The sequence below is a fragment of the Saccopteryx bilineata genome, chromosome 5 (assembly GCF_036850765.1).
Source record: "Saccopteryx bilineata isolate mSacBil1 chromosome 5, mSacBil1_pri_phased_curated, whole genome shotgun sequence".
Classification (NCBI taxonomy): Eukaryota; Metazoa; Chordata; class Mammalia; order Chiroptera; family Emballonuridae; genus Saccopteryx; species Saccopteryx bilineata.
Genome location: NC_089494.1, coordinates 73,648,216 through 73,720,304, shown reverse-complemented (window position 1 = coordinate 73,720,304; position 72,089 = coordinate 73,648,216).

The following is a 72,089-nucleotide window of genomic DNA, read 5'->3' as shown; positions in this document are numbered from 1 at the left end:
CTTTTGTCAGTCACTTATGGGTTTAACATTAAGAAATATAATTCTTTCAGGAACTCTAGTAACTAGATTTACAAATAGAAAGGGACAGAAAGCTGAATCTAAAATGAATGAGGAGAGTTTTCTAAAAACCTGTTCACCTTTCCAAATATTTTTTTTCTTGCCTTTGTGCAGTGAAAGTCCCATTACCAGCTATGAAAAAAAAAACAGTGCTAAGTGTTTTGTACAATTTCTTTTTGTGTGTGTTAAGCTGGAAAAGCCAAGAAAATGGACAAAATACTGAATCAGGCCACCAGGGCCTGTTCAAATGCAGAGAGAGACATTTTTACTGCGTTATTTGAACTAGTACTAAATAAAATGCTTTCTTCCTCGAAGCTTGGCTAAGTACTAATTTTCCAAAACATGAATACGACTCCTGGTGAAAAGTTAGAAATAATTTAAATGCAAGACTACGCGATTGTACCCTCTCAAATGAACAATACTCCCTTGGCCCTACCCTACATACTGAGAATGGTGCAGATTCTCAAATCACATTTGAAGAGCCTAAAATGTCCGGGAAGCTTTCAAATGCAGAGGTTTGAGAATGTAAAGGACAAGTTTAAATATTGTTTTCGCCATGAACGTGGGGAATAGAAATGATGAAAGGAAACAATTTCTAACAATTCATTATTAGCTATCTAAGTAACTGACAAGACTTAAAAAATGCCAGAGGAATCAATGTAGTTTTTAACATTAATGTAATTGTACTCTTCTTTTTGAGACAATTATTTATCTCTTCTGCTTCCAACATGTTGCAAATACTGACATGGCTGAACTCAGAGCACAGGACTCATAATAGAAAGAAAAACTTCTTACAAAATTACATAAGGATTTTTGTTTGTTTGTTTGTTTGTTTGTTTTTAAGTAAATCAGCACCATTTTTGTCAGATATGGAGGAAAAGTTCAATATTTCGGCAGTGATTATTTACATGTGCTAATATATCTGCTTGGCATAACAAAAAATAGTAACATTCAGTCTCTAAGTAACAACAAATTATCTCTTTGTATGTGATAATCAAGGTGGAGGGCTCTTTTTTCTTTTCTTTTCTTTTTAAATACTTCCCATTTTGTTTAGAGTTTATGGAACTCAAAACCTACAGATAAATCAGCAAATGTACCTGGCCTGTCTTGAACACCGTCACTAGCTTAGTGGTGGTCTGCCATTTTTATTGAAACTTGGGCACCAACTGCTGGTTAGAGATATTTTTTCTTGAATTCTTTGTACTTTAAATAAGTTAGTACTTCACGATCTGCCATGTGTCCCTCATTCATCTTTAAGCCACAGAGTTTCAAGTACCTTTTTTTGAATTGTGACTTTGAAATATTTGTCTTATATATGCAATCTCCAGCAATCTTTGAAATCAGTGCAATTTTATTAATGACCTTTAGCAAATTAAGGCAGGAGTGTATATTTTGAAAATTTGTTCTGATTCAACTTTTGCAAAACTAAAATTTATTTTGGTAAATTGAGCCAATATTCATTTTCTGCTCTTTTTACTAGAGAGCAGCATTAAAAGGCCTCTGTGTGGGTTTCACGTAATGAACATCACAGAAGGGGGAATAGAATTTTGTTTCCTTGGCATTTCTCATCTTAAGGTGGTAGAAAAACAGGCATCTGCTTTTCCTGTGGAGAGGGAGATAATATGATAACCTTCTGATTATATACATAAGCGGAAACTGATCAGCCTCTTTGGTGGTTCATTTTTTAAGGGCAAGTTCCAGTTGGATTGTGCTAATGCACATATTCATGAATCTCTCCAAACAGGATTCACAGCTCTCCTGGGAACCCTTGAAGTATGCATCATTGTTTCAATGAAGTATCTTCATTATAAAACATAGGGACTATAAAAAGTGAATACCATTTGCTTTGGCCTAATACAATCTCTAGTCTGACTTTTCTCCATTATGATTTCCCTTCCTTCCTTCCTTCCTTCCTTCCTTCCTTCCTTCCTTCCTTCCTTCCTTCCTTCCTTCCTTCCTCCCTCCCTCCCTCCCTCCCTCCCTCCCTCCCTCCCTCCCTCCCTCCCTCCTTCCTTCCTTCCTTCCTTCCTTCCTTCCTTTCTTCCTTCCCTCCTTCCTTTCTCTTTTGTAACAGATTTTAAAAATGAGAAAGAATCAAATTAGATATTAGACAAAATTGGAGAAAAATGTTTTTGCTTTTAAAGTTAAACTTAAGCTCTTTGCAAATGTTATATAGGTAAGGGAAAGAAAACTCTAAAATCCAAAAATTCTTGTATTTGTACAAATGTTCTATTTGATAAAAAGCAAATTATAGAATGTTTTTGTCTCTGGATATGCATAAGTTTCTTGCACTGAAAAAGCAAGGCCAAAGGTGAAAAGAGGAAGAAAATAAGAAGCTAAACACTATTAAAGCCAGCAAAGAAGGGAGGCTCTATTATCAGAACAATGTGATGAAATCAGGCACTGGCATTACTGCAAAGGGAACAATGTCTTGAACTGATCAATCTTTTATTTATTTATATTTGCACCAAATACATATTCTAATGTTTCCCCTTTCTTCTCTGTAGAGTTCCTCCAGAGAACCTGAGATTTTAGGGAGTTCTACTAATGCGTATGTTACAAAGAGGCCTTTATTTGAGAGGACATGAATAGAGTTCTGAAAGAGACTACAAAAGCCCTAACTGCACTCGTATATAATGGGGTGCTTTATAGGGAAGGAACACTGTCTTTGGGGTATGAAGGACAGTTTAATACAACATCTATTGCAAGGGAACAAAGGAGTTATGTAGCTCACAAATTAGGGTATTCACATCCAGATATATTAGTACTGGAGTGTAAAGACTTGGAATTCAGTGTAAAATGATCCTGTCATCCAACACAGCAACACTGTGGAATGTGGCATTCCTTAGATGTAAGTGGTATAGTCATAAAAATAGATTGTACAAGTCACAAATAACTGACACTCTGTGACTCTATAGTGATTAGCTCCCAAAGATTGTAATTCTTAGTGGCACTAAAAATAAGATGAGACATCTATGATTAAGCAGGAAATGACAAATGCAATTCAAGATACTATGTATTCCAGTTGTCTTAAGTCTCTCAGTGAAAATTAATTGAGGATAATATTTTTGAAGAAGCATAAGGGGCATAGCACATACAACACGGAGCCCATGATTTATTGTTGCAGTTTAAGTCTCCATTTCAGTCAGACAGTCAGATCTCAAATCTCTATTGTTTGATATGCCATGATGTGGGAGAAGGGGACTGGAATTGAACAAAGATTAAAGAACTCAGCACCGTGCCACAGGGGCTTTTGTCTAGTGGACAGGCCAACAAGCAAACTACAGTACTGTGGTCCCAGCTCACCATTAAAATTTCTAAGGTCATGTCTAGTTCTGCTGCTAAATCCACTGGATTTATTTTCAATTCTTGATTTATTGTGACTGTTGCAACATTTGACACTGTTGGCCACGCACCCTCATTTCTTTGCCTTCCCCATATTCAACCTTTATATTACCCAAACCTCATCTAGACATTTTTTAATCCTACTTCTTATGTTCATTTTCTTCAACTCACTTCTTAAATGGAGATATTCCTCTTAGATATATCCTCAATTCTTTGTTGTTGTTGTTTTTCTATTTTAAACCTTCTGCTCAAAGGATCTCCAACTATTCCTATGGAGATGAGCCTGACTTCCCAACCCCAATCCTGGTATCTCCTCTGAGCTCAAATTCATGGAAACCACTCTCTCCTGAAAACCACCTGCCTCCCCCACATGAAGCTTGAATTTAGTGTGTTCAAAGCTAAATTCATATTAACCTCCCCCATTTCCCATGTTAAACTTATTCTCAGTCTCTTGTATTCATGTTAAACTTATTCTCAGTCTCTTGTATTCTCTTATTTTAGAAAGACATCATTGCCCAAACTGCTGATCTAGCCAGAAAGCTATGTATCATTTTTTTCTTTCATGTTTTATTTTGAATCAGTTACTAATTCTTATCCCAATTCTACAGATTTATCTCTATCTTTATCACCATTCACTTGATTCAAGCCATTGTAATCTGTTATCAGAATTATTGCAGTAGAATTGTTCTACCTGGTCTCTTTGCCTCTGGTAATATTCTCATTCCATTCTTTCCCCCAATATTCTTTCTAAAATACAAATCTATGACAAAAGTATAATGTGTTTATGTAGGGCAAAAGAGATGGCAGGAAAGATAGAAAATATTTTGCATCATGTGATATTGTAAATATTCACCCAACCATTAACAAATCCTACTAGTTCTACTATCAAAATATAATTTAAATCAGATTCTCTGCATGATTTACTGCAATAGTCCCTAGTTGGTCTTCCTATTTCAACGTTTATTTTTCTAGTGTTTATTTTTGAGAGAACAGTCAGAGTAATATTGTTAATAACCTGAGTCAGAATGTGTTCTGTCTCTATTCAAAAGATTCTATGGCTTTTCTCTTTCATTTAAAGTTAAGTCAAAGACTATACTTTCAGGAATCATTTCTATAGTTTGTTAAAGTTAAGTCAAACATTTAATGGCCTACTGACTTAGCTCACTAAAATGACCTATTTGATTTCATTCCATACCTTTCTTCCTCTAGTTCACAATAAACTCAACATCTAGCAACATGAACCAAGAGAATCGAGTAGATTAATGGCAAGGTGATCTTGGGACCACATCTAGGCTTTGCAATTATCTGAAGTGAAGACCTAAAGCAAATGATTTTATCTCTCTGAACATCAGTTTCTTTACCTTTAAATTAAAAATAAAATGCCCACTTGAAAGGGCTTTTGTGAAGAAATTAGATATGTAATAAGATGTATATCTGTCATGAAAATGGTGCTCTAAAATTTTATTCCTTTTCTGTATTTAATCACCTTCAAACCCAATTCAAGAAAGATATCCTACTTTAAATGAATACACAATTAATTTTTCTTGGAAACAGAGTCATATTTATTAATGTATAAACCTAGTAGTTCATATAATGTTCCTTAGTAAAGATTGGATTTCAAAATAAATCTTTGTTGTTTGTTATTTTATCCTTAGAAAAGTCACTGATTGAAATCATTTACATTACAATTTAAAAACATAGAATTCTATTATCACTTACAACTTTGCTACAGTTTCTGTTTTTTTATTTACTAAAGTATTTTAATGTAACAATAAAATACTAACATGGCATATTAATTAATTTAAATTATATTGGAACTTCTTTAAGACTTTGCTAAAATATACTCATATCTGAAACAACTCAGTTATTTAGGTTATAGACTTTGAAGCAATGTCATGAGTTTCATAGCAGGCATTTAAAAAGAAAGCAGGCAGGTCTGTGTTCAAATCTTAAATTTTTTCAGTTTTTTAAAATTATTTTTATTTTTTTATTGTGCTTAAATCTCAGCACTAACCTTAACTAGCTCTATGACTTTGAGAATGTCATTGAACCACTCTTGAGTCTCAATTTCCTGTTTTGTAAAATGAAGTTAATAAATAGTATTTGTCTCACAGGAGAATTTTGAGAATTAAATAATATAAACATTTGCAAGTAAGACAACTCAACAATACTAACAGTAGCAGAGGTAAGGAAAATAATCATAGTCATAGTAGTTATATTAGTCTCATTAAAATAAAGCTAAAATTCTGAAGAAGAATGTTGAATGATCTTGGAAACTTTTTATTTGGAAAGCTTTCTTTATTTACTTCAAGAGAACAACAAGTATTTCTTTACCTTCATTTTTAAAATAATTTTATAACAGAAAAGTTGTAAGAATATGCTTCCCACAACTTTATAAAAACTAGAGAAAGATTTAGAGTATTCTGCAGTGGATTGTACTTAGTAAATACTGAAGAAAAATGATAGATAAATCAAAGTATAAAACCCCTAGCTGTGAGCAGCAGTCGTTTCTCCCAGGAGATAGTAAACATATGAAACAGAAAATATAAATATTAAATTAAGGCTCAGCTGAGATAAGTATGGAAAAAGTTTAATCAAAGAAGTTACACTTTTTCTACTCAATTTTTTTTTGTATGGTTTTCTTCATATTTTAACTTTTTAGTTTATGAGAATAATTATAAGGTAGAAAATTATTTTTCTAGCAAAACTGAACAATAGAAAATTAAAACAATCTTGGGAAAAAGGACAGGTAAGTCAGGAAAAATGTACAAAATATGAGGTTGATGCATTCAATCTTTAAAGCTAGATACATTGCTTATCAAAAATGCATTTCTTTTTTTTCTTTTTTTTTTTTTGTATTTTTCTGAAGCTGGAAACGGGGAGAGACAGACACACTCCCGCATGCGCCTGACCGGGATCCACCCGGCACGCCCACCAGGGGGTGATGCTCTGCCCACCAGGGGGTGATGCTCTGCCCCTCCGGGGCGTCACTCTGCCGCGACCAGAGCCACTCTAGCGCCTGGGGCAGAGGCCAAGGAGCCATCCCCAGCGCCGGGCAATCTTTGCTCCAATGGAGCCTTAGCTGCAGGAGGGGAAGAGAGAGACAGAGAGGAAGGAGGGGGGGTGGAGAAGCAAATGGGCACTTCTCCTATGTGCCCTGGCCGGTAATCAAACCCGGGTCCCCCGCACGCCAGGCAGACGCTCTACCGCTGAGCCAACCGGCCAGGGCCCAAAAATGCATTTCTAATCTCTTAAAGAAAGTATGTGGTCATTAACGTGAAAACAGGGCTATATTTTAATTATGTACTATATATTTTGCTTGAATTTCACCAAATGTATTACAATGTTTTACTACCAGATCACATTGTTCTCACACATGAATCAAGTATTAAATTTATTTTTAATAGAGTCAGGAAATTAATATGAATAAGATAGTATTTTGTGATAGGCAAAGGAAAATACTGAGACCTCTTCAGCTAAGTTTTCCTGAGGCTGAGATTCATTGTCACATGAAGGATGCAGCCATGGAAAAACTTAGTTGTAAAAAAGGTAGGGTCCATTCTCAGCTCCACACTCATAAGATGTGTGCTCAAAGAAAAACAAAAAACGTGCACACATCCATAAACAAAAGCCTGTTCATTGAACACATGTTACGTGCTCTGTGTCCAGTAGTGGCAGAGGACAGAGGAAATGATAGATATCATGTCATCCCTGACATGGATACCACAGAACAATGGGGAAAATACACAAAAGTAAATGTATCCCTTTACTCATTAATAGTACACAACTTTTTTTAAGAGCCTTTCATGTGTCAGGTATTCTAGGCAATGTGAAGAGAACACAGAACAAAACAGAAATAAACAAATGAAACTAAAACCTGACGTCATTGAGCTTATAGCTTAATGAGTAGAAACAGACAAACCCCAAAATATAGAAATATGATATACAGTATGCTATAAAAGTTCTCTCGAGCATATAATGCAGGAAAGGATCATGAAGTTCAAATTTTAAATATGTTGATCTCATAAGGCCTCACTGAGATGATGACACTTCAGCAAAGACTTCAAGATGGAAAAACAAAACAAAACAAAAAACAAAATAATTCAGGTAGACATTTGGCAGAGGAAGATTCCAGGAAAGAGCAGCAACTGCAAAAGCCCTGGGGCAAGAGCTTATGTGATGTGTGTGTGAAGGTCTTACCCCCGGAGCAGAGTGAGCCAAGAGGAGGGACTAGATAGACGGAAGATGAGCCTCATCATTTAGGTCTTAGAGGCAAGTTTGGGAACAGGTCTCACTGGATATTCCAGTGACACACTGTAGAAAACAGAGTATAAGGAGAGAAGGGCAGACACAGGCAGACTTGTAAGGCACTCTTGCAACAATGAGGGAGATGGTAATGGCTGATAAAAATGAAAGTTATAAGAAGTTATCTGATTCCAGGTAGATTTTGAAGCTTGAGATGACTGCATTTACTGATTGATAAGGAAGAATCACTCTAATATCTATATTGTGTCATGAAGTATGCAACAGTTGGGTGTCATTTTTTTTCTTTCTCTTTAATGCCTTTAAATATGCACACACTGCAGATTAATTTTGTCTGAGAGTTAAGAAAGATTTCACAGGAAAAATGGCATTTCACACTGAAGACAATAAAGGATGACTAAATTTTTTTCTGGCTGGGAGAAAGGGAAAAGACACTCCAGGGCTTTGCACTTAGTAAATCACTGGAAACTTTAATGAAGTCAGTGTCAAGGAGGACGGAACACAGTACATTTATAAAACAAGTGAGGGTGTTGGTTCACGGCCTTAAATGAGAAGTGTGAGTGGCTACATGTCCATATGTGGGCTTGGGCCCAGAGCTTTTGTTAACATTATGCAGAAACCAAATTCAAATAATTTTCATTAAAAAATGAAATAAAATAAAAAGGAGGGGAATGCAAGAATAGCTGTATCCAGGATTTAAAAAAACAATGTTTTTGCCTGACCTGTGGTGGCGCAGTGGATAAAGCGTCGACCTGGAAATGCTGAGGTTGCCGGTTCGAAACCCTGGGCTTGCCTGGTCAAGGCACATATGGGAGTTGATGCTTCCAGCTCCTCCCCCCTTCTCTCTCTCTGTCTCTCCTCTCTCTCTGTCTCTCCCTCTCCTGTCTAAAATGAATAAATAAAAAAAAATAAATAAAAATAAAAAATAAAAAATAAAAAATAAAAAAAAAAAAAAACAATGTTTTTAGAGCTTACAATGTTTGTAGAGTTTGCTTTATTATTCTCCCTTTCTCAGGTCTGTTTTTCTGTGCAGGCTGCTGCCAGGCTCTCTTCATGAGGCAGTGAAATGTCTGCCAATAACTTCAGCAAAAAGATGAACTTGTTTCTCCCATACTCTAATATTTTCCACCAATGGAAGAATTGCTGTTGGAAGGGAAAAAGGTAACAGGAATTAACTTCCCCATCTCTGTAACTCATATAGATGCCATGGAATAGTGAACAGGGGATTGGTGCCTAAGGGAAAATGGAAGCACTGGGTAGATAGAGCAACAGGTGAGCAGTGCAGTTGGCAAAGTAGGTTGAATGAGATAAAGGATCTGAGGAGTCAAGTGAAGAACTGCATTTTATCCAAGAAGCAACCAACAGATATTAGGCCAAGAATTAACATGATTAATTTTACATTTCTAAGCATCAGTGGTAATAAGAATAGTGTGGGTTGGGAAAAGACTAGACTCAGTGTTGTAGTTCACAATACTGGTTCCAATTCTTAGTTTATGCCAGCATCTATATACCCTTTGCCACATGACATAGAAGCAGAGCATATTTCCTCATTCCTTGACTTTAAGTACAAGTCAACATGAGTTACTTTAATACTAAAATAAGGTATCAATAATATGCCAGTTCCCAGCCCAAGACTCAAGACGCCTTTGGAGTTTCTATTTCTGCTCACAGGGCTCTGTAACTGCCAAGCCTGGGATATCTTCTTGTTACAAGGAAAAAGAAGGAAAGATAGAGCAGAGCCCAACTGCCCCAGCTTAGCCCAACCTATACAAACCAGCCACCAGATGGACAAGCAAGTCCAGCTAAGATCAGCAAAGCCCCTTAGCTGAGCCCAATACAGACAGCTGACACTGATTCATGAATTGCTGATTGTTGAATAATCTGTTGCAACAAAAGTGTGTTTGGCCATAGTTAACTAATTAGTTTCAGAGCTCTCATATTGGTGGCTGCTAAGGTAATATGCAAGAAATAACAAGGGCCTAAATCAAGACTGCTGCAGAGGAGTTAGGGATGGGCATCTAAGACCTGATAGATACTTAGGAAGTATCTTAGAATAATGAATAAGCTGTCAAGTTAGTATAAGGGTAGAAGTAAAAAGAGTGTTTGGGAAATACAGAATTGGAGGTGACAATACCCGAACAGCCCTTAGAAGTACAGATGTGGTCTTAGTTTAATTGAAAGAACAGGAAGTTAAAGCAGCTAAAGTAGTGGAGGAAGAATATGAAGAATGTGAAAGAATGAAGATCCTGGAGAGCTTCAGTAATAATAGGGAGTCTTACAAATAAAAGAAACAGCAAAAAGATATATTGCTGAAGCCAATAGAGCAAGCATTTGAGGCTTGATTCCTCTAATTATTACAGGGAAATTGATTTGGTACTCATTGGCAACTTTGATGAGATCAACTTTAATACAATGGAAAAGGAGAACCCTACGCGGATGCAATGAGTATCAAGGTGGTAGGTAGCAAACTTTCACAAAGTTCTGTAGTGACAGGAGGAGAAAAATGGTTTCACATGATTTCAGGTCCAAAATGGGCCTGATGCAGCCACATGAGAAGGCCAGTGAAATAGAGTAGAAGAGAGAATAACCTGAGGACAAAATCCTGCTTTTCAAAAAATTATAAGAACTAAATTAAACAATAATGTTGATGATAACAGAAATGATAATAATAATAACTATATTGTACTTACTGAGCATAAGTGAGGCAATTATAAAAATACACAGGGCACTGAACATGTTACATACTATTTCATTTAAAATTCTAAAATGTTCTATGCAATATAAAAATTATTATAAGTGAAAAATCAGAGACTTCGCAAATTAAATGACCTGACCTAAGTCATATAGATAATAAGGGATGGAGCAGAATTCTGAATCTAGAACATGAATTATTTTTCTAATTTGTGTTCTATATGATAATTAATAAAATATATGATAATTCTAAATTATATGATAATTAATAAAATACAATAGAAATGGATGTTTATGTGAAACACACACACACACACACGTATACATACATATATAAAGGGAGTAGGCAGATTAATTTCACTTTCCCCAAACAGCAGCCCCTGAATCATTTCCCGTACATTACTGGAGAAATTTAAAGGTAAGAAGTGATGAATCATCTTAAGATTTGAGATGCCAGATAGCATTTCTCTGCAGATGGCTAAATGAAAGTGTTGCTTTGTTCTTTAATAACTAGAAACATAATACATTCTACTGCTAAAATAATAGGTCTAAAGAAATACACATTATAAGCACTATAAATAACCATTTAGCTCTAGTGTTAAGCAATTCAAAATGAGATTATTCTGTTCTTGGCCTTTTGTTTTTAAATTTGAGGACTAATATATTTATGTATATATTTATAATAGTAAATAATAATTTTAGATGTTTGTCTATAAACTGATGAACTTAATCCAAATTGTAATTATTACATATTTGTTTCTTGTAGGAAAAACAATGTTAGACACTATAGAATCTATGTTCATCAATCTTACTATCTTTTAACATTTCACAACCAAACAGCTGCTAGAGATGCTGTGGATGGATGAGATGTTTCCTGACTCTATGATATACCTTGAAAACTCCTTTTTGAAAATAAAGTTCATATTTTAAAACAGTTTTAGATTTATTGCAAAATGGAGAAGAAGGTACAGTGTTCCCATATGTCCTTTCTCCCCACATGCACACAACCTCCTGAACTATCAATATTTGTTATATTCGTGAACCTACATTCACACATCATTATCACCAGAAGTCCATAGTTTACAGTAAGGGTCACTCTCGGTGTTGTATATTCCATGAGTTTCGGCAAATGTAAAATGACATGTATCCTTTTTATAAGTGGCATAAAGTGTAGTTGCACTGCCTTAAAAATCCTTTGTTTTTTCTCTTCATCACTCCTTCCCCCTTTTCTTTGAAAACCACAGATCCCTTTACTGTGTCCATAATCCTATCTTTTTCAGATGTCACCTATTTGGAATCATAGAGTAATGAAGACTTTTTAGATTGGTATCCTTCACTTAGTTATATATAATTAAATTTACTATCTCTTTAAATAACTTGATACCTCATTTCTTTTTAGTGCTGGGTAATGTTCCACTATCTGGATGTACCACAGTTAATTTATCTACTCACAAACTGAAGGAATCTACCTCTGAAAGGGTTAATTTCTGTGTTCTTTCTTCTGTTCCATAAATTTACTTCTATATTTTTTCACCTCTATCACTGCCTTGATTGTTGTAGTTTTACAGTAGGTATAGAAGTAGAGTAATGGCAGTCCTCCAGCTTTGTTCTTCAATATTGTATTGGCTGTTCTGGGTCTTTTGCTCTCCACATAAACTTTAGAATCATTTTGCTGATATTTCACAGAATAACTTGCTGGGATTTTGAATGGGATTGCAACAAATCTATAAAACAATTTGGAGAGACTTTACATCTTGATAATATTGTCTTCCTACCCATAAACATAGCATATCTCTCTATTTAGTTTTTTTTTTTTATTTTCTTTTATCAAAATTTGTAGCTTTCTTTACATAGATCTTGTACATACATATATATGTTTAAGTTTTATATCTAAGTATTACATTTTTAGGGATACTATAGTAAATAGATTGTTTTCAATTTCAAATTTCACATGATCTTCGCTGGTATATAGGAAGAGTTAACTTTTAGTCATTAACCCTGTACCCTGTAACTTTCAATAATTACTTATTATGTAGTTCTAGTAGTTTTTTAAATCAATTTTTTTATATTTTAACATAAATAATGATGTATCTGTGAACAAAGACAATTTTATTTCTTCTTTCTTAATCTGTTGCCTTTTATTTCTTTTTCTTATCCTATTATATTAACTAGGAATTCTAATACAATATTGAAAAAAACTGGTGAGAGGGAGCATCCTTACTTTGATCCTAATCTTGAGGGAAAAGCTTCAAATTTCTGGACATTAAATATAAGGTTGGCTATGAGCTTTTTGTTAGATAATCTTAATAAAGTTATAAACTTCTCCTCTCTAGCTAATTTGTTGGGAGATATCTTTTTTTAAACATAAATAAGTGTTAGATTTTTGCCAAATAATTTTTCTGTGTTTAATGACATGATCCAGTGATTTTTCTTCTTTGGCCTGTTGATTTAAATATTACCTGGGATAAATTAGATAAATCACATCTGATCATGGTGTGTAATTATTTACATACTTTTTATGTTGATAAGTGTTGGATTTGATTTGCTAATTTTTGTAGGACTTTTTCATCTATGTTCATGAACGATATTGGTTTGCAGGTTTGTTTTCTTGTAATGTCTTTATCGAGTTTCCTGTTTAGTATTCTATGGCCTCATAGTATAAATTAGGATGTATTTTCTCTGCATTTATTTTCTGGATGAGATTACACAGAATTGGTAATATTTTTTCTTTAAATATATTTTAGAATTCACTAGTTAATCCACATGGGCTTGGTGCTTTCTGGTTAAAGGGTTATTAATTATTGATTTGGCTTATTTAAAAGATATAGGCCTAACTAATTTAGGTTGTCTTTTCTCTTTTATGAGTTTTGGCAGATTGTGTCTTTCATAGATATAAATTTATCTATATCATTTATGTTACTAAATTTGTAGGCACAGAGTTGCTCATAGTGTTTATAACCTTCTAATGTTTATTTGATCTGTACTGATGCCCCGTCTTTAATTTCTAATACTAGTCATTTGCATTCTCTTTCTTTTTTCTTAGTCTGGCTAGGGGCCTATATTTTTATTAATTTTTCAAAGAAACAGCTCTTGGTTTTGTTGACTTTTTATTTCCTGCTTTAATTTCATTCATTACTGCTCTAATTTTTATTATTTCTTTTTTTCTATTTAATTTTAGATTTAATTTGTTCTTCTTTTTCTAATTTCCTAAGGTGAAAACCTATATTATTGACTTTAGTTCTTTATTCTTTTCCAATATATCAATTTATGATATTAATTTCTAAGACCTGTATTCACTACATCTTACATGTTTTGATAAGTTGTATTTCCATTTTCATTTAGTTCAAAGTAGTTTTCTTTGTTTTATACTGAGATTTTTTATTTGACCCACATATTATGTAGAAAGTGTTGTTTTTTCCTCAAGTATTTTGTTGTTTTCCAGCTATCTTCCTGTTATTTATTTCTAGTTTAACTCCATTGTTGTCTATTAACAAACATTGTATGATTTCTCTTTTTTTAAATTTGATAAGATGTATTTTATGTCCAAGAATATTGTCTTTCCTGGTGAAAGTTCTATGTGAGCTTAAAAACAATGCATTTTTGCTGTTTTGGGATGAATTAGTCAATAGATTTCTATTACATTTAGTTGATTGATGGCGCTATTAATTTAATTATGTCCTGAAAGAATTTTTGCCTGTTGGATCTGTTCTTTTCTGATAGAGGACTGTTAAAGTCTCCAACTATAAAAATAGATTTATCTAGTTCTTCTTGCAGTTCTCTCAGTTTTGTCTCACACATTTTGATACTGTATCATCAAGCACATATACATTAAGGATTGTTATGTCTCTGAGAATTGAGACTTTTATCATTATGTAATAATCCTCTTTATCCTTGATAACTTTCTTTACTCTGAGGTCTGCTTTGTATGAAATTTATATAGCTATGAAAGCATTCCATACTGAATGTCTTTGTTCCTCCAAACATTATATATTAAAGTACTAACTCCCGATGTGATGGTATTCGGAAATGGGGCATTTGGGAGGTAAATAGAGTTAGATGAGGCCATGGGGTAAAACCCTCATAATGGGATTACCGCCTTCATAAGAAGAGACACCAGAGAGCTTGCACTCTCTCTCTCTCCCCACATGCATGTATGAAGAGGGGACATAATCACACAGTGAGATAGCAGTCATCTACAGGTCAAGAGAAGAGGCCTTAAATTGAATCTACTATGTCAGTGCCTTAATCTTGGATTTAGCTTCTAAATTGTGAGAAAAAATTTTTTTCTTATTTAGCTACCCAGTTTGTGGCTCAAGCAGGCTAATATACACAGTATATAATTTTCTAGCCCTTTATTTTTAATCTATATGCATCTATGTTTAAAGTAGGCTTCTTGTAGACAACATATTGGCTTTGTATTTTGATCTATTCTGAGAACTTTGGATTTTTAATTGGTATATTTAGACCATTGACATTTAAAGTGATTATTAATATATATATTTGAATTGATAGCCTATCTTTTACTCTTTTCTGGTCATTCTGGTTTTCTTTGTTCCTATTTTTGTCTTCTACTTTTTCCCTTTTGGGGGTTTTAATCCAATAATTTATATGCTTCCATTTTCTTTCTCTCCTTTTTTAGCATATTGTTATATATAATGTATTATATATAAAATATGTTGTTATATAATATATATATTTTTAACTTTTTTTAGTGGTTGCCCTAGCATTTGCAACATACATTTAAAACTAAACCACATCAACTTTCAAACAACACTATACCATATATATATTGCAAGTACCTTATGATAATAAAATAAATCCAACTGCCCCAGTTTTCGTATTGTCATTCATTTCACCTATACACATGCACAGCTATTAAATATTGTACATTATTGCTATAATTATTTTTAAAGTGTTATCTGTTAAATCAATTAAGACTAAGAAAAATCTTAATTTTATCTTTACTTTTCCCTTCTCTGATGCTTATCCTATCTTTCTGTAGATCCATTCTTCTCACCTATATCTTTTTTCTTCTCACTGAAGAATATTTCAAAACATTTCTTTCAAAGCAGGTCTACTAGCAACAAATTCCTTCAAAGTTTGTTTGATGAAGTGTTTCTTTCTCTTTTACTGTTGAGAGATACCTTTTCAGGTTACAGAATTCTCAGTTGGTGTTTTCTCTCTTAATTCTTAAATACTAGACTTTGTTCTCTTCCTGCTTTCAATCTTCCTGAGGAAGAATTGGATAAAATTTTTACCTTTGCTCCTCTACAGACAGGTAAGGTGTTTTTGTTTTTTCCTGGCTTCTTTCAAGATAATTTTTTCTTTATGATTTTTTTGAAGTCTGAATATTATATGCCTACGTGGCATTTTTATTTGTTTATTTTGTTTTGTTTTGGCATTTATCTTGTTTGATGGTCTTCGAGCTTCTTGTCTCTGTGTTTTGGTTCTGATATTAATTTGGGAAAACTTTTCATCATTATTGCTTGATATTTTTCTTGTGTTTCTTTCTCTCTCTCTATTATTCTCCTGGTATTTCCATTACACATATTTCATCTTTGTGTTGTCCCACACTTGGATATTCTGTTGTGTCTTTTCAGTCTTTTCTTTTCTTTTTCATTTTGAAAGGTCTAAAGTTTAGATATTTATCCAAAACTGGGTTAGTTCTACTAATGAGCTCATCAAAGGCATCCTTCATTTCTGTTATACTGTTTTTGACCTATTATAGCACTCTTTTTTGGTTATTTCTTTTTTTTTTTTTTTAATAAATTTTTATTAATGGTAATGGGATGACAATAATAAATCAGGGTACATATATTCAAAGAAAACATGTCTAGGTTATTTTGTCATCAAATTATGTTGCAAACCCCTCGCCCAAAGTCAGATTGTCCTCCGTCACCCTCTATCTAGATATCTGTGCCCCTCCCCCTCCCCCTAACTCTCTCCCTACCTCCCTCCTATGTCCTCCCTCCCCCCCCCCCCACCCTTGGTAACCACCACACTCTTGTCCATGTCTCTTAGTCTCATTTTTATGTTCCACCAATGTATGGAATCATGTAGTTCTTGTTTTTTTCTGATTTGCTTATTTCACTCCTTATAATGTTATCAAGATCCCACCATTTTGCTGTAAATGATCTGATGTCATCATTTCTTATGGCTGAGTAGTATTCCATAGTGTATATGTGCCACATCTTCTTTATCCAGTCTTCTATTGAAGGGCTTTTTGGTTGTTTCCATGTCTTGGCCACTGTGAACAGTGCTGCAATGAACATGGGGCTACATGTGTCTTCACGTATCAATGTTTCTGAGGTTTTGGGGTATATACCCAGTAGAGGGATTGCTGGGTCATAAGGTAGTTCTATTTGCAGTTTTTTGAGGAACCACCATACTTTCCTCCATAATGGTTGTACTACTTTACATTCCCACCAACAGTGAATGAGGGTTCCTTTTTCTCCACAGCCTCTCCAACATTTGCTATTACCCGTCTTGTTGATAATAGCTAATCTAACAGGAGTAAGGTGGTATCTCATTGTAGTTTTGATTTGCATTTCTCTAATAACTAATGAAGCTGAGCATCTTTTCATATATCTGTTGGCCATTTGTATCTCTTCCTGGGAGAAGTGTCTGTTCATGTCCTCTTCCCATTTTCTTATTGGATTGTTTGTTTGTTTGTTGTTGAGTTTTATGAGTTCTTTGTAAATTTTGGATATTAGTCCCTTATCTGAGCTGTCGTTTGAATATATCAGTTCCCATATAGTTGGCTGTCTGTTTATTTTGATATCAGTTTCTCTTGCTGAGCAAAAACTTTTGATTCTGATGTAGTCCCATTCATTTATCTTTGCCTTCACTTCTCTTGCCATTGGAGTCAAGTTCATAAAATGTTCTTTAAAACCCAGGTCCATGATTTTAGTACCTATGTCTTCTTCTATGTACTTTATTGTTTCAGATCTTATATTTAGGTCTTTGATCCATTTTGAATTAATTTTAGTACACGGGGACAGGCTGTAGTCGAGTTTCATTCTTTTGCATGTGGCTTTCCAGTTTTCCCAACACCATTTGTTGAAGAGGCTTTCTTTTCTCCATTGTGTGTTTTTGGCCCCTTTATCAAAGATTATTTGACCATATATATGTGGTTTTATTTCTGGGCTTTCTATTCTGTTCCATTGGTCTGAGTGTCTATTTTTTTGCCAATACCATGCTGTTTTGATTATCGTGGCCCTATAATATAGTTTAAAGTCAGGTATTGTAATGCCCCCAGCTTCATTCTTTTTCCTTAGGATTGTTTTGGCTATTCGGGGTTTTTTATAGTTCCATATAAATCTGATGATTTTTTGTTCCATTTCTTTAAAAAATCTCATAGGGATTTTGATGGGAATTGCATTAAATTTGTATATTGCTTTCGGTAATATGGCCATTTTGATTATATTTATTCTTCTTATCCAAGAACAAGGAATATTTTTCCATCTCATTGTATCTTTTTTGATTTCCCTTAACAATGCTTTGTAATTTTCATTATATAGGTCCTTTACATTCTTTGTTATGTTTATTCCTAGGTATTTTATTTTTTTTGTTGCAATCGTGAAGGGGATTATTTTTTTGAGTTCGTTTTCTAATATTTCATTGTTGGCATATAGAAAGGCTATGGACTTTTGTATGTTAATTTTGTATCCTGCGACCTTACTGTATTGGTTTATTGTTTCTAATAATCTTTTTGTGGAGTCCTTCGGGTTTTCGATGTATAGGATCATATCATCAGCAAAAAGTGATACCTTTACTTCTTCTTTTCCGATATGGATGCCTTTTATTTCTTTGTCTTGTCTGATTGCTCTGGCCAGAACTTCTAGCACCACGTTGAATAAGAGTGGAGAGAGTAGTCAACCCTGTCTTGTTCCTGATTTAAGGTAGAAAGTTCTCAGTTTTATGCCGTTTAATAGGATGTTGGCTGATGGCTTATCATATATGGCCTTTATCATGTTGAGATATTTTCCTTCTATACCCATTTTGTTGAGAGTCTTAAACATAAAATTGTGTTGTATTTTATCAAAAGCCTTTTCTGCATCTACTGATAAGATCATGTGGTTTTTGTTCTTTGTTTTGTTGATATGGTGTATTACGTTAACCGTTTTGCGTATGTTGAACCATCCTTGAGATTCTGGGATGAATCCCACTTGATCATGATGTATTATTTTTTTAATATGTTGTTGTATTCAGTTTGCCAGTATTTTGTTTAGTATTTTAGCATCTGTATTCATTAGAGATATTGGTCTGTAGTTTTCTTTCTTTGTACCATCTTTGCAAGGTTTTGGTATGAGGGTTATGTTGGCCTCATAAAATGTGTTTGGAAGTATTGCTTCTTCTTCAATTTTTTGGAAGACTTTGAGTAGAATAGGAACCAATTCTTCTTTGAATGTTTGATAGAATTCACTAGTATAACCGTCTGGGCCTGGACTTTTATTTTTGGGGAGATTTTTAATAGTTTTTTCTATTTCCTCCCTGCTGATTGGTCTGTTTAGGCTTTCTGCTTCTTCATGACTCAGTCTAGGAAGGTTTTATTGTTCTAGGAATTTATCCATTTCTTCTAGATTGTTGTATTTGGTGGCATATAATTTTTCATAGTATTCTACAATAATTCTTTGTATTTCTATGATGTCTGTGGTGATCTCTCCTCTTTCATTTTGGATTTTATTTGAGTCCTGTGTCTTTTTTCCTTGGTGAGTCTTGCAAAGGGTTTGTCAATTTTGTTGATCTTTTCGAAGAACCAGCTCCTTGTTTTATTGATTTTTTCTATAGTTTTTCTGTTCTCTATTTCATTTATTTCTGCTCTGATTTTTATTTTGTCCTTTCTTCGGCTGGTTTTGGGTTGTCTTTGTTCTTCTTTTTCTAGTTCCTTAAGGTGTGAAGTTAAGTGGTTTACTTCGGCTCTCTCTTGTTTGTTCATATAGGCCTGAAGTGATATGAACTTTCCTCTTATTACTGCTTTTGCTGCATCCCAGAGATTCTGATATGTCGTATTTTTATTTTCATTTGTCTGTATATATCTTTTGATTTCTGCGCTTATTTCTTCTTTGACCCATTCATTTTTTAGAAGTATGTTGTTTAGTTTCCACATTTTTGTGGGTTTTTCCCCCTCTTTTTTGCAGTTGAATTCTAGTTTCAAGGCTTTATGATCAGAAAATATGCTTGGTACAATTTCAATTTTTCTAAATTTGCTGATATTGTCTTTGTGGCCCAACATATGGTCAATTCTTGAGAATGTTCCATGTACACTAGAGAAAAATGTATACTCTGTCGCTTTGGGATGAAGTGTCCTGTAGATGTCTATCATATCCAGGTGTTCTAGTATTTCGTTTAAGGCCACTATATCTTTATTGATTTTCTGTTTGGATGACCGATCTAGAGCCGTCAGCGGTGTATTGAGGTCTCCAAGTATGATTGTATTTTTGTTAGTTTTTGTTTTAAGGTCAATAAGTAGCTGTCTTATATATTTTGGTGCTCCTTGGTTTGGTGCATATATATTAAGGATTGTTATGTCTTCTTGATTCAACTTCCCCTTAATCATTATGAAGTGACCATTTTTGTCTCTGAGTACTTTTTCTGTCTTGTAGTCAGCATTATTAGATATGAGTATTGCTACACCTGCTTTTTTTTGGGTGTTGTTTGCTTGGAGTATTGTTTTCCAGCCTTTCACTTTGAATTTGTTTCTATCCTTGTTGCTTAGATGTGTTTCTTGTAGGCAGCATATAGTTGGATTTTCTTTTTTAATCCATTCTGCTACTCTGTGTCTTTTTATTGGTAAGTTTAATCCATTTACATTTAGTGTAATTATTGACACTTGTGGGTTCCCTACTGCCATTTTATAAATTGCTTTCTGTTAGTTTTGTATCTAGTTTGATTCTTCTCTTTTGTTTTTCTATCATTTGTTTTTGTTTGTTTGTGTTCCATACTTCTTTCCTCTGTTGCTACCTTTTTTAAGTCAAGTGTTTTTGTGGTGGTTTTTTTAAGGGTGGTTACCATTAAGTAATGAAAAGCGTACCTACCATATTCATTGTAGTACCCTATCTTTTAAGTATTTCTGCACCTCATCATCCTTTGCTACTGTTAATCTCCATCCTCTCCCCCCTTTTTTTCCTTTGTTGTCACAGTTTAAGTTTGGTTTTATTGTGTTCTTGGTGGAGCTGTTACTTGTGGTGTTGTTTTCTTTTGTTCTTTGAATCTGGTTGGAAAACCCCCCTTAGTATTTCCTGGAGTGGGGGCTTTCTGTTGATAAATTCTCTCATCTTTTCTGTATTTGTGAATGTTTTTATATCTCCTTCATACTTGAAGGATGGCTTTGATGGGTATAGTATTCTTGGCTGAAAGTTCCTCTCTTTCAGGGCTTTAAATATTGGGGTCCACTCTCTTCTAGCTTGTAGAGTTTCTGCTGAGAAATCTGATGATAATCTAATAGGCCTTCCTTTATATGTTGTACCCTTCTTTTCCCTGGCTGCCTTGAGAATTTTTTCTTTGTCATTGGTTTGTGTCATCTTTATTATGATGTGCCTTGGAGTGGGTTTGTTGGGGTTAAGAAAACTTGGTGTTCTGTTTGCTTCTTGAATTTGAGACTTTAGTTCCTTCCACAGGCTTGGGAAGTTCTTGTCTATTATATGTTTGAGTATATTCTCCATTCCATTTTCTTTCTCTTCTCCCTCTGATATACCTATTATTCTTATGTTATTCTTTCTGATGGAGTCAGACAATTCCTGTAGGGCTTTCTCATTTTTTATTATTTTTGAGTCTCTTTCTTCTTCTCTCTGTTGTGCCTCAAGTTGTTGTCTTCTATTTCACTAATCCTATCTTCAATCTGGGCTGTTCTGTTAGCTAAGCTTGTTACCTCGTTTTTCAGCTCGTGAATTGAGTTTTTCATTTCTGTTTGATTTGTTTTTATAGTTTCAATTTCCTTGGTAATATATTCTTTGTGTTCATTGAGTTGTTTTCTGATCTCCCTATATTGCCTTTCTGTGTTTTCTTGTATATCTCTGAGTATTTTTAAGATTTCTATTTTAAATTCTCTGTCATTTAGCTCCAAGGCTTCCAATATGTTAAGTCTTTTCTCCATAGATTTTTCCACATCTATTTGTGTTACCTCTCTTTCTTTTGTATTCATAATATTCGATTTCCTCTTTCTTATCGGCATCTGAGGGTCGTCTTATTGATAGCACTAATTAGAATTAATAAAGACTAAAAAGAAAAAAAAAAGGGTAAAACACCCCACAAAGAAAAACAGTAATAATTTATTATTTCCCCCTTTTTTTCTCTCTTCTCTTTCCCTCCTCTCCCCTCCTCAGGGAAATATCGTGCCTATAATGGAGGGCCTGATTTGGGGTGAAGAGTTCAAGGGGCAAAAAAAAGGGAGTAGGGACCTACTAAATGCAAAAAAAAAAAAAAAAGGAAGAAAATCTTAGACAAGCATAAGATGATTTGCTTGTAAGTGATGGTCAACTAAGAGATATAATGAGAGGGATAAGAGGGAACCAGAAAAAAGGACCAAAAAAGAATAATAAAGAAGAAAAAATAAAAATAATAAGTAAAAATCTGTTGTATTAAGTGGAGCGAAGACTAAATACAATGGAGACCTTGGGTTGGGAGGACCCAAAATGCCACAAAAATAAACAAACAAGAGAAAAAAAAATAAAAACAAAAGCAAAAAAGAGAAATAAAGCCAAAAAAAAGCCTTGAGTCCCAAATTAACTAATTTGTTCGTGATTGAGGATTATATGGGAGGAAAGTAAAATGAGAAAAGAAAAAAAGAATAGAAAGGAAAAAATAAGAAAAGGAGAAAAACGAAGGAAGAAATAAAATAGGAGGAGAAAAAAACAAAATAAAGCAAGACAAAACAAACAAACAAAAAAAAAAACAAAAGAGGAGAGAGTGAGAGTTAAGTGTTTTTGAGTATAACCTTAAAGGAGGGTGAGGATGAAGAAGAAAAATAAAATGCAACACTCATGGGTAGTGTAGTTCAAGAAAGGGGAAGCATAAGATGGGCAGAGAATAGAAGGACTGAGGTGGAGGAAATAAAGGCAATAAGATAGAAGAAACAAACAACAACAACAACAAAAAATAAAAATTAGTGGATCAAGTTGTAAAGTCTGTGGGTTTTTCTTGATTTTGAGAGGTTAACTTCTTCCTTTTTCTTTTCTCTCCCTCTTCCTAGTCGGTGACTCTGTACCCCAGGCTCTGCCCCTGTGTCACACTTAGGTAGGGATTTGCAGTTGATGGGATTCTATGGCAATGTCATATAATTGGCTTTAGTCTTGATGGAAGTAAAGGCTTGTTGGCGTTTGCAGGGTCCAACGATGAGAGAGTTTGCTTTCCTGGATTCTCTCTCCTAGTCCCCCCTTTCTGAATTAGCAGCCTGGTGATCCAGCTATAAGGCTGCAACTGCTTCTGCCTGGGGAGTAAGAGGCTCAAAGAGCTGGGAAATCCCCACTCTATCCCCACTCAGTGCAAGGCTTTGGGAAAGGCTCTGGCAGTCAGGGCCTCCAGTGTAATCAGGCGGGGGTGGGAGTCAATTGTTGTCAAGGTGACTGTTCAGCGCCTATCATTTAGTTGGACCTCTCAACCCAGGCTTTCCACACTTTGTAGCCTGTTTTTGCAGGGAAGAAGAGGCACTAGTCTCTGCTTACGACTAGTGTAGTATAGACCTTATTATCTGCCAAGTCCTTCTTGTTAGCGTTTATCCCTGAATATGGAGGCTCTATCATTCAGAAGTTGCCCCCGCCCCTTTAGTGAGAGGCACTAAAAAATATCACGCCTCTTGTCTTGGATCGCTGAACTGAGAGAGATCTTATCAATTAGAACCGAGGGTGCGCAGATTTTATGGGTTAAGCTAATTTCAGTGATTGGGTCGCAGCTGTGCTTCCGAAGGTATTTTAGGCTGCCTGCATGCGCCCCTCCCCCAACGCTTGATTGTTAGCTTGAATGGCTGGGTGAGGTGCCCCGCCCATGGAGAGAATCTCCCAAGCCTCTCCCACTCACCCCGCCGCTGGCGGCTGGACCGCACCCGGCGCAGGATAATGGAGCCCCTGGGTGTGCGGGCCAGCAGGGCGCCCTGGGCGCGTGGAATGCCCAAGGCACGCGCGCGAATGGGGCGCTCCGGGCACCGGTGGCCGGCGACCCCCACTCGCAGTGTGCGGGCCACTGGGAACGTCAGCGGTGCTCAACCGGACCGGGCGCGCGCGCGGCGGTTCGCAGCGTCCGCTCGCGGCGGCGGCTTGCGGGGGCTCACGGTTCCCAAGTATATGGGCTGACTCACCAAAGGCGCACTCCCTCGCGGCTTGAATGAGCGTCGCTGCTGCGGTAGCTTCCTCCACACCCTCGTCTCTCAGATTCAAGTGATAACAGTCCTTTTGCTTTCAGTTTGTGTGGAACTCCGGAATGCTCCGAGGATAAATTTTTCTGTTTCTAGTTGATAAATTTGTTGTGATTTAGGGGAGAGCTGTCGGACGCGCTTCTCAGGGCGCCATTTCCATGACGTCACTCTTTTTTGGTTATTTCTTATCATTGTTTTCTCTCTGCTTACATTCCCCATGTGTTCTTAACCACGTTTACATTATACATGAGAACCTCTAGCATATTAATTATCATTGTTTTAAGTTCCAGTTTGATAATTTCAATGTTCTTACCATTTATAAGTCTGTTCTAATTTTTGTTTTGTCTTTTTACACTGTTTTTGCCTTTTAGAATGCCTTATAATTTTTTCTTGATAGTCAGACATAATGTACTAAGTGAAAGAAACTTCAGTAAATAAACCATTAGTAATGTATTGATAAGGAAGGGGTATTCAGAGGAAGCATTCTATAATATATCTTATGATTAGGTCTCGGTCTTTAGTAAGGCTGTGTTTCTGGAGTGTGACTTTCGCAAGTGCTTTTCAGATTTTCCCCTCTTTAAGTTGAACAGGATGGCTAGAGTAGATTGGAATTGGGTATTTTCTTTCACCCATGTGGAATGGTAGAGGGAGTTAGAATTATTTTATTTTCTCACATATATAACTAGAGTGGAAGATTGGGAATTTCCCCCAAGTAAATTAATCTCTAATAATGCCCCAATAATTTAGTATCTGTTAATATAGTTTCTTTTAGGGGAAGGGCTTATTAAGAACAATGTACTCTAGTGTATTTGAAGATGATTCCTTTCCCCTCTCCCACCAGAAGCATAGAAAAAAAAATTTTTTTGATTCACTGTGAGAACTTGATCAAGATTGTGGACATAAAATTTAAAAAGTATAGCAACCCCTTTTAAGAAGAGGCCCCTGAAGTTTTTAACCCTTAGACTTATCTACTCTAAGCCACAAGCAATTCATCGATTTCAGTTTAGGTTTTCCTACCCTGGTACTAGTTCCCACAGAGGTTTCCATTAGGGTATAACTTGTGAGTCTCTGTATTCACATTTCTGTTTCTTCAATTTTGAGAGATGATGGTTTTCATTGTAACCTTACTTATTTGAAACATCTAAGAAAAGTTGTTGATTTTTAAGTTAGTTTAGCTCTTTCCTTATTTTTAGTACAGTGACAACTTCCAAACTCCTTACATGTTGAAACCAAAACCAAAAGTTAAACATGGCTTTCTATATAAATTTCTAGAACTAGTTGTTCAATTATTTTTCATGAAGATGGATATAGAAAAAATATGTTTTATTGAGTTTTCTTCTATTTTAATTTTACCTAAAGTCTCAATATATATTGGGAATTTATAGATAATTTAAATTGATATTTACAGTTTTATACTACCAATTTCAGATGTAAAGCAAGTCATACCATCATTACATCATATTTATTCAATATTTATTATCAATCAGGTTTTTTAGTTGCAAACAACAGAAACTTTCTCTGGTTAACAAACAGAAGAGGAATTTATTGTAAGGTAGTAATACACAATAAACAGAAAGGCTGAAACACAAGGTATGGTGAGAATCCAGGGGAGGAGAAATACAGCCAAAAATCTTTATTTCTGTTTAAGATGTCACCTAAATACATCTAAGAATACCAGAGAGTTCATATCATTAAGTCTTTATCAGTTTTCTATAAAAATACCTCAATTGAACCTGTTGCCTTTGCCCTATGCCCTTAAAATTCAAACTCTGGGGTAGTAGAATCTGAATGGACACACATAAGTCACTGGCCCACCTCTCTAGGAGTGCACAAGGTGATTCTCTGCCTATACTTTTTCTATGAACACCACTGGCTTCTCATATATCTTATGATCTCTTCTGGCCTCAATTAGAAAGATGTTCAGAAGTTAAGCAGCACAGTCAAAACAACAAAGAATTCTATATCATGTATGCTCAGGTATACATGGTTGTTGATCATTCTTCCTCTTTTAATTTGACTATGAGAAAATAAGTCGTTTCTTCTAGTCTAAATAAATCTGGTGCTGAAATGTATATTGAGTACCCTCCTGGATTACAACTTAACATACATAGTAGGCATTAATAAATGCTTGTTGAGTTTAATTCTAAATAAAGAGATGTAGTATGGCAAATAATAAAAAATATTGCATATATTGATGCCATTTACACTTGCCATTGGAAAGCATTTTGTGATTTTTACAGCAAATTTACTGTAGATTTGGAAACAACTTTAAAGTTGCTTATCATTAACATTTTTTTTACAATTTTTTTTAATAATTTTATTTTTTTAATGGGCAACATCAATAAATCAGAATACATATATTCAAAGATAACAAGTCCAGGTTATCTTGTCTTTCAATTATGTTGCATACCCATCACCCAAAGTCAGATTGTCCTCTGTCACCTTCTATCTAGTTTTCTTTGTGCCCTTCACCCTTCCCCTTTCCCTATCCCTTTCCCTCTTTCCCCCCATAACCACCACACTCTTATCAATGTCTCTTAGTTTCACTTTTATGTCCCACCTATGTATGGAATAATGCAGTTACTGTTTTTTTTCTGATTTACTTATTTCGCTTCGTATCATATTGTCAAGATCCCACCATTTTGCTGTAAATGATCCGATGTCATCATTTCTTATGGCTGAGTAGTATTTCATAGTGTTTATGTGCCACATCTTCTTTATCCAGTCATCTATTGATGGGCTTTTTGGTTGTTTCCATATCCTGGCCACTGTGAACAATGCTGCAATAAACATGGGGCTGCATGTGTCTTAACGTATCAACGTTTCTGAGTTTTTGGGGTATATACCCAGTAGAGGGATTGCTGGGTCATAAGGTAGTTCTATTTTCAGTTTTTTGAGGAACCACCATACTTTCTTCCATAATGGTTGTGCTACTTTAAATTCCCACCAACAGTGGATGAGGATTCCTTTTTCTCCACAGCCTCTCCAACATTTGCTATTACCTGTCTTGCTAATAATAGCTAATCGAACAGGTGTGAGGTGGTATCTCATTGCAGTTTTGATTTGCATTTCTCTAATAGCTAAAGAAGATGAGCATCTTTTCATATATCTGTTGGCCATTTGTATTTCCTCCTGGGAGAAGTGTCTGTTCATAGCCTCTTCCCATTTTTTTATTGGATTGTTTGTTTGTTTGTTGTTGAGTTTTATGAGTTCTTTGTATATTTTGGATATGAGGCCCTTATCTGAGCTGTTGTTTGAAAATATCATTTCCCATTTAGTTGGATTTCTGTTTATTTTGTTATCAGTTTCTCTTGCTGAGCAAAAACTTCTTAGTCTGATGTAGTCCCATTCATTAATTTTTACCTTCACTTCTCTTGCCTGTGGAGTCAAATTCATAAAATGCTCTTTAAAATCCAGGTCCATGAGTTGAGTACCTATGTCTTCTTCTATGTACTTAATTTTTTCAGGTCTTATGTTTAGATCTTTGATCCATTTTGAGTTAATTTTAGTACAGGGGGACAAACTGTAGTCCAGTTTCATTCTTCTGCATGTGGCTTTCCAGTTTTCCCAGCACCATTTGCTGAAGAGGCTTTTTTTTTCTCCATTGTGTGTTGTTGGCCCCTTTATCAAAAATTATTTGACTATATATATGTGGTTTTATTTCTGGGTTTTCTATTATGTTCCATTGATCTGAGTGTCTATTTTTCTGCCAATACCATGCTGTTTTTATTGTTGTGGCCCTGTAATATAGTTTGAAGTCAGGTATTGTAATGCCCCCAGCTTCATTCTTTTTCTTTAGGATTGCTTTGGCTATTCAGGGTTCTTTATAGTTCCATATAAATCTGATAATTTTTTGCTCTATTTCTTTAAAAAATGTCATTGAAAGTTTGATGGGAATTGCATTAAATTTGTATATTGCTTTGGGTAATATAGCCATCTTGATTATATTTATTCTTCCTAGCCAAGAACAAGGTATATTCTTCCATCTCATTATATCTTTTTCGATTTCCCTTAACAATGGTTTATAGTTTTCATTATATAAGTCCTTTACATTCTTTGCTATGTTTATTCCTAAGTATTTTATTTTTTTTTGTTGCAATCGTGAAGGGGATTATTCTTTTGAGTTCGTTCTGAATTGTTTCATTGTTGGCATATAGAAAGGCTATTGACTTATGTATGTTAATTTTGTATCCTGCGACCTTACTGTATTGGCTTATTGTTTCTAGTAGTCTTTTTGTGGATTCTTTGGGGTTTTTGATGTATAGGATCATATCTTCTGCAAAAAGTGATACCTTTACTTCTTCTTTTCCGATATGGATGCCTTTTGTTTCTTTGTCTTGTCTGATTGCTCTGGCTAGAACCTCTAGTACCACATTAAATAAGAGTGGAGAGAGTGGACAACCCTGTCTTGTTCCTGATTTAAGGAGGAAAGCCTTCAGTTTAATGCCATTTAATATGATGTTAGCTGATGGTTTATCATATATGGCCTTTATCATGTTGAGATATTTTCCTTCTATACCCATTTTGTTGAGAATCTTAAACGTAAAATTGTGTTGTACTTTATCGAAAGCCTTTTCTGTGTCTATTGATAAGATCATATGATTTTTGTTCTTTGTTTTGTTGATATGGTGTATTACGTTAACCGTTTTGCGTATGTTGAACCATCCATGAGATTCTGGGATGAATCCCACTTGATCATGATGTATTATTTTTTTTAATATGTTGTTGTATTTGATTTGCTAGTATTTTAGCATCTGTATTCATTAGAGATATTGGTCTGTAGTTTTCTTTTTTGTGCCATCCTTGCCTGGTTTTGGTATGAGGGTTATGTTGGCCTCATAAAATATGTTTGGATGTATTGCTTCTTCTTCAATTTTTTGGAAGACTTTCAGTAGAATAGGAACCAAGTCTTCTTTGAATGTTTGATAAAATTCACTGATATAGCCGTCAGGGCCTGGACTTTTATTTTTGGGGAGGTTTTTAATGGTTTTTTCTATTTCATCTCTACTATTAGGTCTGTTTAGGCTTTCTGCTTCTTCTTGACTCAGTCTAGGTAGGTTGTATTGTTCTAGGAATTTATCCATTTCTTCTATGTTGTTGAATTTAGTGGCATACAGTTTTTCATAGTATTCTACAATAATTCTTTGTATATCTACGGTGTCCGTGGTGACTTCTCTTTCATTTTGGATTTTGTTTATATGAGTTCTTTCCCTTTTTTCCTTGGTAAGTCTTACCAAGGGTTTGTCAATTTTGTTGACCTTTTCAAAGAACCAGCTCCTTGTTCTATTAATTTTTTCTATAGTTTTTCTGTTCTCTAATTCATTTATTTCTGCTCTGATTTTTATTATCTCCTTTCTTCGGCTGGTTTTGGGTTGTCTTTGTTCTTCTTTTTCTAGTTCCTTAAGGTGTGAAGTTAAGTGGTTCACTTGGGCTCTCTCTTGTTTGTTCATATAGGCCTGAAGTGATATGAACTTCCCTCTTATCACTGCTTTTGCTGCATCCCATAGATTCTGATATGTTGTATTGTCATTTTCATTAGTCTGTATATATCTTTTGATCTCTGCACTTATTTCTTCTTTAACCCATTCATTTTTTAAAAGTATGTTGTTTAGTTTCCACATTTTTGTGGGATTTTTTTCCTCTTTTTTGCAGTTGAATTCTAGTTTCAAGGCTTTATGATCAGAAAATATGCTTGGTACAACTTCAATTTTTCTGAATTTGCTGATGTTGTTTTTGTGGCCCAACATATGGTCAATTCTTGAGAATGATCTATGTACACTGGAGAAAAATGTATACTCAGTCACTTTGGGATGAAATGTCCTGTAGATGTCTATCATATTCAGGTGCTCTAGTGTTTTGTTTAAGGCCACTATGTCTTTGTTGATTCTCTGTTTGGATGACCGATCTAGAGCCGTCAGTGGTGTATTGAGGTCTCCAAGTATGATTGTATTTTTGTCAGTTTTTGTTTTAAGGTCAATAAGTAGCTGTCTTATATATTTTGGTGCTCCTTGGTTTGGTGCATATATATTAAGAATTGTTATGTCTTCTTGATTCAGTGTCCCCTTAGCCATTATGAAATGGCCATTTTTGTCTCTGAGTACTTTTGCTGTCTTGTAGTCAGCATTATCAGATATGAGTATTGCTACTCTTGCTTTTATTTGGATGTTATTTGCTTGGAGTATTGTTTTCCAGCCTTTCACTTTGAATTTGTTTTTGTCCTTGTTACTTAGATGAGTTTCCTGTAGGCAGCATACAGTTGGATTTTCTTTTTTAATCCGTCCTAGTACTCTGTGCCTTTTTATTGGTGAGTTTAATCCGTTTACATTTAGTGTAATTATTGACACTTGTGAGTTCCCTATTGCCATTTTATAGATTGCTTTCTGTTAGTTTTGTGTCTTGTTTGATCCTTTTCTTTCATTTTTCTATCTTTTGTTTTTATTTGGTTGTATTCCATACATCTTTCCTCTGTTGCTATCTTTTTTATCTCATGTGCTTCTGTGGTGGTTCTTTCAATGGTGGTTACCTTTAAGTAATGAAAAGGGTTCCTACCCTGTTCATTGTAGCGAACTATTTTGTGAGTACTTTTGCACTCCATCGTCCTTTGCTACTGTTAATCTCCATCCTCTCCCCCCCTTTCTTTTTGTTGTTGTCACAGTTTAAATTTGGTTTTATTGTGTTCTTCTTGGAGCTTTTACTTGTGGCTCTGGTTTTTTTTGTTCTTTGTATCTGATTGAAGAACCCCCTTTAGTAATTCCTGGAGTGGGGGTTTTCTGATGATAAATTCCCTCATCTTTTCTGTATCTGTGAATGTTTTTATTTCTTCTTCATATTTGAAGGATAGCTTTGATGGGTATAGTATTCGTGGCTGAAAGTTCCTCTCTTTCAGGACTTTAAATATTGGGGTCCACTCTCTTCTAGCTTGTAGAGTTTCTGCTGAGAAATCTAATGATAATCTAATGGGCCTTCCTTTATATGTTGTATTCTTCTTTTCCCTGGCTGCCTTGAGAATTTTTTCTTTGCTGTTGGTTTGTGCCAATTTCATTATGATATGCCTTGGAGTAGGTTTTTTGGGGTTAAGAAAACTCGGAGTTCTGTTTGCTTCTTGAACTTGAGGCTTTAGTTCTTTCCACAGGCTTGGGAAGTTCTCATCTATTATTTGTTTGAGTATGTTCTTCATTCCATTTTCTCTCTCTTCTCCCTCTGATATACCTATTATTCTTATGTTATTCTTTTTGATGGAGTCAGATAATTCTTGTAGGGCTATCTCATTTTTTTTTAATTTTTGAGTCTCTTTCTTCTTCTCTCTGTTGTGCCTCAAGTTGCTTGTCTTCTATTTCACTAATCCTCTCTTCTATCTGACCTGTTCTATTAGCTAAGCTTGTTACTTCGTTTTTCAGCTCGTGAATTGAGTTTTTCATCTCTGTTTGATTTGTTTTTATAGTTTCAATTTCCTTGGACATATATTCTTTGTGTTCATTGAGTTGTTTTCTGAGCTCCCTAAATTGCCTTTCTGGGTTTTCTTGTATATCTCGGAGGATTTTTAGTATTTCTATCTTGAATTCTCTGTCATTTAGCTCCAAGGTTTCCAATATATTAAATTTTTTCTCCATAGATTTTTCCTCATCTAGCTGTGTTACCTCTCTTTCTTTTGTATCCATGATACTCGATTTTCTCTTCCTTAATGGCATCTGAGGGTGGTTTTGTTGATAGTATTCATGAGATTTAATAAAGAATAAAAAGTTAAAAAAATAAAAAACTGAAGAGTTGTTTTTTTAAAAAAATAATAATGAAATAAAGAAAAATAAAATAAAAATTAAAAAAAGGAAATTATTCCCCCCTCTTTTTTTCCTCTCCTCTCCTCTCCCCTCTTTATTGAGAAAATCTTGTGGTGAACTGTGAATTATAACAAACAATGCCTGTAATGGAGGGCCTAAATTTGGGAAAAGTAATAAAGGGGCAAAAAAAAAAAAAAAGACAGAAAAAAGAAGGGGGGGTATGGACCCACAAAAAGCAAATAAGAAAAAAATTTGGGTCAAGAATAAAATGATTTGCTTTTAGGTGTTGGTTGACTAAGAGTTATGATGAGAGAAATAAGAGCAAAACAGAAAAATGGGGGGATAAATTAAAAAATTACTATTGTATTTAGTGGAACAAGAACTAGATAAAATGGAGATCCAGGGATGGGAGCACTGCTAGTGAGTTAAAAAGGTGAAGTAAAAAACCCCCAAAATGCCACAAACATAAGTTTGAGTCCCAGATAAGATTATTTGTTTGTTTTTGAGGTTTGAATGAGAGGAGATGTAAAGGAGAAAGGAAGAAACTAATATAGAGGGAGAAAAGAAAGAGAGAGAGAAAAAAAAGAGGGAACCACTAAAAGAAGAAAAAAGAAAAAAGAGGAGAGAGAGAGTTAAGCATTTTGAAGTGCAACCCTCATAGAGAGAAAGCAAGAAGAAAGAAAAGATAATGGGAAATGTAACACTTACGGGTAGTGTAGTTCAAGGAAAGGAGAGAGTAAGACCGGCAGACAGTTAATCAGCCAAATTGGAGGAGGAAAAAAAATATCAAAAATGAAGATAAGAGAAACAGACGAACAAATATAATAAAATGGGATAGGTTATAAAGTCTGCAGATTATTCTTGATTTTGAGAGGTTAACTTCTTGCTTTTTCTTTTCTCTCCCTCTTCCTGGTCGGTGACTCTGTACCCTGGGTTCTGCCCCTTTGGCACGCTCAGGTAGAGGTTTGCAGTTGATAAGTCTCTATGGCAATGTCATGTATTGTGCTTTAGTCTCGTTGGCAGTCGAGGCTCATTAGCATTTATAGGCTCTGACAGTGAGAGAGTCCGTGTCCTTGCAGCCTTTCTCCTCCTCTTTCCTTCCTCAATTAGTAGCCTGATAATCCAGCTATGGGGTTGCTGCTGCCTCTGCCTGGATAATAAGAGGCTCAAAGAGCTGGCAACTCCCCACTCTATTTCCACTCAGCACAGGGCTCTGGGTAAGGCTCAGTCAGTCAGAGCTGCTAGCATAATCAGGCAGGGGTTCTGCCCACTCAAAGACCTCTGGCTCTGCCACTCTGTCCGGTATGACAGGCAGGCGCCCACCCCTGGAGTGCTTGGAGGAAACTCTTGCTCACTATCTGCGCGTGCAGACCAGGATATCTGGCCGGCAGTCTCACGCTCTGAGTGAAACCCCCAACCACATGGAAAAGTTCCAGTGTTGGAATTGGCTCTCGCTCCATCCCCGTGCGCGGCTTTTGCAAGGCGCTGGGGTGGCGCGAGATTCCACTTTGGCCCACACAAAGGCCCCTGACTCTGCCCCTCTGTGCGATAACACGGGCACACACTGCCGAGGCACTCGGAGGAATCTCTCGCTATCTGCGCGCGCAGACCAGGATGTCAGGCCGGCCGCGTTTCCCTCTGAGTGAAACCGCCACCAGCACAGAAAAGTTCCACCTTTGGAATTAGGTCTCGCTCCCTCCCGTGCGCGGCTTTCCCAGGGTGCTGGGGCTGCCCAGAGATTCCGCTTTTGGCCCACACAAAAGCCTCTGCCTCTGCCTCTCTGTGGGGTAACACGGGCACCCACTCCCGGGGCTTTGGAAGAAATCTCTCGCCCACTATCTGCCCGCGCCGACCAGGGGATCGGGGAAAATGGCTTCCCTGCTTGTCTTTCTTTGTCTGGGTTTTGCACGAGTATTAGTTCTGGGTTACCACAGGAACAGTTTTTCCTTGGCTTGGATCTCCGTGCCACAGCCTGGTTTGGCCATTTGTGCCACAGCCTGGATCTGTTCACCCCCTTTGCCCGCCTCAGTTTCTATATTCACAGTTCCCAGAGAAAGCTGTCCTGTTTAGGTTAGTGAGGAAGGCAGAGCATTTCTTACTCCCTATTTCCTTCGGGGTTTGGTTATATATTTAGCCAATTTTTCACTCGACCATACCTTCGGGTGTATTGTGGAACATCTGGAGGCTCCAAGGATAGGTTTTTCTGTTTCTGGTTGAAGATCTTGTTGAGTTTTGGGGGAGATTTATTGGTATCGCTTCCTACCCCGCCATTACTCTGACGTCATCTCCTCATTAACTTTTTAGAAATGATCTGAATCTGTTCAGTCAGAAAATTGGGCTGAAAATCCCATAATACTAAATATTTCTTATAAAATATAAAAATTGAATATATCTAAAATGGGTTGGAAATTCCACAAGAACAGTACTTTTTGCTGAGGTGCTGTATTTCTGACTAACACCTGTCCTGATCCCAAGCCATGCATGCATTGCTTCATGAAATGTGCAACACTGAATGAGCTAGCAAACTTTTTGAATTTTGAAAAAATACAAAAACAAGAGAACTTGATTTGAGAGAAAGTTTAGAGATTTCTTTATTTAAGCCAGTTTGTTCAACCTTTATCATAGTGGAATTTAGTTTAAAAACCTTAAATAAACAATGTATTTATGTAACCTTTTCACTTCGATTTTCACGTTCTTTTTGTTCCTGGCCAATATATCATATTACTCTTATATCTTTGTTTCTTTTTGTTATGGGCCACACACTGTATTTCAGCAATCTCAAAACTGCCAAGCATCATGGGAAAGGTAATAGTCACAAAAAAGAAAAAGCACAGGAACTGGTATCAGTTCCTTAATATTCACCTTCAAAGGTTCTTTAGATTGTTCTTCTTGGACACCTGGCCACTATCATAGGGCCACCTCCATGATGTTTAGCTAGAGTCATTTGAAGAATATATAGCTAAAAGCTAGTTTGGGCCGTAAATTAATATGCCCATACATTAACAAGGTCTTTCTAGCATTTGTCATTTTAAACTAGGATTAATAGCAAAAATAATTCCCAAAAGAGTAGGAATTAGAAATTTCTATTGTTAATTAAATGAATTTAATTATATGATAGTGATTGCTTCTAGTAGAAGAAAAATAAGAAACTATTTTAACATTAGAGGAATTTTAGTTGGGAATATTCTAACAAGAAGAGAAAGTGGGAATTAATGAATCTATAAAAAACTATATTTCAAAAAGAAAAGAAATTGTACATAATTCTTTCATGTAAACTGACTCGTTAGTTGGGATGCAAGTAAGTAAAGTAAATGACAAGTATCTAGTCATCGTCATTTACATTGAGTATTTATTTTATGCCATGAGCGTATGTTATGTGATGATGCTACTCAAATGAAAAATAAATAGTCCTAGTCCTCAAAAGTTTACATTTTAGTATAGGACAAAGATGCAAACAAATAAATTAAACATACTATATTCAACGGGACATTGTTATGTATTATAGAAGAAGTGAAGTCTTTTCTTAAAGTTAGACTATTCAGAATCCTGTATTATAATGCTCCCATAGACTTAGCCAAGTGAGTATTATTTTATTTGATTTAACATCAGAGAAAAAAAAATTCAGTCTTTAGAAACCTGGGCTCCATGCCATGTATATAGGTTTTTTTAACCTAAAAACCAAATGAGAAATATATACTCCTCACATTTATAAATCTTTTGAGTAATGACTAGATTGTGTTTTTATATCTTTAAAGAACAACAGTTTTGCTGGGAATGGACAGCTGACTAAGATAAAAATCCGGTACTTGCTTGGGAGACTCTATCAATAAAGAGAAAATGAAAGACACTAGGAAAAGTTGTATGACTCACATTTTGGGAAAGTAGCTATTGTTAGTTTCAATTTTCTTCAATTAGGATGGATGTTAGTAAGGATGTTAACCCTGTCATTCTGGCTTAAGTCCAACTTGGGTAATTACATTCTGCCTACTTAAATTCTCTTTGTGTCCAAAGAGATCCTTCATTCTCACCTCACACTGTTTTGTGATATTGCTACACACAGCTAAATAGAGGCCACACTTAACCCTTGGAATGGCAGCATCTCTGTGGTGAATACATCATCCTTCTGCATAATATCAGTATACATTTATTTTGGGGGTAAAAGTTTAAAAACGTGATGCAACAAAATCATTCTTCAGTTAAGAATGCTGTATGACAATAAGTCACATGGCATTTCTTAACTAAAGATACTCCCCCACACCAAAAAAAAAACCCAATAGAATGAATTGTCTTTGACAGGGTCTCTGCAGTAAGGGGAGATTTTTTTTAGCTTGCCCTGGCTGTAAATGTAAGATCATTATCATTAGATTTTTAAAATACCAACAAGCAAAATATGAAGAGATTTAAAGTCACCTTTAAAATCACCCCAAAAGTTCAGTCTCAATTATCTACAATCAATGTCATTCTCCTTGGCTAGAAATTGGTACCAGAGAATAAATTCTAAGGAGAGGAAAATTTAAAAGTACAATTGATGCTGACAGTTTATCAATGGAAGTGCATTTCTAAGTCATGCTCATCTATGCACCAAACCTCTATTTATTTCTCTGCTCCATCTGTGCTGCACTTTTACCACATTTTTTTAGGGACATTAGACATTACTCAAAAGTAATCTTTACTACAAGTAGTTCAAACCCTTACTGTGAGATTACATTTGGAGGTAGGCATTGGGCACTATTAGATGGCAAAAATTTTACAAACTTTTAAAAGTTCCCATGGAAATCTCCCTGTAACACCTATAAATAAAGCCACTGAAGATTTATATTTTTTAAAGACTCAATTTTTAAAATGACAATATATATACATGACACCTATGACAATATATGTATATTACATCTATGCATTATAGCTATTACACAATTACCAATATAAAATAAATACAATTTTAAAAAGTTAAGCAAAATGAAAAATTAATAAGAAAAAAATGGCATAAAACACTAATAGATAATTAGACAAAAGGGTATAGGTGATTTATAAAGGTAAAGAGAGCACTGGAAATATATGAAAGTAAAAAAAAATGTCAACACAATATTGATAAGGATATAATTAAGTAAACACTGATGCATTCTAAATTTAATATAAATTGATACAATTTACTTGGAAAGAATTTGGTAATATTTATCAAGAGCATGAAAAGAGTCCTATTCTCAGTAATTCCTTCTCTGGGAATTTATTTTAGGAAAATAATTATTTAAACAGACAACACTTTATAGATAAAGATGTGTATGATATAGCAAACATACAATTGCAATCAATCAGTCAATAAGGAAAAGAACCATTAAATGCCCTGAGAGAACTTACATTTTGGGGGAGAGTTAAACACTAAGTAATAAAATGTGATATATAAGTTACTTATAAAGTATGATAGATGGCTATAATTGACAAAGAAGAAAACAAAAAGGAAGTAGACCAAGGTAAGAAGGAATAAGGGTACTAGCAAGGGAAAGGCTATAGTATTAGGTAGGGTAGTTAGAGTAAGCCTCAATATATTTCTTTTTTTTTTTTGTAAAGGAGAAAGAGAAAAAATGAAGGGGGGACAGACAGGAAGGAAGGGAGAGAGACGAGACTCTTCAACTTGTAATCTCAGTACTTTAGATGTTCACTGATTATTTCACATTATGTGCTTTGACAAGGGGGGGTTCTAGATAAGCCAGTGACCCCTTGCTCAAGCCAGCAACCTTGGGCTCAAGCCACTGGCCTTTAGGCTCAAGTCAGCAATTATGGGGTCATGTCTATGATCCCAACCTCAAGCCAGTGACTCCAAGCTTGAGCCAGCAACTTTAGGTTTTGAACCTGGGTCTTCAGCATCCCAGGACAGCACTCAATCCACTGCACCATTTCCTGGTCAGGCTCGAAAGGAGATTTCTGAGCAAAACTTGAAGGATATAAGAAAGGCATCCCTCACAGATAATAGACATGGAAAGAGAATTCCAGGCTAAAGGTAAAGCTATTACAAAGATTCTAAGGTAAGAACTTTCTCATTGTCTTTAAGAAACAACACTGCCCTGGCTGGTTGGCTCAGTGGTAGAGTGTCAGCCTGGCGTGCAGGAGTCCCGGGTTTGATTCCCAGCCAGGGCACACAGGAGAAGCGCCTATCTGCTTCTCCACCCCTCCTCCTCTCCTTCCTCTCTGTCTCTCTCTTCCCCTCCCACAGCCAAGGCTCCATTGGAGTAAAGATGGCCTGGGCACTGAGAATGGCTCCATGGCATCTGCCTCAGGTGCTAGAATGGCTCTGGTCACAACAGAGCGATGCCCCAGATGGGCAGAGCATCGCCCCCTGGTGGGCATGCTGGGTGGATCCCGGTCGGGCACATGCAGGAGTCTGTCTGACTGCCTCCCCATTTCCAACTTCAGAAAAATCCAAAAAAAAAAAAAAAAGAAGAAGAAACAACACAAAGGTCATTATAATTCAAAAAGAATGAGCCAAGTAAAGAGGAAGAGTACATGATATTAGAGAAGCAAATGTTAGCTAGAGTATAGGGTTTTGTGAGCCACTGTGATGACTTAGACTTTTACTTAAAATGTAATGGGAAGTCACAGACATGGGTTGTGTACAAAAGAATGCTATGCTGTGACATATTTTAATAATATCAATCTAGCTGATATATTGAGACTAGACTACAAGGACTAGAAAAAAAGCAGCAAGTCCTATTTAAAAAGCTATTAAGGTTATAGAAAGAAGATATAATGGTGGCTTGGACCAGAGTATTATCAAAAGAAGTGATAAGAAATTATCAGATTATGAAAACATTTTGAAGGGTTAGCAAGATTTCCTAACATATTAGTTATATATGGTAAAGGAAAAAGAATAGTCATAAATGAATCAAAAGTTTTAAGTCTGAGAAACTGGAAGTGCAGAGTTGAGATCAACCAAGCTTGGGAAGGCAGAAGGAACAGGCTGGAGGGTGAGAGAGATCAGAAATTCTATTCTGAGCATGTTGAGTTGAGATGTCTATTAGATATGGACTGAGAGATATCAAGTATATGAGCCTAGAGTCCAAGGCATAGGACTAGATTGAAGATACAAATTTGAGAGTCATCAAAAAAATGAGGACTCGTAAGCTTATAGTTAGTATATAAAGTGATGACTCTGAATGAAATTATCAGAAAATTAAATGTACATGAGGATGAGAGGAATACAAAGACAGAGCTCTGGGGTTCTCCACCATTAAGAGTTTGAGTAGAAGAGGATGAAACAGAAAGAAATTATCATTGAGATAGTGAAAAAACAAATTTGAACAAGAAAAGTACATGAAAAAAGAAGTGGTGATTAATTATATTATGTGATGCTGATAATCACAATGAAGACTGACAATTGATCACAACATTTAGTAACACACAGGTGGTTTATAACAGATGAAACAGTTTTTATAGAGTGGTGGGAACAAAATTTTGTTTGGATTAGATTTAATATATTATGTAAGAGTCATCTTTATCAAAGACAACCCTTTCAAAATTTTTTTTTAATGTTTTTGTATTGTCTGTGACTACCTGTAGTAGTCACTTCAGCTATGTTAAAAAAACAATAGTATGCCTAGTTTGCATAATGTCTCTAACTACAATTTCATTTATCTCCAGCATAAAAATATATGAGAAAATCTGTCTAAATTTCATACCCTAAGTTAGTATTTGGGTTTACTGTAATGTTTAATCAGGTGAATAGCATTGCAGTAAAAATTCTTAGTGGCCAAAGTAGGAATAAAAACAGAACAGTTACAAGGTGCATATACAGATAAGTGAAACTTTCTCTTAGGAAAAGCAAAGTCTCCACTTCCCCCATCGCATCCAACATAGATATCTTCATATGTTCATGAAAAGGATATGTACACTATAATAGATTCTATCTTTAACAACATCCTGTAATAAATACAATATTAAGTTTTATGCAACATTTATTTATCAAGTCCCTTGATGCAAGCCAATGCAAAAATTCAAAATAAAATCCTTAATGCCATTTTAGTTTAAGCAGGATGTAGAGAGTGAACACAAGCTAGTTGTACAGCTTCCTGATGGTCTAGCAAGGTAACATTTAGGTTACTTAGGATATATAAAGGGGTGGTAAAGTTGGGGGTAGACAGGACAAAGTAGAGAAACAAACAAAATAGAACAAAGAAAGGATACTAAAAAAAGAGAAAATGTTGGTAACATATTTTCTCACCTGCTTGCTCCACAATATATAGAAGTAGCTCAGGAAGGGAACAAAAATTATGAAGCCTATTCAAAATTTATATATTTAATATTAATGAAATTAAAATAATATCCTTATTGTAGCATTTATAGAAAGTAAAGTGAAACTTCTTGATTGCTAGGAATATGCAGAAAAAATTTAAAATCAGTAGACAGGCTGTTGAGACTAGAAAAGCATGAGATATTTATATTTATTAAATGGGAGCATGGGTTTTAAAAAGGTTGTGAAACCTGAATTAAGTCAATAAATAAATGACATATTCCTTGAGCAGTACTCATTTCTACAAATTTGAGACTTTTTCTGAAAAGAAGTCAGAGTACAGAAATTCTGTGTTATTGATTAAGGGCAGATATACGGGGGGGCAGTACAAAATTAAGTTTATAGTTATTTTTATGGAAAATGATATAATAATTAATAAATAATAATGTAAGTATAAACCAGTGGTGGGATTCAAATAATTTAACAACCGGTTCTCTGTCCTAATGACTATTTTAAGTATAAAAAAAGATATACCAAAAGGTAGTTTATTATTTCATGCATTTAATACTTAAATAAGAACAATAAAAGAGGTACACAAAACTAGATTGTTGTAAGAGCTTTAAAATATTAATGGAAAAGTAATAATACCTGACAAAAAAACATTAACAGTTATTTAAGATATTTCTATATTGCTTCTTGATTGGCAACTTCACTTGCTATTTTTTTCACCTATGGACAGAATGAACATTACTATAGGCACTTAGAATATGCTATTGTGCAGATGAATGTTTAAAAAGAGTAAGGAATGTAAATGTGTGATTTCCACATTGGGTGCTGCCCATGTGTCCACCTTAGAGAGAACCCTGACTACAAGTGCCATTTTAACAACTGGTTCACCAAACTCAACAAAAAATTAGGTATCGGTTCTGCTGAACTGGTGCAAACTGGCTGAAGCCCACCAATGGTATAAACTCTGTTTCGTATATTTAAAATTTTAAACCTACTTTTGCCCCACCCTGTATATGCTTTAATAATTAAAAAAGCCAAAAAATAAATAAAATGTCCTCCTGTCTTGACAATACATCTAACTGAGACTTGATTCTTACCAGATGATCCCATTTCCACATAAAATTGAGGCACAGTAATGAATGCCTTTAAACAATAAAAAAATATTTTTTGTAAATAACCCAGAGTTCATTCTATAGGCAAGTTACAATTTTCACTCTTTGTATCTCACCTTTTAGAATTAACAGTGTGAGGAGAACAGTTGTAGTAAGAAAGTATTTCTGGTGACCATCATTTGGACGTATGATTATTTAAAGGATACAGTATTTAGATTTTATAAGAAGACAGGAGTACATAAGGTGTTATTGTCACTTGTGAATAGACACTCTTCCCTAAACCTTCCTAAAACAGGAATTATTCTAAACCTTACTATCTCCACTCTATTTTGCAGACACTGTGGTTTCCCATTTTGTACAGTAAAAGGAAAGAAATCTTGCCAACTCGTATAAGACCAAACTTTGAATAAAATTAGAGCATCGGCCATGTGTGTGGATGTCCCTGGTTTGATTACTAGTAAGGGCACATAAGAGAAGCGACTGTCTGTGTTGGGGACAAAATAAATAGGGTATTTTTGCAATCTGGACAGAGGTGCTGGGCCCAAACCCCACCTCATTTGCCTAGTTAACAAAGAGCTACACCTGATTCTCATTTGTCTCACCCATGTTCTCCGGAGGAGGCTGGAAGCTAGTTTCTTATTAGTGTAAAGTAGATTTGGATGGTATGGTGGGAGTTGTCTTTGAGTTGCCTTGGAAACTAAATTGAATTGTTGATGGACCACATTTTTTCTATGAATAAAAGTGGGTGTGTTTCTGGGAGCAGGGATGTTATGGCTAAGGAACAGTAGAGACTGCCTGCCATGGCATCCTCCTGAACCCATCTGTATATATATAATATATCTTTAAGTCCCTGTCTATCATTTTTTTCAATTCCATACCTTTTCCCGTTCGAAGACCCTGTAATAGACTTGTCATGGCTGGACCGCGACATGTCTGTTTCTCCAACCGACTTCCCTCTTTTCTCCTCCTGCATCCATGGCTGGATGGTTGGAGCATGTTGGCCCCTGGCACTGACAATAGCTCCATGGCCTCTGCCTCAGGAGCTAAAAATAGCTCAGTTGCAGAGCAATGAAACAATGTTCTAGATGGGCAGAGCATCATCCTTTGGGAGCTTGCTGGGTTTATCACCACTGGAAAGCATGCAGGAGTCTGTCTTTCTGTCTCACCTCCTCTCACTTAATAAAAAAAGAAGAAGAAAGTTATAATTGTCAAGAGATGTTGTGGTTGGGACTGAGCAGTGGTCATGGAGATGCAGGGAAGAGGCTGATGTCTGCAAGACTTTCTATGTGATCATAGGTTTTAATCCCTCTGAAGCTTTTGAAACTCACAAACAACAGACTAGTACCATTAAACAAATTGATAAGCTAAAGTTTCTTACAGATGATATCGAGAATTGGAAAATCAAGGAAAGTCTTGTCACTATCACACATAGTAGGATTCTAAACTAACTCATGAAAATTAAATGGAGCCACCATTAGGGGAAAAAAATGTAAGAAAAATGTGGCCTTCAAAGTCCATGAAATAAGTAAAACATTTTAGTTCTCAATAAAAATTGTGTATGCATCTTTGTGGAATTACCACTGCAGTATTACCTCAATATCTTTTTTTAGCCTAAATCATTAATATGTTATTCAAGTGTCCTCTAAAATGGGACACTGTCACTGCTGTGCATTTACTTATTGCTTAAACATTTACACTTGCTTCCGAAGAAAACTAGAATCCTAATTACAATGATTCTGACCATTTAAAGCCATGGGCTAAGAATGTCACTCAAAATTGTGACCTCATTACTGGAGATTTTGCTCCCAAGTTCAAGGGAAGTTGGGGTTGTGTGGACTAATTTTAAATTTAACAAGGAGAATGACAAGACATCTTTCCAGATGTTTATATCGGCAGTGGGGAGTATAGGAATGACAGTTAAGATTATTTAGCTTAATTTCAGAAGGTATATCAAACTCAGTTACTCAGGGCAGGTTATACAGTCAAATATTCAGTTTCTTGGCTTCTCTTCCTTCTAAATTCTAAAATTAATGCATTTTTGCAGTCTTTAAAATCCTAGTCTGGACTATATATACATTGATGTGTGATCATTCTTTTGTTTGAAATGAACAGGGCTCATTATGGTCACTAAAATAAATTATAATTATTTTTAAGGATATACAGAGAAATAGTAAGAAGTGCCATTGTATTGTCAGGCTTTAGGGATACAGGAATATCATCAAAGAGTCCAAATACAATTGTAATTGGATGGCAATTTTGGTAATCCAAAAATGTACAAGTGTTCCTGAGAAATAGGCACTCTTGATTCTTAAATTAATGCTCTCTGCAAACATGACTTGTAGATCGCTTTATTTTGTTTACATCTTTACCCACCATCAATTAATTAGTTTCCTGTATTTCTGGTTAAGATTTCTGGAAAAGAGAAAATAACTGCTCCTGTTGATCACTATTTTACATGTTTGGGCAGAGCCTTCAGTCAATGACAAAGCATAGCTACTAACTAGCTCATAGATTGGCTACTTGCGGTTCAGAATCTACTCTAGCCCAGTTAACTACATAGTCATGCCTGTAGGATCAAGTGCAAAAGAAATAATATTATTTTTCTACCATTACCACAATGCAATGGCCCTTACTCTTCCTTGTTCTTAGCAGTGTGCCTTTTCAGCATATGCCATTATTGGATTGACTAAGTGCTAAAGAACTAAAAAGCAACAATGGTATGCTTAGCATTTATAAATGTATAGTTTATAAACACTTATATACTTTGTTATTAACTGAAACTATTTTAAGAGATTGAGAGAAAAAATTATGAAACTTACATTTAAGTTTTCCTTACTGTTTTACGGTGATCTTATATAGCTTTATAACAACATTACAATAGGGATTATAGTAGTAGATTTATTACTCATGATTAGCCTTTCAAATGCTATTCGCAAATCATAAGCATTTGGTAGATTGTGAAGCTTTCAAAACTTCACCTGTTTTAAATGATACTGGATTTCTAAATACAAATAATGATTTATAGCATAAAAATATTATATAATCGGCCTGTGGTTAAATTGTGGAGCTCTGAGTATTAGAGTGGACACCTTCAGTAAGCTTTATCTGGAAATAATAGGAAACTTTCTAATAATGTTTGTTAAAATTGTGTTTAGCTAGGTCCTAGCCAGTTGGCTCAGTGGTAGAGCATCAGTCTGGCGTGCAGGAGTCCCGGGTTCAATTCCCGGCCAGGGCACACAGGAGAAGCGCCCATCTGCTTCTCCACCCACCCCTCCTTCCTCTCTGTTTCTCTCTTTCCCTCCCGCAGCCAACGCTCCATTGGAGCAAAGTTGGCCCAGGCACTGAGGATGGCTCTGTGGCCTCTGCCTCAGGTGCTAGAATGGCTCTGGTTGCAACAAAGCAACACCCCAGATGGGCAGAGCATCGCCCCCTGGTGGGCATGCCGGGTGGATCCCAGTTGGGCGCATGCGGGAGTCTGTCTGACTGCCTCCTCGTTTCCAACTTCAGAAAAATACAAAAACCAAAAAACAAAACAAAACAAAAAAAATTGTGTTTAGCTGTTTCTGCCTAATAGTTTTTGAGTAAACTATATTTAGAAAATTTATTATTTTGGGTCCACAATAACTCTATTTGTATGCTAATGTTTAAGAGAAAATACATAGTTAGGTAAACTATGCATCTAATGGGGTAATATACTTCTCTTCAAGCATGAGACCATTTCATTTCAAGAGGACCTCAACTGTCTTATTAAATTATTATAACAATAATTATGATGTTAATGCAAATGTATTTGAGAGTTCTCTAATTATTTGGCAAGAAGAGGTCTCTCATGGAATCAAGCCATTTGAAATTATGTTATGACTTCAGTTAAACAGAGTCATTTTTCCAAAGGATTCTCAATAAATATTACTAGTTTATAATTATTTATGAAGTCAATAATATTCATAGTTTTAAGCATTGGAGATTCTTATCTGATGACCATGAAATGCTGCTTACATCGTTTTTAAGAATTAGGCATTTGTTCCACGATTCTCCAATGCTTTATTCCCCTTCTTGACCTCAGTTTCTTTTTAACATTGGCCTTGTTAACATTTTTAATCTTGAGTTTCAGGAACATTGAAAAATACTGTAAGGATATAGCCAAGAGGTGAGAAGGGCTACTGTGTTAATGAAAGAATGAACTTTTTGTATATTATGGTAGAAGGCAGACCTAAAAAAGAGGGGGGAGGGTGGTTAAAAAAGGCATATTTCAGAAACAGAAAGAAAAGAACCTTACAATAATTCAAGATAATGAACAACAGACCAGATTGCTTCTTCAAGCACATTCTCTTTTCACTAGCATGTTTCAATGGAAAAGATGGATGACTTTCTCTCAAGGATCGTATAATAAGAAATCTTGCATTGGAAAAGTTTGTACTACTACATGATCCTTAATGTCCCTTCTACCAAAAAAAAGCTATAATTCTATAAAACACCAGGCACAGCCATATACTTATTCCTAAAAGCACATCTTGATAAACTTATATTTTTCCAAATTTTACCTTGAATCAACAACCTAACTTTATAAAATTGGAATAATTTTAGTATATTTTTAAATAAAATTATACATTAAAGGTGCCCAAGTCTTTCATATTTTTTTCCAATAATAGTTTTTATTTTATAACTTTTATCCTTTTATATAGCCAGAACAGAATTCATTTTAAATAAATCCAACACATTATTGATAAACTCCTAGTGTAAACACTGTGCTAGATATTGGACATATAAACAGAAATGTATGATTTAAGCTACAAATTAGATCTGTCCACATATTACTAACCATTTTTTTTAAGTCATAACTCCCTAATTGAGTATCACGTCAGCTTTTTTGCTCTTGTTTTTCTTATAAACATCAGGTAGATTCTTCTTAAAGATGGTTTCTGCTAGTTTTTTTTTTTTATTTATGCAGCTTGTTTTGCACAGTTATTCAGTTTAAGAATCCAGATGCATGAGTGGGTTAGAAAATAAATTTAATAGGTGGCAACTAGGTTTTTAACAAGTAATCTAAAACAGGGTAGAAATATAAATTGAAATAAGATAGAAAAGTAAAAGAAAAGAAAATTTTGGTGTCTAGTGCATATACTAAGTATAATATTTTTGTAAAACTTTTGTATTAGAGGTACTTGGGTGTGTGTAATGGATCATAATACAAAATATACTTGTGTGGGTTATGGAAACTTATCACAAAAATATACTTCTTACTTATGTTTTTTGTGGGTTATTAAAGACAAATTTTAAAGTTCCTGCCATTTAGGAATATAACAAAATATAACAAGAACTTTAGCCTCCATAATAATAAATGGGAGCATGAGGCAAAATAATAAACATTTGTCAAAAATCCCCCAGCTAGGTTAGAGAAAAACTTCCTCCAGTACCTGGAGTCATGTCCTTGATTCTGCTGGAGTGAGAAAAAGAAACAAACCTATTCCCTGCACAGAGTTCTCCACAGGGCAGCTCAGCTGGGGGAAGAGGCCCAGCTCCTACTGCATGTGAATGTTTAGAAGCTTATTTTGCATAATCATAAAGTACACGCACAGTAGGTGGTTTTCTATACTTCCTCCAGTTGTGAACTCAGCCTTTTTCTTCTTTAATTCTTGCCACATTGCTTGGTATAGAATCCCGAACATAGTGAGTATGCAATAAATGCTTTCTGGAGATAAAAATCACAGGACATTAAAAAGCTTTATAGTTTTAATTATGGCCTTACTCAAAAAAAAATTTCATATGTAAAAGACTTCTAGCTTAATATGTCTATGTTTCCATAATTATTCACATTAGCATGAATAACACCAAGATGCCACGACCTTTCCAACAATGCCTGATAGAATGTTCTTTCCTTCACAAAATTTTCAAAAGACGAAGTCAATACAAATTATTAATTTAATATTTTGTTTGCAGGAAAATCATCAAACTCCAATTTTAGAGTATTCCTAAGGAGCTACTAAAATGCAATTCATGGAGACCCTTATTAATATGTATGTGCTCACAATACTTTTCCACATTTGGGCCTGGGTTCTGTTTTCATGGTATTAACATTTTTTTAGCCTTCTTCAGTATTTCCATCTGGTATGAGAATATTAAACATATAGGACAATTTTACTCAGCAAACTTATCATTTGTATTAGCATCCTATTAAACCAAAGCTTTCTCAGGTGAAAATACTATATCTGCTATATAAGTATAACTTCAGCCTCCTAAAAATTTTTGACTCAGGAAGACCCAATTCTAATCTCTGTTTAGTAATGCAAGATACTTAGCCTCTGAGATTTGGTTTTCTCATCTAAAAACTGGGAATAAAATGTCTAATAAATGAATCCTGAAGTGTGCCTGTGTTCATGTGTATCTATATAGATAGAAACAAATATGTACATACATATATATGTTAGTACATGCTAGCAAACAAAGTTAAGATGCTTCAGGTTTTCTGCTTTTCCCTTGGCTTCTCTTGTGGCTTGCCTGTCTTGGTGAGATACCAATAAACAGAATGGCTCACCATCCTCCAACTCTGCCATTTCTTTACTGTCTGCCTGAATTCAATGAGAACCTGCATGTGAATGGCCACAATTGCAGCCCCTGGCCTTACAAAGTCCTAAAGTGAAGAAAAAAATATCTTATTTTGAGATCTGTCATATATTAGAGACTCAAAAGAAAATTTAAGAATGTGCTAATCCAACAAAGATAGCAACAAAAAATAAAAAATGATATTTGGCTGCTACTCTTAAATTGTTCCATAAAAATTAAGCAATTTCTAATTTTTAACATTATTTATTATATATTTGTTAATATAAAGCATGTTGCTGGTTTTATACTAATTTATTGGCTTATCAGTGCATATTTGTAAATTTAACAAATGACCAAGAAGCCTGAATCTAGAGATAACTCAAGTATTGCACAATGATAATAAAAAAAGATACATTAGATTTAGAGTCAGTAATGCAAGATCTGATCCCAGTTCTGCCACCAATTCACTGAATGACAAAGAGAAGTGATTTCAACTCTAAACCTCAGTTTCCAAATCTATAAAATAAAGGAATTATTATATTCTTTATGGCACAGAATTGCTGTGAGAATCAAATGATATAATAATGGGTGAGAAATCATTCTGAATGCACCAAATAAAAATTTCTGTATTTACCTTAGAATAGGAATCATAATTTGCAATTAATATAAGCTAATTTCTTCTTAAGAGAAGTCATGTTATTGTACAGTATTTTTAGGAACATTGAGTACACTGTCATAAGGCAGTTATATCTATAGTATTAACTAATTAAAATTACACACAGAATAGTGTTAATAAAATGATTCTATTTTTCTCCTACCCTCCCCACCAACCCACACATAGAAGAAGCAAAATATATTCGAATTTTTTATTGTCCTCCTTGTTGGCATTACCCTGTTCTCCATGATGAGGGTATTACATGAACCAAAATAATACTTTTTTAATAACTTTTAGAGGAGAAAAAATAAACTCAATTTCTCAATGAACTATTTGAGCTAGGCAATAAACAATGGCTATGAAATCATTGATTAAAAACTTATCAAGAACTTTACGATGGGCAAACAGATCAGACTGACAATATCTAAATCCAGTGACTAATCAAATATCTAAAAAAGAGAGATAACAAAATTTGTTCTCCTTTGTGTATTACAACAGAAAGTATACTGCATCATTTACTACTTCCTTCAAACTTTTAACCTGAATTCAGTGGTGGGATTCAGCTGGTTCACACCCGGTCAGCAGAACTGATAACTATTTTTTTGTTGAGTTTGGTAAACCAGTTGTTAAAATGGCACTTATAATCAGGGTTCTCTCTGGGTTCCTGGGCAGCCAGCCAATGTGGAAATCACAAATTTACATTCCTTACTCTTTTTTTTAATGTTCATCTGTGCAACAGTGTATTCTAAACACCTGTAGTAGTTTTTATTGATTGGCTTTAGCAAGAGAGGAATAGAGAGAGAGAAAGAGAGAGAGAGATAGGAACATTGAGCTGTTCCTGTATGTGCCCTAACCAGGGCCAAACCCACAACTTTTGTGCTTCAGATGATGCTCTAACAAACTGAGTCATCCAGCCAGGCCTGAAAATGAAATGTTTATCATTAGCATTGTCATACAAATATAGCTCTCGACTTTGCCCATCAATATTGCTGGGTTCATCTTCCAATTTTCTGTTCTGTACATGTCTCCTCTGAAGAGAGCCAATAGGTGGAAGTTATACTCATTACCCCCAGTGAAGCCTCAAAGGATCAAAAGAGTACTTCCCTCTTAAGATTCTAAGCAAAAAAAAATTGCAAGTGAGGATGCCAATCAAGAAGCAATATGGAAATATCTTAAATAACAATTTAGTTTTTTGTCAGGTATTATTTAATATTTTTTATTAATATTTTAAAACTCTTATAACAATCTAGTTTTGTGTACCTCGTTTATTGTTCTTATATAAGTATTAAATGCATGAAATAATAAATGATCTTTCAGTATATATATTTTTCTACTTAAAACAGTCATTAGGGCAGAGAGCCCGTCGTTAAATTATTTTAATCCCACCACTGCCTTAATTCCATCAAATTGAAACAAAGAATTATGTTAAACAATATTACAGAGAGACAATCAGCAAAATGCAGTAGAAATTTGTAGTTTCTTTGATTAAGAAATGCAATTGAAAAAGGGCAAGAAGAAACTAATGATTTGAGTGCCTTAGAAACATAAACGAAATGCAACATTTGGAACTTATTTGAATTCTGATTGGAACAAATCAACTGAAAAAATATGAAGATGATAATGAAGGAAATTTGTACACAGACTGGATATTTAGGCATAGTAAGAATTATTTTCAATTTTTAGGCCTTGGCCGGTTGGCTCAGCTGTAGAGCGTCGGCCTGGCGTGTGGGGGACCCAGGTTCGATTCCCAGCCAGGGCACATAGGAGAAGCGCCCATTTGCTTCTCCACCCCCCCCTTCTTCCTCTCTGTCTCTCTCTTCCCCTCCCGCAGCCAAGGCTCCGTTGGAGCAAAGATGGCCCGGGCGCTGGGGATGGCTCCTTGGCCTCTGCCCCAGGAGCTAGAGTGGCTCTGGTCATGGCAGAGCAACGCCCCGGAGGGGCAGAGCATCACCCCCTGGTGGGCAGAGGCGTCACCCCTGGTGGGCGTGCCGGGTGGATCCCTGTCGGGTGCATGCGGGAGTCTGTCTGACTGTTTCTCCTCGTTTCCAGCTTCAGAAAAATACAAAAAAAAAAAAAAAGAATTATTTTCAATTTTTAGATGTGATATTGCTGTTCTTTAAATGGTTCTTATATTCTACAAATACCAATTGAAGTATTAAGATGAAATGATGTGGCTCTGGCTGGTTGGCTCAGTGGTATAGCATCAGCCCAGTGTGTGTAAGTCCTGGGTTCGATTCCTGGTCAGACCACACAGAAGAAGCATTCATCTGCTTCTCTATCTGCCCCTCCTCCTCTCTCTCTTCTCCTCTCCTCCTGCAGTTATGGCTCTGTTAGAGCAAGTTGACCCGGGCACCGAGGATGGCTCAATGGCCTCCACCTCAAGTGCTAAAAAAAATGGCTCCAGTTGCAATAGAGCAACACCTCAGATGGGCAGAACATCACCCTTTAGTGGGCATTCCAGGTGGATCTCAGTTGGGGCACCCATGGGAGTCTGTCTCTGCCTCCCTTCTGACTCCCCTCCTCTCACTAAAAAAAAAGAAGAAAAGAAATGACGTGATATTTGAGGTTTGCTTCAAAATAATGTAATGGCAATGGCAGAAAAGTGAGTGAAACAGTTGAGAGAAGATGGATTATGAATTGGTAATTGTTCAATCTAGTAATTTATACTGGAGGCTTATTGTATAATTTTCTTGTCTGATTATTATGTTTGAATTTTTCTACACTTAATTTTATGAAACAGAATTAATACAAATTTAAAAAGAATTTTACCTTATGCAACAAATAGAACTAGAATAACTAAAACATGCACAAACAAAAATACACATTTTACGTACCCTTATGCATTATAATGAGATAGAGTTGAATTCTCAATTACAAGACGAGAGGAAATACCTAAATATAGAGGAATTCCAAATAATAGAAATTGGTTAGAATTACAGTAAGCAAGAAACTTATTTCTACAGAAAGAAAGATCACATATTTTTTGGAATAAAACATCATGCTTGTTAGAATGGGTATCATCAAAAAGACCAATGATGACAAAGGTTGCCAAGGATGTGGAGAAAAGGGAAACTTGGGCACCGTTGATGGGAATAGAAATTGGTATGACCATTATGGAAAAACATTTGGGAGGTTCCTTAAAATTTTTAAATAGAGGCCCTGGATGATTTGCTCAGTGGATACAGCATTGGTTAGGTGTGTGGAGGTCCTGGGTTTGATCCCTGGTCAGGGCACACAAGCGAAGTGTCCATCTGCTTCTCTCCCCCTCCCTCTTCCACTTCTCTCTATCTTCCCCTCCCACAGCCAGAGGCTGGATTGGTTTAAGCACTGATCCCAGAAAGGGGTTGCCTGGTGGATCCATGTCAGGAGTCTTTTGGGAGTCTGTCCCACTATCTTTCCTTGTCTCACTTAAAAAAATTTAAACAGAACTACTATATGATCTAGAAATACTACTTCTGAGTATGTATTGGAAGGAAACTATCACTGGATGAATGATATGTATGGATGAATAAAGGAAACCCTTTATTTCATAAAGGAAATATACACACACAATGGAATACTATTCAACCACACACACAAACACACACACACACACACACACACACACACACACACACACACACACACACACAAAAGGTAATTCTAAAATTTGCAACATAGATGAAACCTGACAGCGTTATGCTAAGCAGAACAAGTCAAACAAAAAAAGACAAATACTGTATTATCTCACTTATATGTGGAATCTAAACAAAACAAAACTCATAGAAACAGAGTTGTCAGGGAAGGGGGGGTTAAGTAAAAGTGGTTAAAAGGTAGAAACTTCCAGTAATAGGATAAATAAGTTCCGAGGACATAATGTACCACATGATAACAATAGTTATCAAGACTATTGTATATTTGAAAGTTGCTAAGTAAGTACATCTTAAAAGATTTTATTACAATGAAAAAAAATGCAATTATTAAGGAGATGAATGTTAACTAAACTTATTATATAATCATTTTGAAATATACAGTTGACCTTTAAACAATACAGGTTTGAATTGTGCAGTACCACTTACATGTATTTTACTTTTCAATAAATACTGTGAATATATTTTCTCTTCCTTATGATTTTCTTAATAACACTTTCTTTAGCTTACTTTATTGTAAGAATCTTTATTACATTCATAAAAAAATATTAACACATTAAAAATACATGTTCATTGTGGTAAGGCTTTTGATCAATTTCAAGTAGAAAGGTACAGTACTAGTTTTTGTTTGTTTTTCTCATAGCATTTTTAAATGTTATTATTTATTAATTTTTAATTTCTTGTATTTACATGGATTCACATGCCCCACTGAATATAACTCTCTCACCCCCACCTCTGTGGCCCTTTATATACCCTCGTTGCCCCCCTTCCCTCTAGGATTTGCTGTCCTATCATCTCCATCTCTGTGTTATGTATATATAGTTTCACTAATCCCTTTACCTTCTCTGATCCCATCCCCTCATCCCCCTTCCCTCTCATTGCTGTCCCTCTGGTCCCTGTGACCCTGTCTCGGCCTCTATTCCATTCCTCAGTTCACTTTGTTCATTAAATTCCACATATATGTGAGATTATATGATATTTTTTTTTCTTTTCCTGGCTTATTCCATTTAGCATAATAATCTCCAGGTCCGTATATGCTGTCACAAAAGGTAAGATTTTCTTCTTTTTCACAGCCATGTAGTACTCCATTATATATATGTACCACTGCTTTTTAATCCACTCATCCACTGACAGACACTTGGCCTGTTTCCAGATCTTGACTATTGTAAACAATGCTGCAATAAACATGGGGGTGCATATATTCTTTTGAATCATTGATTTGATACTCTTAGGATATATTTCTAAAAGTGAGATAGCTGGATCAAAAGACAGTTCTATTTATAATTTTTTGAGGAAACCCCATGCAGTTCTCCAGAGTGGCTGCACAATTCTACATTCCCACCAGCAGTGCAGGAGGTATCCCTTTTCTCCCCACTCTTGCCAGCACTTATTGTATGTTGATTTGTTAATGAATGCCATTCTGACAGTTGTGAGGTGGTATCTCATTGTGGTTTTCATTTGCATTTTTCTGATGATTAGTGACATTGAACATTTTTTCATATGCCTATTGGCAATTTGTATATCCTCTTTGGAGAAGTAGCTGTTTAGTTCTTTTGCCCATTTTTTAATTGGACTGTTTACCTTCCTGGTTTTGAGTTTTAGAAGTTCTTTATAAATTTTGGTTATTAACCCCTTATCAGGTGAATTGGCAAATGTGAGTTGTCTTTTTATTTTGTTCATGGTGTCTTTTACTGTGCAAAAGCTTTTCAGTTTTATATAGTCACATTTATTCATCATGTTCTTTATTTCAATTGACTGAGGAGAAGAATCATTAAAAATATTGCTACGAGAGATATCGGAGAGTTTACTGCTTACATGTTTTTCCAAGATGTTTATGGTTTCACAACTTACATTTAATTCTTTTATCCATTTTGAATTTATTTTTGTGAATGGTTAAGTTGGTGGTATAGTTTCATTTTTTTGTATGTACCTGTCCAATTTTCCCAAGATCATTTATTAAAGAGACTGTCTTTACTCCATTGTATGCTCTTACCTCCTTTGTCAAATATCAGTTGACCCTAAAGGCATGGTTTAATTTCTGGGTACTCTGTTCTGTCCCGTTGATCTGTATGCGTGTTCTTATGCCAGTACCAAACTGTTTTGAGTACAATGGCCTTGTAGTATAACTTGATATCAGGAAGTGTGATACTACCCTCTTTATTATTTATTTTCAAGATTGCTGAGGTTATTCGTGTTCTTTTTTGATTCCATATAAATTTTTTGGAATATTTCTTCTATATCTTTAATGTATGCCATTGGTATTTTAATAGGAATTGCATTGAATTTATAGATTGCTTTGGATAATATAGACATTTAATTATGTTTATTCTTTCTATCCATGAACACGGTATATGCTTCCACTTGTTTGTATCTTCTTTGATTTCTTTTATCAATTTTTCTTAATTTTCCAAGAACAAGTCCTTTACTTCCTTGGTTAAATTTATTCCTAGATATTTTATTGTTTTATATTTGTTGCAATAGTTAAGTAGACTGTTTTCTTAATATCTCTTTCAGACAGCTTATTGTGGGTGTATAAAAATGTCACTGATTTCTGAATATTATTTTTATATCCTGCCACCTTGCCAAATTCATTTATCAGGTCTAGTAGTTTTTGATTGAGATTTTAGTGTTTTCTATGTACAGTATCATATCATCAGCAAATAATGATAGTTTTATTTCTTCTTTTTGAATTTGGATGCCTTTTATTTCTAATTTATGTCTGATTGCTGTGACTAGGACTTCCACAACTATGTTGAATAAGAGTGGTGAAAGGGGCACCCATACCTTGTTTCTTATCTTAAGGAGATTGCTTTAAATTTTGGCCCATTGACTATAATTGTGGCCATAGGTTTGTCACAGATGGCTTTTAACATGTTGAGGAATGGTCCCTGTATTCCCACTTTGCTGAGACTTTTGATCATAAATGGGTGCTGGATTTTATCAAATGCTTTTTCTGCATCTATTGATATTATCATGTGATTTTTACCCTTCCTTTTGTTTATGTGATGAATCACATTGATTTGCGAATATTGTACTAGCCTTGCCTTACCAGAATAAATCCCACTTGATCATGATGTATGAATTTTTTCATGTATTGCTGGATCTGGTTTGCTAATATTTTGTTGAGAATTTTAGAATCTAAGTTCATCAGGGATATTGGCCTTTAGTTTTCTTTCTTTGTAGTGTCATTATCTTGTTTTGAAATGAGTATTATACTCACCTCATAAAAGGAGCTTGGAAGTCTTTCCTCCTCTTAAATTTGTTGAAAAAGCTTGAGAAGGATAGGTAGGTGTTAGTTCTTTGAATATTTAGTAATTGGCCTGTGAAGCCATCTGGTCCAAACTTTTGTTTGCTGAGAGGTTTTTGATAACTGTTTCAATTTCATTTGTTGTAATTTGTCTGTTTAAGTTTTCTGATTCTTCCAGATTGAGTTTTGTAAGATTGTATGTTTCTACAAATATATCCATTTTTGTCTAGGTTGTCAAATTTCTTGGAATACCAATCCTCGTAGCATTTTCTTACAATCCTTTGTATTTCTGTGGTGTCAGGTGTTACTTCTAAACTTTCATTTTTAATTTTATTTAGTTGAGTCCCCTCTCTTTTTGTTCTTGATGAGTCTGGTTAAAGGTTCATCAATCTTGTTTACCTTTTCAAAAAAATAGCTCTTGGTTTTATTGATCTTCTCTATTGTTTTTTTAACCTCTATGTCATTTATTTCCACTCTGATCTTTATTATTTTTTTCTTTCTACTTCATCTGGGCTTTATTTGTTGTTCTTTTTCTAGTTATTTTAGATGCAGGGTTAAGTTGTTTATTTGAGTTTTTTCTTGCTTATTAAGGTATGCCCATAAGACTATGATCTTCCCTCTCAAGACTGCTTTTGCTGTGTCTTATAAATTTTGAGCTATAGTATGTTCATTTTCTTTTGTTTCAAGGAAATTTTTTATTTCTTTTTTATCTCATTGTTAACCCATTCATTATTAATAACATGCTCTTTAGCCTCAAAGTGTTTGAATGCTTTTCAGTTTTTCTATTGTAGTTGATTTCTAGTTTTATGCCATTGTGATCAGAAAAGATGCTTCATATGATTTCAATTTTCTTGAAGTTATGGATACTCATTTTGTGTCCTAACATGCAGTCTATAATAGAGAATATACCATGAGCAGTTGAAAAGAATGTATATTCTGCTGCTTTGGGGTGAAATATTTTGAAGATACCTATTAAATTCAGTTCATCTACTGTGCCATTTAAGGCCACTGTTTCTTTGTTATTTTTTTTTCTGGAGGATCTATCCATTGATGTTAGTGGGGTATTAAAATTCCCTACTATAATAGTTTTGCTGTTGATCTCACCCTTTATATCCATTAAAATCTGCTTTATATATTTAGGTGCTCCTATATTAGGTACATAGATATTTACAATGGTTATATCCTCCTATTAGATTATTTCCTTTATTGTTATGTAGTAACCTTCTTTATCCCTTACTACAACCTTTTTTTTAAAGTCTGTTTTGTCAGATATAAGTATTGCTACCCCAGCTTTTTTTCATTTCGTTTTGCATGGAATACTTTTTCTATCCCTTCACTTTTAGTCTATGTGTATCTTTCATTCTGAGGTTGGTCTCTTGTAGATGGCATATGTATGGGTCCTATTTTCTTAACCACGCAGATACCCTATGTCTTTTGATTGGAGCATTTAATCCATTTACATTTAAGATTATTATTAATATGTTGTTGTTTATTGCCATTTTATTCTTTAAATCTATAATTGTCATTTTTTCGATTTTTTTCCTTTGCTCTTTCTACAGCATGTCCCTTAAACCTTCTTGCAGTACTGGTTTGATTGTAATAAATTCCTTAAGTTTTTGTTTTGTTTTGTTTTTGTCTGGAAAACTTTTTATTTCTCTTTCAATTTGAAATGATAGCCTTGCTGGTTAATGATGTCTTGGTTTTAGGTTCTTGTTTTGCATCAATTTGAATATTTTTTGCCAATCCCTTCTGGCCTCAAGTGTTTCTGTTGAGAAGTCAGATGTCATCCTTATGGGGGCTCCTCTGTAGGTAATTAACTACTTTTCTCTTACAGCTTTTAGTATTCTTTTGTTGTCTCTTAACTTTGACACTTTAATTATAATGTTTCTTGCTGTAGGCCTTTTTGGGTTTCTCTTTAATGGAACTCTCTGTGCTTCTTGAACTTGTGTGATATTTTCCTTCATCAATTTAAGGAAATTTTTAGCTATGATTTCTTCAACCAGGTTCTCCATTCCTTGTTCATTCTCTTCTCCTTAAGGAACCTTTTTGATGCGAATGTTGTTTCTCTTCACATTGTCACAGAGCTCTCTTAGAGTTTCCTCAGACTTTTTGAGCCTCTTTTCTTTTTGCTGCTCTGCTTCTGTGTTTTTGTTTATCTTGTCCTCTAAATTGCTGATTTGATCCTCTGCTTCATCCAGCTTGCTATTAATTCCTTCTTGTGCAGTCTTCATTTCCGATATTGTAGTTGTCACTTCTGACTGGTTCTTTTTTATGATTTCAATGTCCTTTTTGATGCTTGCTATCTCTTTATTTAGGTGCTCATTATGTCCATCCATTGTTGCTCTAAGATTCTTGAGCATCCTAAAAATCATTGTTTTAAACTCTCCATCTGGTATTTTGGTTACTTCCATCTCATTCAGTTTTCTGGGGTTTCTCTTGTTGAATCATTTGGGTTGCATTTCTCTGTCTGCCCATTTTGTCTGTGTTTTAGGTAGTGCTGTCTGTCTTTGAAATTTTTGTGTGGTCTTTATGAAGAAGATGGGTTTGATGCTATTGTTCTCCAGGATATTTGTTTTCCTTGTTTTAGGAATGCTTCTTGAGGGTACTATTTTCCCCCTTGTTGTATGTGAATATTAGATGCAGTTGGTCTTTTCATGGGTATATTTAACCTTTCATGCTGGTTGCCTCTAAGGGTTCACCTTGATTATGTGTATTACACATTGTGTAATGTCTGTCCTGTTGGATGTATTTTTTCTCCACAGTGTCTGGTGCCTGCTAGACTCCACCTTGGGGTGTGCTGCTTGTGTAGGTAGTTGAGTCTAGGGTTGGTGCTGTCTGCCACCCACTACCAGTAGTGTTAGATCTAGTTCTTCTTAGGTTGGGGTCAGCTGTTGTTTGTAAGCCACTGTGGGCTACCAGTCTGCAGCTACTGCACTTTTTGCTGTTTGTGTCTGCATTTTCTGAGTCTAAGTACTGTGGGAGAGGCCAACCTTTATATAAGGATCAGCTTTCTGCTGCTTGGATATGACAAGAGCTCTGCAAAAGCCCCAAGTTCTGTAAGATTTGTCTTCACTTTTCAGCTGCTCTTCCTCCTCTTGAAGTTTCCTAGACTTCCAACAGAGTCTTCTGTAGTAAGACTGTAGTGTGAGCTCAAATTGGCCTCACCCAACCAACTCTACAGGTTACATGCTTTGTGGTTTAGGGCAGTTGAGGTTGTGAATACAACTTTTGTGGGACCCCCTACTTCAGGAGTTTCTTGGTCAAGAACTCAGTACAGGGAATGTGGCCCCTACTCCAGAGCTTGATCCTTCAGCCACTGCTAGATTCTCAAATTTTATTTCTCCCCAACAAGGTGAGCTGTGGGTTCAGACTGAGTGTGGCCAACAGTCCCCTCTGCAGAAGTTCTTTCAGCTGTTGAGACCCCGGTCTCACAGAAGAAAACTGAGTGAGTGTCTCCTGGGGCTTACTGTGCCCCTCTCAAAGGTGGCTAAGCCCCTTGTCCAGTTCCAACAATAAACTCACAGGGACCCACATTTTAAATGTCCATGCTCCAAGCCTCTCTACCTTTCCCCTGTGGAATCTAGCTCAGCAGGACAGAATATCCAGCACCCAGGCTGGCTGACTGTGAAGCCCCACCCTATCCAATGCACATGAGCCACTGTGCCTGTGCTGATCACAGAGAGTGGAACTCACCTCAGCTGGGCCTGGTGTGAGGAGCTTTTCCTTAAGATATCATTCTAGTAAGGGTTGTTAGGTCCTGAACCAATGCTTTCCATAGCTGGCCCCTGAATGTGTCAGCCCTGGGCCTCCTGAGCAAGAACCCAGCACAGATAACTGGGAGACAATGCCTGGTTTTGGCCCTCAGCAACCTTCTTGGAGCTACAAGCAATTCAGAGTTTGTGGCTGCCTCTGCTGGGCCCAGGTATACATGGAAATACCAAGCTGCACTCCTAGGCTGGCTTTTACCCACTCTGATCCACTTTGGGGGAAAGTCCATTCAAATGGCCAAGTTTCCCTGCATTTCTCCTCCTGCAGCCTGTCTGCTGTCTGCTTGTTGGGCTCAGCTGCTGAGAAAAACTCTGCTAGAGTCTAAAGCCTGAGGCAGTTTAGTAATTAGGAAGGGTGGTTGATGTGGTTCTGCCCCTTGACCCCAGGTGTCAGTCTATCTAGGCTTTTTTCACAAATCTCAGTAGGGTGTGGCCTCTAAGACCCAAAGGTGTGGTATGCCCCCCTTTTGGACAGTTTTAGCTGAGTCTTTTGTGAGGCGGAAGCACCAGTCCGAAGAGTGTGGGAAGTTAGCTCTAGTCTCAACACCAGAAAACTGAGTCACTGAGGCGCCCCCTGCTTCCCACCTCTCAGAAAGACCTGTCACCATCCCTGGGGTAAGGGAAACTCCTGAGGGTGGAGCAGCTGCTTTCCCCCAGGCTGATGCCACACAAAGGGGATACTCTATCCAAGAAAGATTGCAACTGTAGTACTGGAGACTGATTCAGCACAGGGGTTCCAGTGGCCATCCCCCACAGGGTCTCTCCCTGGGCCTCCAACTTTACACTCTCCTCCTGTAACTCCAGTCCTCTCAGTTTCCCCCACCAGAGCCCTGGGTAACTGGCTGTGAATGAGGTTTTCTGAGCAGGCCCTTAAAAATGAGTCTGTGTCCAAGAGGTGTGTCTCTTTCTCATGGACAGAAACCCGGCTCTTTTCACAGCTAAATGCTGTGTGGGCACCTGCTCTAGGCTCTGGGGATCTAGGCTGGGGCTCTAGTTCTGGGGCTGAGGACCTTCACCTCTCAGAGCAACCCACCCTGCCTTGAGAGTCCCTCCAGGCCGCCGCTCACTCCTGGGAGCAGGGCTGCCCTTTCCACGTCTCTGCCCTTCCTACCAGTCTTGGTGTGGCTTCTTTGGTGATCCTTGGTTCTAGATTGCTCTTAGTTTAGTTCAAAGTTGGTTTTTCAAGACGATTGTTCTTAAGTTGTAATCCAATTTGGTCCTGGGAGATGGCTGTTGGAACGTCCACCTACTCTGTCGCCATCTTTCTTCTCTAGTACTAGTTAACAACTGGGAAAATCAAGTTATACATGGCTTTCCAACTGTGCAAGCAATTGGCACCCCTAACCCCTACATTGTTCAAGGGTCAACTGTATACATATATCAAATCATTATTTGTACACCTTAAAATTATACAGTTATGTGCCAGTTACATTTCAATAAAACTGAAAAACATAAATAAATAAAATAATGTTTGAAGATTCTAAAGCTAATATATTGAGATGGATAACTGAAAAGGATCATTCATACGGGATGGCTGCACTGTTCTTTTCCTAACTGAGAATCTTTCTCAGTATAAATACGAATACACCTGAGTGGCATAGCTCAGGTGTAAAAAGCTTATTCAAAGAGGGCAGCCTCTTTGAATAGTGATTATTTCATTATGTTTATTTGAATGTAAGTAATATGTATTAATATTTTGTACTATTAAGGAACTATTACATTAATTTTAATTTTGTATTTAAAAGGTAATTTATTTTCGCCTGACCTGTGGTGGCGCAGTGGATAAAGCGTCGACCTGGAATGCTGAGGTCACCGGTTCGAAACCCTAGGCTTGCCTAGTCAAAGCACATATGGGAGTTGATGCTTCCAGCTCCTCCCCCCTTCTCTCTGTCTCTCTTTCTCTCTCTCTCTCCCTCTCTCTCTCCTCTCTAAAAAAAAAATGAATAAAAGGTAATTTATTTTCAAGTGAACAAAAATTTTAGAACTAAAAATACAGGGTTTATAATGTGGAGGTGATCAAGATCACATGCCAGGTATCTTATGGTGTTCCTTTCTTTTACAGTAAACCATTCCTTAGCATGTACCTTTAAGTTCATTGTTATGGCTGCTAAAAGTTTCTTGGGGATTAAAAAATTATTCTTTAAATAGGTAATAGAGTTTTTCATTGCAAAAGAAAAAGATATATATCCACCCAAGCCATCTGTTCCTCATATTTACTAAATAGTTATTAAGAATCAGTGAATAACAAATAGCAGTGAGGTGTGCTCTGAAATCTTCTATAGCAATGTGGTCTACTTTATAATTTGTGAAATAGTAAAAATAATGTTTTTCTTAACTGCTTTTACACACACACACACACACACACACACACACACCAGGCTAATAAATGGCTATTTTTAAATCACAACATAAACACCAAATGATAGAACTAGTCAATTACTCACAATTACTCAGGTGTGGCTTGAAACCCACCTGTACCATTTGCTAGAAGTACTCAGTATACATTAAAAGTCTGACTCAATCTTTATGAAATTATAGTTATTTTTTCCTGAAACTTTCTATTCATCACAATATCATAATCATAGAAAGAAACTTTTCCCTTATAGAATAGGTGTTAACAATGACCATAAGATATCATTCTACAAAATTCTAGTCTTTGCCTTTGAAAATACAGGCTCCAGAAATTTCAAAGAAATCTGTGATTTAGATATTATATATGTGCACAGAGACCATTTAATTCTCTGAAATCTATCCTAGGTTATGAAATTCTTCTCAACAATGAATAGTAGTCAAAATGTACAACCCTAAATGTTGCTCTAGTTGAATGGTTACTTACTAATGACTCCATTTTTTCCCTTGTACTTTTGGCAAATTTATATATTTTATTTCTAGTAAAACAAAGTTTACACTGTAAAAATGGTTTTTAAAATGTATCTTTTTACCATGGCCAGTGTCTCAGTGGATAGAGCATTGGCCCAGCATATGGATTTCCTGGGTTCAATCCCCAGCCAGGGCACACAAGAGAAGCAACCATCTGCTTCTCTCCCCTTCCTTCTCCCATTCTCTCTCTCTTACCCTTCTGCAGCCAGTGGCTCATTTGTTTTGAGCATCAGCCTTCAGAGCTTAGTATAGCTCCACTGATTTGAGCATCTGCCCCAATGGGGGTTGCTGGGTAGATCTTGGTTGGATTTTCAGGCCTATGTGAAAGTCTGTTTCTTTATCTCCATTACTCTCACTTAAAAAAATGTAAATTTTATTTGTAGTTTTCAAAACAAAGCAAAGGAAAACATTTTTCTTTATTCTGTTTTCTTTCTTTTTCTTTTTTTTTTAAATAAATTTTTATTAATGGTAATGGGATGACATTAATAAATCAGGGTACATATATTCAAAGAAAACATGTCTAGGTTATTTTTTCATTAAATTATGTTGCGTACCCCTCGCCCAAAGTCAGATTGTCCTCCGCCAACCTCTATCTAGTTCTCTGTGCCCCTCCCCCTCCCCCTAACTCTCTCCCTCCCTCCCTCCCATGTCCTCCCTACCCCACCCCTGGTAACCACCACACTCTTGTCCATGTCTCTTAGTCTCATTTTTATGTTCCACCAATGTATGGAATCATGTAGTTCTTGTTTTTTTCTGATTTACTTATTTCACTCCTTATTATGTTATCAAGATCCCACCATTTTGCTGTAAATGATCTGATGTCATCATTTCTTATGGCTGAGTAGTATTCCATAGTGTATATGTGCCACATCTTCTTTATCCAGTCTTCTATTGAAGAGCTTTTTGGTTGTTTCCATGTCTTGGACACTGTGAACAGTGCTGCAATGAACATGGGGCTACATGTGTCTTCACGTATCAATGTTTCTGAGGTTTTGGGGTATATACCCAGTAGAGGGATTGCTGGGTCATAAGGTAGTTCTATTTGCAGTTTTTTTAAGAACCACCATACTTTCCTCCATAATGGTTGTACTACTTTACAGTCCCACCAACAGTGTATGAGGGTTCCTTTTTCTCCACAGCCTCTCCAACATTTGCTATTACCCGTCTTGTTGATAATAGCTAATCTAACAGGAGTGAGGTGGTATCTCATTGTAGTTTTGATTTGCATTTCTCTAATAACTAATGAAGCTGAGCATCTTTTCATATATCTGTTGGCCATTTGTATCTCTTCCTGGGAGAAGTGTCTGTTCATGTCCTCTTCCCATTTTTTTATGAGATTGTTTGTTTGTTTGTTGTTGAGTTTTATGAGTTCTTTGTAAATTTTGGATATTAGGCCCTTATCTGAGCTGTTGTTTGAAAATATCATTTCCCATTTAGTTGGCTGTCTGTTTATTTTTATATCAGTTTCTCTTGCTGAACAAAAACTTTTTATTCTGATGTAGTCCCATTCATTTATCTTTGCCTTCACTTCTCTTGCCATTGGAGTCAAGTTCATAAAATGTTCTTTAAAACCCAGGTCCATGATTTTAGTACCTATGTCTTCTTCTATGTACTTTATTGTTTCAGGTCTTATATTTAGGTCTTTGATCCATTTTGAATTAATTTTAGTACACGGGGACAGGCTGTAGTCGAGTTTCATTCTTTTGCATGTGGCTTTCCAGTTTTCCCAACACCATCTGTTGAAGACGCTTTCTTTTCTCCATTGTATGTTGTTGGCCCCTTTATCAAAGATTATTTGACCATATATATGTGGTTTTATTTCTGGGCTTTCTATTCTGTTCCATTGGTCTGAGTGTCTATTTTTCTGCCAATACCATGCTGTTTTGATTATCGTGGCCCTATAATATAGTTTAAAGTCAGGTATTGTAATGCCCCCAGCTTCATTCTTTTTCCTTAGGATTGTTTTGGCTATTTGGGATTTTTTATAGTTCCATATAAATCTGATGATTTTTTGTTCCATTTCTTTAAAAATCTCATAGGGATTTTGATGGGAATTGCATTAAATTTGTATATTGCTTTGGGTAATATGGCCATTTTGATTATATTTATTCTTCCTATCCAAGAACAAGGAATATTTTTCCATCTCATTGTATCTTTTTCGATTTCCCTTAACAATGCTTTGTAATTTTCATTATATAGGTCCTTTACATTCTTTGTTATGTTTATTCCTAGGTATTTTATGTTTTTTGTTGCAATCGTGAAGGGGATTATTTTTTTGAGTTCGTTTTCTAATATTTCATTGTTGGCATATAGAAAGGCTATGGACTTTTGTATGTTAATTTTGTATCCTGCGACCTTACTGTATTGGTTTATTGTTTCTAATAATCTTTTTGTGGAGTCCTTCGGGTTTTCGATGTATAGGATCATATCATCAGCAAAAAGTGATACCTTTACTTCTTCTTTTCCGATATGGATGCCTTTTATTTCTTTGTCTTGTCTGATTGCTCTGGCCAGAACTTCTAGCACCACGTTGAATAAGAGTGGAGAGAGTAGTCAACCCTGTCTTGTTCCTGATTTAAGGTAGAAAGTTCTCAGTTTTATGCCGTTTAATAGGATGTTGGCTGATGGCTTATCATATATGGCCTTTATCATGTTGAGATATTTTCCTTCTATACCCATTTTGTTGAGAGTCTTAAACATAAAATTGTGTTGTATTTTATCAAAAGCCTTTTCTGCATCTATTGATAAGATCATGTGGTTTTTGTTCTTTGTTTTGTTGATATGGTGTATTACGTTAACCGTTTTACGTATGTTGAACCATCCTTGAGATTCTGGGATGAATCCCACTTGATCATGATGTATTATTTTTTTAATATGTTGTTGTATTCGGTTTGCCAGTATTTTGTTTAGTATTTTAGCATCTGTATTCATTAGAGATATTGGTCTGTAGTTTTCTTTCTTTGTGCCATCCTTGCCAGGTTTTGGTATGAGGGTTATGTTGGCCTCATAAAATGTGTTTGGAAGTATTGCTTCTTCTTCAATTTTTGGGAAGACTTTGAGTAGAATAGGAACCAAGTCTTCTTTGAATGTTTGATAGAATTCACTAGAATAACCGTCTGGGCCTGAACTTTTATTTTTGGGGAGGTTTTTAATATTTTTTCTATTTCCTCCCTGCTGATTGGTCTGTTTAGGCTTTCTGCTTCTTCATGACTCAGTCTAGGAAGGTTGTATTGTTCTAGGAATTTATCCATTTCTTCTAGATTGTTGTATTTGGTGGCATATAATTTTTCATAGTATTCTACAATAATTCTTTGTATATCTATGATGTCTGTGGTGATCTCTCCTCTTTCATTTTGGATTTTATTTATTTGAGTCCTGTGCCTTTTTTCCTTGGTGAGTCTTGCCAAGGGTTTGTCAATTTTGTTGATCTTTTCAAAGAACCAGCTCCTTGTTTTATTGATTTTTTCTATAGTTTTTCTGTTCTCTATTTCATTTATTTCTGCTCTGATTTTTATTATCTCCTTTCTTCGGCTGGTTTTGGGTTGTCTTTGTTCTTCTTTTTCTAGTTCCTTAAGGTGTGAAGTTAAGTGGTTTACTTCGGCTCTCTCTTGTTTGTTCATATAGGCCTGAAGTGATATGAACTTTCCTCTTATTACTGCTTTTGCTGCATCCCAGAGATTATGATATGTCGTATTTTCGTTTTCATTTGTCTGTATATATTTTTTGATCTCTGCACTTACTTCTTCTTTGACCCATTCATTTTTTAGAAGTATGTTGTTTAGTTTTCACATTTTTGTGGGTTTTTCCCCCTCTTTTTTGCAGTTGAATTCTAGTTTCAAGGCTTTATGATCAGAAAATATGCTTGGTACAATTTCAATTTTTCTAAAATTGCTGATATTGTCTTTGTGGCCCAACATATGGTCAATTCTTGAGAATGTTCCATGTACACTAGAGAAAAATGTATACTCTGTCGCTTTGGGATGAAGTGTCCTGTAGATGTCTATCATATCCAGGTGTTCTAGTATTTCGTTTAAGGCCACTATATCTTTATTGATTCTCTGTTTGGATGACCGATCTAGAGCCGTCAGTGGTGTATTGAGGTCTCCAAGTATGATTTGATTTTTGTTAGTTTTTGTTTTAAGGTCAATAAGTAGCTGTCTTATATATTTTGGTGCTCCTTGGTTTGGTGCATATATATTAAGGATTGTTATGTCTTCTTGATTCAACTTCCCCTTAATCATTATGAAATGACCATTTTTGTCTCTGAGTACTTTTTCTGTCTTGTAGTCAGCATTATTAGATATGAGTATTGCTACGCCTGCTTTTTTTTTGGGTGTTGTTTGCTTGGAGTATTGTTTTCCAGCCTTTCACTTTGAATTTGTTTTTATCCTTGTTGCTTAGATGTGTTTCTTGTAGGCAGCATATAGTTGGATTTTCTTTTTTAATCCATTCTGCTACTCTGTGTCTTTTTATTGGTAAGTTTAATCCATTTATATTTAGTGTAATTTTTGACACTTGTGGGTTCCCTACTGCCATTTTATAAATTGCTTTCTGTTAGTTTTGTATCTAGTTTGATTCTTCTCTTTTGTTTTTCTATCATTTGTTTTTGTTTGTCTGTGTTCCATACTTCTTTCCTCTGTTGCTACCTTTTTTAAGTCAAGTGTTTTTGTGGTGGTTTTTTCAAGGGTGGTTACCATTAAGTAATGAAAAGGGTACCTACCATATTCATTGTAGTACCCTATCTTATAAGTATTTCTGCATTTCATCGTCCTTTGCTACTGTTAATCTCCATCCTCTCCCCCCTTTTTTTCCTTTGTTGTCACAGTTTAAGTTTGGTTTTATTGTGTTCTTGGTGGAGCTGTTTCTTGTGGTGTTGTTTTCTTTTGTTCTTTGAATCTGGTTGGAAAACCCCCTTTAGTATTTCCTGGAGTGGGGGCTTTCTGTTGATAAATTCTCTCATCTTTTCTGTATTAGTGAATGTTTTTATATCTCCTTCATACTTGAAGGTTAGCTTTGATGGGTATAGTATTCTTGGCTGAAAGTTCCTCTCTTTCAGGGCTTTAAATATTGGGGTCCACTCTCTTCTAGCTTGTAGAGTTTCTGCTGAGAAATATGATGATAATCTAATAGGCCTTCCTTTATATGTTGTACTCTTCTTTTCCCTGGCTGCCTTGAGAATTTTTTCTTTGTCATTGGTTTGTGTCATCTTTATTATGATGTGCCTTGGAGTGGGTTTCTTGGGGTTAAGAAAACTCAGTGTTCTGTTTGCTTCTTGAATTTGAGGCTTTAGTTCTTTCCACAGGCTTGGAAAGTTCTCGTCTATTATTTGTTTGAGTATATTCTCCATTCCATTTTCTTTCTCTTCTCCCTCTGATATACCTATTATTCTTATGTTATTCTTTCTGATGGAGTCAGACAATTCCTGTAGGGCTTTCTCGTTTTTTATTATTTTTGAGTCTCTTTCTTCTTCTCTCTGTTGTGCCTCAAGTTGTTTGTCTTCTATTTCACTAATCCTATCCTCAATCTGGGCTGTTTTGTTAGCTAAGCTTGTTACCTCATTTTTCAGCTCGTGAATTGAGTTTTTCATTTCTGTTTGATTTGTTTTAATAGTTTCAATTTCTTTGGTAATATATTTTTTGTGTTCATTGAGTTGTTTTCTGATCTCCCTATATTGCCTTTCTGTGTTTTCTTGTATCTCTCTGAGTATTTTTAAGATTTCTATTTTAAATTCTCTGTCATTTAGCTCCAAGGCTTCCAATATGTTAAGTCTTTTCTCCATAGATTTTTCCACATCTATTTGTGTTACCTCTCTTTCTTTTGTATCCATAATATTCGATTTCCTCTTTCTTATTGGCATCTTAGGGTGGTCTTGTTGATAGCACTAATTAGAATTAATAAAGAGTAAAAAGAAAAAAAAAAGGTAAAACACCCCACAAAAAAAAGTAATAATTCATTATTTCCCCCTTTTTTTCTTTCTTCTCTTTCCCTCCTCTCCCCTCCTCAGGGAAATATCGTGCCTATAATGGAGGGCCTGATTTGGGGTGAAGAGTTCAAGGGGCAAAAAAAGGGAGTAGGGACCTACTAAATGCAAAAAAAAAAAAAAGGAAGAAAATCTTAGACAAGCATAAGATGATTTGCTTGTAAGTGATGGTCAACTAAGAGATATAATGAGAGGGATAAGAGGGAACCAGAAAAAAGGACCAAAAAAGAATAATAAAGAAGAAAAAATAAAAATAATAAGTAAAAATCTGTTGTATTAAGTGGAGCGAAGACTAAATACAATGGAGACCTTGGGTTGGGAGGACCCAAAATGCCACAAAAATAAACAAACTAGAAAAAAACAAAAACAAAAGCAAAAAAGAAAAATAAAGCCAAAAAAAGCCTTGAGTCCCAAATTAACTAATTTGTTCGTGATTGAGGATTATATGGGAGGAAAGTAAAATGAGAAAAGAAAAAACAAATAGAAAGGAAAAAATAAGAAAAAGAGAAAAACGAAGGAAGAAATAAAAAAGGAAAAAAAAAACAAAATAAAGCAAATCAAAAAAAAAAAACAAAAGAGGAGAGAGTGAGAGTTAAGTGTTTTGGAGTATAACCTTAAAGGAGGGTGAGGATGAAGAAGAGAAATAAAATGTAACAGTTATGGGTAGTGTAGTTCAAGAAAAGGGAAGCATAAGATGGGCAGAGAATAGAAGGAGAGAGGTGGAGGAAATAAAGCAATAAGATAGAAGAAACAAACAACAACAAAAAAAAATTAGTGGAACAAGTTGTAAAGTCTGCGGATTTTTCTTGATTTTGAGAGGTTAACTTCTTCCTTTTTCTTTTCTCTCCCTCTTCCTGGTCGGTGACTCTGTACCCCAGGCTCTGCCCCTGTGTCACACTTAGGTAGGGATTTGCAGTTGATGGGATTCTATGGCAATGTCATATAATTGGCTTTAGTCTTGCTGGTAGTCAAGGCTTGTTGGCGTTTGCAGGGTCCAACGATGAGAGAGTTTGCTTTCCTGGATTCTCTCTCCTAGTCCCCCCCTTCCTGAATTAGCAGCCTGGTGATCCAGCTATAAGGCTGCAACTGCTTCTGCCTGGGGAGTAAGAGGCTCAAAGAGCTGGGAAATCCCCACTCTATCCCCACTCAGTGCAAGGCTTTGGGAAAGGCTCTGGCAGTAAGGGCCTCCAGTGTAATCAGGCGGGGGTGGGAGTCAATTGTTGTCAAGGTGACTGTTCAGCGCCTAGCATTCAGTTGGACCTCTCAACCCAGGCTTTCCACACTTTGTAGCCTATTTTGGCTGGAAAGAAGAGGCACTAGTCTCTGCTTGTGACTAGTGTAGTATAGACCTTATTATCTGCCAAGTCCCTCTTATTAGCGTTTATCCCTGTATATGGAGGCTCTATCAATCAGAAGTTGCCCCCGCCCCTTTAGCGAGAGGCACTAAAAAATATCACGCCTCTTGTCTTGGGTCGCTGAACTGAGAGAGATCTTATCAATTAGAACCGAGGGTGCGCAGATTTCATGGGTTAAGCTAATTTCAGTGATTGGGTCGCAGCTGTGCTCCCGAAGGTATTTTAGGCTGCCTGCGCGCGCCCCTCCCCCAACGCTTGATTGTTAGCTTGAATGGCTGGGTGAGGTGCCCCGCCCACGGAGAGAATCTCCCAAGTAGAAGACCACCCTTGTGCCTCTCCCGCTCGCCCTGCCGCTGGCGGCTGGATCACACCAGGCGCAGGATAATGGGGCACCCTGGGTGTGCGGGCCAGTAGGGCGCTCTGGGCGTGTGGAATGCCCAGGGCACGCGCGCGAATGGGGTGCTCCGGGCACTGGTGGCTGGCAACTCTCACTCGCAGTGCGCGGGCCGCTGGGAACGTTAGCGGTGCTCGCTCTGCAACCGGACTGGGCGTGCTCCGGCGGCTGCTCGCTGCTCCCGAGTGTGGGCGGTGCTCGCTCTGCAACCGGACCGGGCACGCCAGTGGCTGCTCGCGCTCCGGAGTGTGGGCGGTGCTCGCTCTGCAACCGGACCGGGCGTGCGCCCGTGGCTGCTCGAGGCTCCCGAGTGTGGGCTGACTCACCACAGGCGCACTCCCTCGCGGCTGGAATGAACGTCGCTGCGGTAGCTTCCTCCACACCCTCGTCTCTCAGATTCAAGTGATAACAGTCCTTTCGCTTTCAGTTTGTGTGGAACTCCGGAATGCTCCGAGGATAAATTTTTCTGTTTCTAGTTGATAAATTTGTTGTGATTTAGAGGAGATCTGTCGGACGCGCTGCTCACGGCGCCATTTCCATGACGTCACTCTGTTTTCTTTGTTTTTCAACAAATTAATTGTATTAAATGCTTATAACAAGAAAGCATTTATTGCACAATAGGATTCTAAATCACAAGTAGAGGGGATAAATTCTGACAATGAAATTTGTATCTTTTACTGTTCTATTTAGATAATTATCTAAAAATTTTAAATGTAGTACATTAATGCTTAACAGCTTTTGGGTATAACTCAGTTACTAACACTAATTAGCTTCATTAAGGACACATGTCGTGGTAAGGAGTAAAGCCAATGCCACAGTTTTAAGATACACAAACAAGGTCTCTGTTTTACCATGGAGGCTGAGTGTGTTCACAATAGGACATGCAGAGATTGAAGTGGGCTTCTCTCAGAGCACAGTATTGAAAACACAAAGCTCAATCTGAGAGAGCTAAGCTGATGCATAGCTTACAGATGATAAATCTATCAATTCCTAAATGTTCAGTTATTGCAATGGAAGAAAAGCGTGTGCTTCTATGAACTGTTAACTGACAGTTACAGTTAATTGTATGCGTTTGAATTCCATCTTCACTGAGTTTTCTGGGGGGTGGTGGTGGAAATCCTGTCAGAATACAACAATTCATAAAGAGAAAATATTTACCATATTATTTCAGAGTAGCCTATTACACTTTCAGAATATTATAGAACAGACAAAAACTAGTGGTTGAAAGAACAAACTGTAAACCAAGGGGACCAAATCTTCCAGAAAGTGCTATTATTTCAGAAGTTGTTTGTTCATGTAAATTGAAGGAAGAAAAGTAATCCAAGTTTTATTTTCTAAATCTTAGCATGGTTTTAACTATAGTAAGATGGCCTAGAGTAGAAGACATACCTGTGGAAAAAATAATAATAAAAATGCCCTGCATTTGAATAAGAGGAAAATAAATTTGTTTTTCACCTCTTTTCAGAAAAAGCATATGAAATGTGGGGAACCTTATACGCTGTTTGAGCCAATATGGATTTATATTGGAAAAGTAAACAAAGACCTGCTCTTTTCAAATATTCAGAGCGTCTTTCCCTTATAGGAAGCGGTGCACTGCATTTTCTAAACTAAGAGACATGTAGGGCTAGAAGTAGCCTTTACACCTGTCTAGCAGCCCTATCCTCAGTTTCATAAATGAGAAAATTGAGACCCAGAAGATGTCGATGACTAACCCAAGGTCTCAAGTTAGTGTAAAGATAGTATTAAAACTGAAATATGTGAATATGTAAACTACTAAATTTCAACATTTTAATGATTACAGCAGAATATTGCTGATACCATGATATTAAAATTCAAAAGCAACTTTTAAACTTAGCTAAAATATCTCTAGATTATTTCTAAATATTTATCTTTAGAATAGCACAAGAAACTTCAGATGTTAGAGAATCTAGACACTGATACAACAGGCAACATAAGTAAATAGTAAGGTAGAATTCTAAAAGTGTTTTCTTTCATATTATAAAACAGTTATGATGTTTCTTCACTTATACAACCATGAGCATCAGCATAAATCTTTTTTTTTTTTTTTAATTTTCCAAAGCTGGAAATAGGGAGGCAGTCAGACAGACTCCCGCATGCGCCCGACCGGGATCCACCCGGCATACCCACCAGGGGGTGATGCCCTGCCCCTCTGGGGCATCACTCTGTTGCATCCAGAGCCATTCTAGAGCCTGAGGCAGAGGCCACAGAGCCATCCCCAGCGCCCGGGCCATCCTTGCTCCAATGGAGCCTCGCTGTGGGAGGGGAAGAGAGAGACAGAGAGGAAGGAGAGGGGGAGGGGTGGAGAAGCAAATGGGCGCCTCTCCTGTGTGCCCTGACCGGGAATCGAACCCGGGACTCCTGCACGCCAGGCTGACGCTCTACCGCTGAGCCAACCCGCCAGGGTCAGCATAAATCTTTAACAAGTATTTTCCAAATAGCTGACTTTGTATTTACTGAACAGCTTAAATAATCAGAATAAATTTGCTGACTTCTTTAATTGTGAGATTTCCCCCAAGTTATACCATAACTATTTTGAATTCTAAGAAACAACATTACTGGCCTGACCTGTGGTGGCGCAGTGGGATAAAGCGTCGACCTGGAACACTGAGGTCGCCGGTTCGAAACCTTGGGCTTGCCTGGTCAAGGCACATATGGGAGTTGATGCTTCCTGCTCCTCCCCCTTCTCTCTCTCTCTGTCTCTCTCTCTCACTCCTCTCTCTCTCTAAAAAAAAAAATCAATAAATAAAAAAAAAAAGAAACAACATTACTTCTAGTCAAAATTTACAAAATAAAAGTAGAA